This window comes from Amia ocellicauda, chromosome 17, assembly GCF_036373705.1.
Source record: "Amia ocellicauda isolate fAmiCal2 chromosome 17, fAmiCal2.hap1, whole genome shotgun sequence".
NCBI lineage: Eukaryota > Metazoa > Chordata > Actinopteri > Amiiformes > Amiidae > Amia > Amia ocellicauda.
In genome coordinates this window covers 11,403,673-11,458,780 of record NC_089866.1, presented here as the reverse complement: position 1 = coordinate 11,458,780, position 55,108 = coordinate 11,403,673, and the positions used below count along the sequence as shown (strand labels likewise).

At 42.4% G+C, this 55,108-nt stretch overlaps 1 protein-coding gene across 1 annotated transcript; it reads right to left on the bottom strand.

The window, feature by feature from the left end:
• Positions 1 to 12,150: 12,150 nt before the first annotated feature.
• LOC136712802 (heparan sulfate glucosamine 3-O-sulfotransferase 6) lies at positions 12,151 to 45,445 on the bottom strand. Its single transcript, XM_066689587.1, has 2 exons — positions 44,377 to 45,445; positions 12,151 to 15,071 (listed from the first exon to the last, which is right to left on the bottom strand). Exons 1-2 carry the CDS (start codon positions 44,946 to 44,948, stop codon positions 14,453 to 14,455), a joined length of 1,191 nt encoding a protein of 396 aa, XP_066545684.1. The 5' UTR covers positions 44,949 to 45,445; the 3' UTR covers positions 12,151 to 14,452.
• Positions 45,446 to 55,108: the final 9,663 nt, after the last annotated feature.

Sequence of the window (55,108 nt, the reverse complement as noted above, 5' to 3'; positions counted from 1 at the left end):
TGTCTCCAACACTTTACTCCTTGAAGCTCTGGGCTACACTCCCAGGCTTTTGACATGCCATACGTTGGTACACGTACCAGCCCTCGCCTTAAAATCCCATCAACTCCTGTAGCTCACAGCTGACCGCAATATTACTCTGCATACTATACAGCCATGGAACAATTGTGAAAACTCAGCCTCCACAGAACACATGACCTCTGATACAATCCACGACCAAGCAAGGGTTCTTATCCCAAGCCATTTGGCAACAAAGTGGAACACATTCCAGAGCATATGGGAAGTAGATAGTCTTTCCTGTTAATATGCTACTTGGAAAGGGACAGGAAGTTGTTCTCACAGTGTAATTCTTCTTTTATCTCTCTGGTACAAATCAACAGATTCTCTCAGACAAATCCCTGAAACTGTGTGTCATCTCATTTTGATTTAAAGGCGTGTTTTTGATTAGTGAGCCGTATGCCTGAGGGACAGGCAAAATCTGATCCCACTTTAAAAGCATATTTTCTCTCTCGTTGCTGGTAATCTTGAATCGTTGTAGCAGTGTAATTGAATACATCTTGGGCATGTTTTTTGTTTTTTTTGTTTCCACAAAAAGAAAAAGCCACGAGGGTAAGCATTTATGGAATGTATCTGCATTTGATAAATGGCGAAAAACAACCATGCTACGCAAATGTTGATCACGTTGGTTGCAATTCAAGCTTTAAAGACAAATAACGGGTTGTATTTTTCCTTTAGCCCATTACCATTCTATACAGGGCATCTCATGTTGGGGTGCATACATGTATTTAAATCTCATGTTTTTAAGATCTATGACATATTGCTTGACCCCATCCCTTGGATCTGACTGCTCTTTCTCCTTCCTTTAATATAGAATATTCATAGAAGTGTTGGGTACAGAGCACTTGAAAATGATTTAATCCAAACAGCAACCTGCTCCAACCCATCCTACCCAGCAAGGTAAATGGACTTTGAAGGCCAATGAGAGTCTTAGAGCTGACCTGAATAAATCCCGGCCTGTTAGTTAGTACCGGGCCTCTTCAGAGTCATGGAATTGGACACATGATGTCTCAGATTTGCAGTTCAAGGGCCAAGCAGGCAAGCAAGCCAACAGTGGGGCATATTCTTCCATACTGCCAACACACAAGAAAAAGCTTTGAATCAAGAGCGTCTTAACAGCTACGAGAAACAATCGAAGCTGACAATCCTGTAGACTGCCTCCTCCTTCTCCAAATACCAACACATTATGTTCTCCAGTCTCCTGTAGTGGTACAGTATTAAACTTTCATAATTTTTTGTTCTTTTCTTCCATCTTCCAGTAGATGAAAGGGTGGCAACTTGGGAAGGGGGGCTTTGGCACGGACCGTGTCATTGGAGGTGACAGAGTGTGGAGGCACAAGCTGAGAGCTGCCCAGTAAGGGCCGGGGGCCTGGCCGCCACACAGGGCCTCAGTCTGTCTGAGCCATCCGCCCCGCTCCCAGCCTGGCCCCCACAGCCCCCGCCACTTTGATCAGGGGACCGTTCAAGGAGAGCACAACGAATGGAGAAAGCTTTTTCTTTCAGGGCAGGAATTTAATATAGTGCACCACACGGCACACACTCACACTCACAAACACACCGATACGGAGACGCACCGAGACAAAAGATACAGTCTTTTTCTTTTTGTTCATTCTTTTATACTGTTCATTCTTTGTTCTTTTCTATTAATGTCTTTTATTTTATTTCCATCTTTCTATCGGGATCAAGATGTATAGCACCAATGTATTTTGTTCCTGTCGCTTTGGTTTACTTCCTTGCAGCACATAATTGTCCTGCAGCGGTGTACAAAGTCTGTCTACAGTAGTTTATTTTTTGCTTTTATCACCCTCCTTCTCCTGCATTTTAATTCTGTGTGTAGGAATCTGTCTGTCATATTGCATATTCTACATGTCTTAAAATAATGGCTGTCATTGTCACAACTGTCTGTGACAAAACACGGGATGTATCAACACTGAAATCGATCAGGACAATGGTTGACAAGAGAAGAGTATTTGATCAGTGCATATTACCAATGCTCACTCTGAAAAATATTACAGGACAACGCAAAAAAGCATGGAAATGTGTGCTTGGAATAAAAGGTAGAGACAGAAAAGATAATGAATGGATCTTAGAACAAACTAAAATATGATCGAAAGAGTGACCATGTTAAATGGCAATGGGCTGGACACATTGCAAGAAGAAGAGATCAAAAATGGACAACAGATGGTATCGAATAGATAACGAGATGAAAAATGAACTAGAAGATGACAACACAAAAGATGGGAAGATGAAATCATAAACTTTGCAGGCGTGACATGGAAAAGGCATGCAATAGATCAAAGTGGAAACATTTATGTATATTTGTTGGGTGATGGGTCTCCACCATTATTGGACAAAAAAAGGGAGAGAAAACACTGCAAAGAATCTAGTGTGGAGTTTCAGAAGGGGTGTCATGTGATGTTATGTCATGTTGCACAGTCCCAACTACACTGACAAAAAGAGAGTCACAAAGGATCCACACAAGCTCTTATGCAACGTGGCAAAGTGGGGGTTAAAACCTCGGCTGGTTCCTTAGAAAACATGGAATTTTAGTACAGGCAGACAAAAGGCCAAACTGATCAGTGGGAAAGGTTGCTGTAATGGAGGTTCCACTTTGAGAACAGACATCTTTAATCTCCCAATCCGAACTCAAAACCATGCAAATTGCCTTACATGTTCTTGATAGTTTTTTTTTATTGATCTGCTCCCCTTCCTCTCCCTCTTCTTCCTGATGTGCGGATGACAAACTATACTATTACCCACTCAGTGTCAGAGCGCCCAATGGAGGCGATGAATAAAATGAAAGGCGCATTAATCAAGCCCACTCCGGGAGAGGAGCCAGTAAAATTGAATAGCTTCAAAAATCCACTTACTGGTATAGCTGTTAGTGTAACCTGTCAGCACCTTTTGACTTTTGATTAGGCCTGAGGCCAGGGCTGGGATTGTTTTGGAAAAAGAGAACTTCGAACAATAGAACTATAACAAAAAGTTCATTAACCTCACCGCTACTGAAACTGCTTATTTGAATCCGACGATGCATTCAGGAAAACAGTTTATATAGTAGGTCTTGAACTGTTAGACCATTTTCTTTTTTCTTTTTCTTTTTTTATGAATATTTCAATGCTCAGTTGAAGCTGATAAGGAGTTTTAAACTGGATGGTGCCCTAGGTCTCATATGGCAGTAGGTACAGCCACTGAAACGTTGGGATTAAGGTAAAAAAAAAGTGAATTAAAAATGTTAAGCTGTGAAAACAAGAGGGAAAAGATAACAAATTAAAATAATAGGACCATTGCAGAATACAGGGCGGCGCCCCCGATTCTTATTCCTCTCACAGACACTGCCAAGAATAAAACAACTGAATGCTACTGACAATGGAGATGGAATAGTAGCCAGTGCCAATGGAGAAAACAATCTGCAGACTGGCATGACTCAGGGAGCTAGACTGAAGGATTACAAGCTGGTACAGAGCTGACGGCAGGATCATTAAATCATATTAAAGCCACAAATTGAGCCAGGGGTGGGCCAGACTAATAAAATTCTCTGAGACAGACTTGTGTTTCTGTAGGGAGGAATGTGTGCTGCCTTGGATGGAGAGGGAGGGCAGGGAGGGGCGGCACAGCTCAGCACAGGGGCATTAGCGTGGGGCTGGCACACTGCCTCACCTGTAGCAGACTCTTACACAGGGTATCCAACCCTCACACAGATAACCAACCTCGGGAAAAGAATAATTACAGTGTATATCCTGTAATTATTTTTGACATTTTATATATATACATTATATATCAAGTTATATATAATGCATATAAACATTAATTGGAGCACATTAATAGTGTGCATCTTATTTAAACTTTCTATCATTTTCTTGGTCTTGCTGTTGTCTCTCTCCTTTGCTCATGTTCTTTAACTTCTTTCTCGCTTTTACTTCTCTCTTGTTTTCATTTGTATACACATTTCTCTTTCTCTTCCTGAATTAGTGTGTATGTGTGTGTGTGTGTGCGTGTATGTGTGTGTGTGTGGGAATGTCTGTGTAAGTGCAGTGAGGGCAGCTCTGTGCCACAGCAATTTGGAGCAAGCTGTTTTCTCTGTACAGCAGCGCCAGGACACAGCCAGGGAGCGGAGTCTGAGCCAGGCTGCACTAGGGACTCTTTCTCCAGGGTTATTTAGAAACAGGTTTATTGGATATAACAATAAATCTCTGACCCTGTGACTGCTGCTCTGCGTTCTATAAAATGACCCAAGGTACTAAACGATGCATTGAGGGGAGTCGGGGTGGCTGGCTGGCCTGAGGGCCCTGCATCTCCTTGCATGTTTGACCCGCAACTGAGAGATCTGGGAAACAGCAGCGGCCCCCTCTCCCACTGACTCACAGGAAGTGGATAGAGTGCCTCACAGGCTATTCTAATCACTGGAAATAATTCTCTCCCACCCACAAACACACACCTCCCAGTGCTGTGTCTGTCCGGGTCATCCTTGCACACATTCTCAACATCAGGATTGTTCTCAGAATGCATTTTGAGAAACAGACTGGCTGAACTGAGGGTTTTCTAATGACTTTCTGACCTTTTTCAGTTCGTGGCATGTATAATCTAGTCCTTATAAATCAAACACACAGGGCCAAGATTATACTATTATTATATAAAGCTGTGTTATGTTATATATTTTGCAAAATTGTATTAAAAAGCAATGGTGGCCAACCAAGTTACTCGAGGTATCACACGCCTCTGAATCAATCACTGAAAATCTAGAACATAGGTCATTTAGACAAATTATGTCCAATAATCGAATCAATAAAGTAGGTAACAGTTTGGATAAAACAAACAAAAAATAAGTAAACACTGTGGCTGTTTCTTCTATGTGCAGCGCTCTGTGGCAACTTGTAACTGAATATAATTTAATGGTGGCTCCCAATGACCAGAATGTCCAGACCTGTTACACTGTATTATATTATATTCTTGCCAACAGCCCACCATTCTCATTCAATCACAAACTAATTTTCAAATCACACTGCTTGCATATTAACTTGCATATTAAACTTGCGCATGGTGCACTGGGGCTATAAAAGTGGTATGCAATGCAAAGCACCTGGAGATTTACAGGGTTCTGGATTAAGGAAAACGTCCTGAATTAGTTACAGGGCGGCCGTGCTGTCTCTCAGGGGGTCTCACTGGTAGGCTGACCAGCATTAAAATAGTGTTGCTTTTTGTGTGGCCTTTTATTGACTCTGTTTAGAAAGCATGTATGCCAGCCAGAAATAGCATTTCATAACAGTATGAACAAATACATGGTTTGTCATCAGATCTCAGTTTAACTGAGAAACAGACATGCTTTCAAGGCAGGTCAGGGTGGTTAAAATCAATGTGATATATATCTGAAGTAGGCAGCCAGTCCAATGAGGTTTTTCCCTTGTGCAGCACAACAGCACAACATATGCCTACATTATGTCACTGAGGATCACATACTGTATTTACCTTAAAATAGTTTCTCCTCTTAGCAGGAATGTGCCTTTCGACCCTCCCTGAGCACCAGGCCATTGAGCTCTCCACTGGGATTGACACCCAAGACGGTTCCTCTCTAATCTCGAAGCAACCTTTAAATGCTGAATTTTCACTGCAAACTGATGAAAACACTGATGAAACACTATCTCCTGTGGTGTTTACATGGAGGCGGCCCTGAACATATCAGCAGGTCTCTGCAGGCTCTGAGGTGAGTTGGTGTCTGGAAATGGTGTCTTTGCCCTCTGGTGGGGTGTTTTACTCCGGTCCCAGGCATCTAAAAAGCACCAGGCCCTTGGAAGCAGGAGCTGCTGGTTCCCTGTAGCTGGAGGTGGTTATTTATTTATTGACTTATTTATTTAACTATTTTATAATATTTGGGTTTATTTATGTGTTGAAAGCTCCTTTGCTTATTTTTGTATCTGTTGTCGTCACAGATTCACAGATTTCCTCCTGTCACTACTGCACGTCCCTGACCCTTCCCCACATGACTGAGCTGCGTTAAAGTTAAAGTTAAACTTACATTTGATCCAACTGCAATTGTATTTAAAATCTGTGCAAATCTGCTTCTAAAACTTTCACATCACACATTTCTTCTGTGTCCACAAGGGTGTTGAAGTTAATCCAAAGTAAAGTTCTTCATGATTTCAGCTGGGTGGAGATGGGGGGTGGGGGAGGGCTGCTGCATTTAATCCTATGCCATATATGCAAAAAAAGCTAAAAAGTGCTGATGGCCATCTGCTTTGAGAGGGTCCGGGGCTGTTATTTCCTGTGAGTGTGGGGGGGGCAGCAGTGGGCGCTGTACAGGTGGTGAGCGAGCGCCAGGCCGTGCCCCCACTGGAGGAGTGGTGGAGCATTCAAGCATGGAGTTCCAACCACAGGGGATTTGTCCTCCCTCTGTGCCTGTTCCTCTGCCAGAGTTTGAACGCTCCCCTCAGTCTACTGTCCAGCCACAGTCCTGCCTGAGTGAGTGAGTACTGAGAGGGGGAGAGGCTGTCAGTATTGATGGACAGGAGGGTCTGGGGTGGGGGTTAATGTTGGAGGGGTCCAGCGCTGTTCGGGCTCATCAGCCGCTAATGATTGGACGGCAGGAGTGCAGGTCAGAGTGAGCTGCTGCTGAGACGTTTCTCAGGCCATGGCCTTTATCAGTACCTCTGGAGTCATTAAAAGTCAATCTCTCATCTGCAGGCTTAGCCCTGCTCCACAAACACACACATACACACACACACACACGCACACACATATACATCAAGGCTCCTGTTCATGTTAAATCCTATAATCACAAGTGATCCTAGGGGTCAAACAGTACACTGTTACCCTGATGGCTCACTGGATTCCTGTGCAATTGACTTTGACTCCAGCAATGGTGACAGAGGTTTGTTGATGGAGGGGGGAGGCAAGAGGGGAAGGGAACAGAGTGGCCTTGACAAGTTTGCACACTTGTATGTTGTTCCCCATTGTAAATCCTGTTCCTAATAAAACATTCCCAGTTCAGTTTTACATCTCTTCAGACCTTAAATGATGAATCCCAGTTCAAGCAGAAAAGAGTGACTGGTAGTGCTGGGTTTCTCCAGAGTGGAGGATGTGTGGATTGTTTCATGTAAATTGCATGTGAATAATTGCTATTAGAATTTGCATCCCAGCAGAAGCAGTGTGTTCTTATTGACTCAGATACAGCTTCATTTATCTTTCCATGTCACCCATCTCAGCGCGGAAGAGTGCTATGAAAGTGACATTTTATTATCGTTGTGTCTCAGTCTACAACCGTTTTAGGCCTGCTATTGTTGGCTTTTTTATTGATCAAATGTTGGTTTCTTTTTTTTTAGCAATAACATGTTATTATTAAATATTTGTGTGTTCTACATTCATTTTAAAAGAATAAAAAGGGCGCGCACACTGCACTACGTTGAAGAAACACCCCAAGAAACAAACCTTGAAGTCAGCCCATGTACAGTATAATTAGAGACTGCTTCGTCTCTTGAAGGAAACCTCACACATGAAAAAAAAGGGACCACAATACAGTTCAACATCTGCCCCCATTGGTAACACATGGCGATCCACATCTGGTCTTACTTGCAGGGAGGAGAAAAGGAACCCGGAGCTTCCTCTCCAACAGCACATGTCCTGGCTGCCCTCGGCCCTGCTGTGGCCGTTCCCGTTGCAGGGCTGTGCCGCCAGCCAACGCCAGGCTGCTGTAACGGGGCAGAGGAAGAGGCCTGGGGCTGTGTGTCACGGGCATTAGTCTCCCATATGTCCCTGTGAACAACCGTACATTCCCCTGCAGTGCATCCTGAACGAATGTGTCAAATCTTGTGACGTTTTTGTGGTATGCTTAAATGCCATTAAGCTGGCACACACACACACTTACGTCTTTCTCTCTCCCCGCCCCCGCAGGTGTTACCAGGGTAATGAACCTCCATACTGCTTCTCTTCACATCATCTGATTCACAAAGTATTGAATGAAATCAAACACAATTGTTTGAGTAGCTAATGTACAAGCAAACCATGTGCCCCACATATGTGTGAACTGAACCGTGCCTGAGCACAGGATAGTGTATCTTTACTGCTAGAGTCAATGTGCATGATGCATTGAAAAAATGAAAGAGATAACATAATTTCTTCCCTGTTGCAATAAGGCCGTCACAGTCTATACCTTGGTGGCGTCCTTGCGGAGATGTCAAGGGCCAGGAGTCCACGGCTTTCCACGGTCATTAATCTCACTCTGCCGTGTCAGTAGGCGGCCAGGTCACCCCCGGAGGATGTCCAGCAGCCCCGTCCTGCCTGTGCTGAGTGGCAGGTCCAGATAGCTGACAGACTCACTCGCTCACACAAACACACACACATACATACACACACACACACACACACACACTGGAATATCTCCTCACACACACACGCTACACACACATATTTCAGTATAAATTACCTGTTTTCCCAGCCCATGGCCTCTCGTGGTGTTAGAATAGGTCACATTTTGCTTCCAGTTTCTCTTGCTGTATTCACTTCTGTTGAAATGATTTGGCTGACAACAAAAATGGTTACAGTGTCATAACAGAGGGGAAGAAAGATAAGGATACTTGCTGATGTTGAGACACTGGAGCAGAATTGGACAATGATTGTGTTCCAGTTCGGCGAGGAGAGTGACAGAAGATGGGATCAATCCTAAACAGATCAGCAGCTTTCATTTTATTCACTCATTTATTTATTTGTTCATTACTTCATCTCTAGGCTTGAAAGACACTCTTATTGGTATTTATTTCCATTTTCAGATAAATCCAGCTACACAGCAAAATCATCAGGGGTCAAAGAACATTGACAGGGTTAAATTGAACACAACATTTCTAACACTGTCAGGGTTCAGTGGGCACTGGCGATTTTTGCTGGGTGTTTTGTTGAGGATCTATAAAAGACAAGGAGGATCGGAAAACATGTAGGACTCCTCTTCCTCTGTCTAAAGATACCACAACCATGATCGGAAAGGTCAAATGTATATGTGCAGGGTAAGCAAGTGTGGGAATGCCCCTTCCGCTGCTTGACCCCAAGTGGTTTGCATTCCCAGATCAGGTCAAAAGTGAAAGGGGCTGTGAGATGAAGCCGACACTGACCCTGCTCTGCCCTACACGGCAGCGCACAGTTGTTCAAGTCAGCTCAGGTGTGCAGCAGAGTTCACAGCCACTCGAGAAGGTTGACACCAGAATCGATATTTATCCTTCTAGGCTGAACGTATGTTGATTGCATTTGGACTTCCCTTTCTACCCATACATGATCTTAAAATGAAAATATAATGGCATAACAATACAACTAATTCAATACAGCGGAGGAATCTGGCGCAGTATCTGGAGGAGCACATCCGGTGGGGCGTTTTGAATCCTAGGCACACTTCAGATGCTTTTGCAAACCTCGGGGGCATTCGCCCCCACACTCACAAAGGCGTCCTGAGGAAAGCAGTCAATAAATGTGATATAACAATTAGTAAATGGGCCACATCACGGCACGGTTTCCTTTCTCAATTCAATTTAATTTTTTTTTTTTTAACAGCTCCGCAACGCAAAAGAGCCAAACTCCCTCTCTCCTCTCTCCTCTCTTGATCCTTCTTTCAAGCCCCCGTGAACGAAACCCCCCTCCACTAGACTGATGAAGTGGAGACTGCAGTCGGACAATCAGTGAAGAGATCCTTACCCTACTGCCATGAATACAAATACTTGACCTGAACTGCGAGGGTCAACAATTAGTTTTAGCATAATAGAGGAGGGGGTTTGCCCAACCCCCATCCCCCCCCACAACAAACTAGCTATCAAACCTGCCAGGTCCTCTTTGACGACACATAATACAGCCGGCCTGCAAAAAGCTGCTTTTCAGGGCTGCTGGGTGCATTTCAGCTGATGTAAATGGGTGTAGTCTCTGGCATTGAGAGTGCCGTGGCCGTGTGGGGAGCAGGGCTTGGCTGACAAAGGGGCAGTCTGCAGACCCTGGGCATGCCTCTTTGCATATCAATATGGCCGGGCCTGAATGTAGCCACTCAACTGATAAATAGGATCACTATCTCAGCTTCCAGGCCTCTTGTCCTGCTCCACAAAAGGGCACTTCACTGGGAACCCTCCGAATATACCCCCCACCCCCGCCCAACACACCCCCTACTTCAGACCCACAAGCCTTCTTCTTCAGCTGAGAGGGATTTCACTAAATATTCCTCTTCTGTGGAACAACAACATGGAAGAAAAGGAAAAAGGAAAAGAAGCCCTACCCCCCCGCCTGTCCACACCATCCTCCCATACTTCTTCTAACCTCCTTCCCTGTAATAGCACCTCCTCCAGAGTCTACCACAAGGCTTTAAAATATATCTCTCCTTGCCCCACACCCAGCAGCACCCCAGTCCTCTCCTATCCCATCAGGGGGAGATTGTACAAAACCCAGTCCCATCACATACACCTGCAGCTGTGTCTTGTGATTATGATGCTTGGAAGGGCCTACTTGAATATAGACGAGTAAGTGTAGGCCGTATTAAATGTGTCTGCATGAGAGTGACAAAACTGATGCACTCCCGTCCACATAGACTTGAAGCAAATGCAGCACTGGTGCACCATTGTTGAGTAATAATACTTCAGGTTGAGTGGGGTGGCTTCTAGAAACACAGATTGTATCTATGAAAACAGAGTGGATACTATGGCTCACTTCAATCCGCTGTCCGCTGGGTACGCTGACAGGCAGAGTGGAGTGTCTTCTCCCCCTGTGAGTTTGCCGATGGGCTATTACAATCAGGCAAGGGGACGGCTCCCTGACCTAATCCACTCGTCCGTCTTCACTTAACAACTGTCTCCGATCTAATGAAAAGATTAAAACTGATGATCAGCAGGTCCTCTCTCTCTCTCTCCTGGAGAGATGGTACAATTTTTCATTATAAAGTGATCACAAGTCCCCTGCACACAAGAGCTGCACATCCAGAGATGGAGATGCACGGAGGTTGATTAATAAAAATGCTGCATCCCGTGGAAGTATTGGAATTGGAAATTCAAATCTATAGGGTGTGCGTACAATATAAGAGCTCACTGTGCATTTCTCAAACCGTACAATTTTATGTACTGCTCAGCCAGGCGTGAAGTGTTTTATGGAGCCCAGGACGTGATGCGGGGATGTTGTGTGCTTCATATGGATAGCCTGAGTCAGTGCTATGTGAGCCCCCATATTGATCTGCTAGTTATGATGCATAAATCATTCTTAAATAATATTTAAAAAATGTGTAATACCCCTGACCTGAACTAAATCAAATTGACAAAGGCGTGAAGTACATATCGCTGCACCTATAAACTAAGCAGGCAGCTATTGATCAAGCAATTTCCTTCCAGTCCGGGTCCCCGAGTTGAGTATTAATCGGTCCTGAAGTGGGGTTGGTCAGTCGTCTCATCTGGCCTGGGCTGTGGCCAGCAGCTTAATGCAACGCAGTGCAGGGGTCAGGGGAAGGCAGGGGTCAAAGGGCACGATCTCAAGGCTTCAAGTGATCCTCACAAATTGCCTGCTTACGCATCAGAAAGTCCAACTGCATTAATAACTTCAAATTTAGCCTTGGAATCCTGACACTTCACCCATACGCCCCCCACCATCCCCTCCCCCATCACCCCACAGCTGAAATATGTAAGTGACCACCTCTGTCTGTCTCTCCCACCTGGCATTCTCAGCCAACCAGTTCCTTACTATTGATTCTGAGGAAACGAGGAATAGATGCCCAGGCCTCCCATGATATATATCGATCTCTGGAATATGTACATTCGAAATATATAGATTTACATTTACAATTGTATTAATATATGTAAATATTAGAAAATACGGATTATCTAAATATATCTCTATGTATAATATGTAACTGTCTGCAAACTGTATATATATTTTAGAGAGATAGATAGACAGATACAGACAGATAGTTAAATGCATTGATGGGTTTACAGAGCCTGTTGACTGTGCTACACAATATGAGGTCTTGTGTCACTTCTGTACAACTCCTGCTCTCTAAATGGTTCACAGATCCCAGGAATTCTGGGTAATGTTTGACATAAAAATATCACAAACAAATAGTCCCCTGTCACCAATCACACAAATGAAAAATAATAACTTTACTAACATTTTCAATATATTCAAAATATATACAAAAGAGTTGCTTACTTGTCAATGCAGGAAACCATATTATTTTTTAATGTATATAAATTATCATTATTCTTTATTTGTACATAAAAGAACTGTATTAGTCTTGGGGGGAACAGACATCACAACACATAAAATTATATTCCAAACAGTTTCCTTGTTTCATCAGTTCACAGGCATTTCAATGGAAGAACCTTATTCCTCAGAAACATAAATGTACAGTATAAATAATAGCTCAGGCTTTACAGTACAATATATTCTTTCAGTTTCTCCATATTTTAAACAGTTTTCATTCTGATGTCGAAAAATAAAGGGCAGACAGTAGATCAAGTCCAACTCATAAACATCCCAAAGAACAGATTTTAATTGAACTGTAGAGAAACACGAGGAAACCCATAGAGCTGATATAGTGTCTATGCTGTAGGATTTATTTTACTTATATATTTTATATACTGTATGTGTGTATTCACATATACAGCTCTGAAAAAAAATTAAGAGACCACTTAACATTGATTTCTGAACTCAGAGTGGTCTCTTAATTTTTTCCAAAGTTGTACATTATATAAACTTGTTTGATAAAACCAGAAACTTGAGTTAATTTAGAATTGAATAAATACATTTTTTTATTACCTGATGAGACTCTTTTTTATGTCTCTTCCATTGAAAATTAAGACAATAAACAATTTGCATCACTGGTGAGAACAAAAATTGGTAATGGGTACTGGTTTATGTTTTCTCTGATAAAGTATGGAAAGTGGAAGGAATTTGAAGGACCTACTCTTTCCAATCTTGAGCTTTGTTATTTCCCTTCCCAACCCTCAAGATATCTGGGTGGGGAAACCCAGGGAGATTCACGATCTGGACTGAGTTTGGATGTCTAAGCCAGGGGCAGCCGAAGCACTGACTGATACCCGGGTCTCGCCACAGCCCAGTGACGCTGAACCAGCTAACCAACCACGCACGCCAAACACAGAACTAAAGAAAATAAATAAATACACACAACAGATCTTATTTTGATCACTGCCACGGCTGGGGGCTGGTTTGGAAATACAGCCACAATAAGACCCAGCGCTGTTTTCTATAACTGCTTCCTAAGCTTGTAATCCCTGGTGTTTCTGATGTCTCAGAGAGCTTTGTCCCATTTGAATCCTTCCAATGGCGGCATTTAATTGGTTAATTAACACTAGATCATGTGACCTGTAGTACAGTGTACCAGGAGAAGACAGGACTACAGTGATGCATTTCACCTCCCCCCCGGCTTTAAATTCCCATCCCTTTCTGTTTCTGTGTCAAAAAATAGGATCTTTCTGTATAACATTATTATATAAGTACACACACACATATATATATATATATATATATATATATATATATATATCTATATATAGATATGCTGTTAGATATATTTTTATAAAATAAACAAATGTGTTTAAAAAATAGCAAAGAACAGAAACCATTACTGATGGCTTATAGTTTGATTTGTTTTTTTCTTTTTCTTGATTTAGTAGAAAGTGCTCAAGTATCATAATTGTCCCTGGAACTTATTTTGTTTCTTAAGTCAGTGATTAAGACAAATGAGTTCTGGTGAAACCCTGATTTGACAACAGACACCTCACTGCTCATTGTGCTTCATACCCTCTTTAATAACCAGTCCCTTATTGGAATAATAATACAAAACCAAATTAAAAATGGAGATCTTCTATACCACCATTTCCAATAATTGTTTTTTTTTTTCAGATTTTTTTCCAAAGGTGCAAATCCCCCCAAAACATATCAGGAGGGTCAGTGAAGGAGACATTCAATAAATATTTTTCTTGCTTAAGCATGGTGCACTAGCTTATCAAGACTCGCCTGCTCTACGATTTCAGGATCATATAGTTCGTACACAGGCAGCTGCACTGGACTGCAGGGCTGTAGGAAATCAACAAAAACATCCAATAAGAGTTGAGCCCAAAGCGATCTGCATGACAAAACCAAATATGCAGGAAACATTTTTTTTTGCTACGTGTCCCCAAAACTGGGAGCCTGAAAGGTCAAAAAAATTTAAGAAATGAGGCAAAATAATAATAATAATATTCTCTTTAGTACCCCATAATTCTCAATTTATCTTGGCTGCTTGGTGTTCTGACTAGCATGACATAAAAGATGGAAAACCAAGAAGCGGATACAACAGAACAGAAGAGAACATAAAACAGAGGACATATGGATCAGTGGGGTGGTGCTCGGTGCTGTCATGAATTCACTGGAGGGACATGGAAGAAGATGTGGGACAAAGTCAGTCCCAGCCGAAGTCCTGACTGGTCATTTGGTAAAACTTGAGGTTGAAGGGCCGGTAGAAGTCCCGCAGGCGATGCAGCACCTCGGGGGGGATGTGGGGGTGCGGGCGGCCCTTGGACTTCCCCAGGCAGCGTGGGCGGCTGCTGCCCTCCGGCTTCTTGAGGCAGGGGAAGCCCTTGGTCTCATTGAAGTAAAAGTGTTTGTCTGTGATGACCCGCTTGAGCCCTAGGAAGTCCTGCACACGGCCCATCTCCCCCGCTGGGTCACTCACCAGTCGCTCGCCGCTGACGAACAAGAAGCGTGACAGGGGGAAGAACTGCAGCCAGTTCTCCAGGTGCTTGGCGTAGATGCCGATGCGTACGGCACTCCAGGCCGTGTCGATGAGCCCCGTGCTCGTGTTCTTGAAGGCCAGCTGCTGGAAAGCGGGCAGCCCTGGGTTCTTGGACAGGGTCTGCGTGTAGTCGGACACGGCCCGGGTCACGGGGTCACGCACCACCACGATCAGTTTGGTGTCACGGCTCATGGAGAAGACGCGGCGCGGTGCCTCCTTGGTCACGAAGTAGCTGGGTGTCTTCTCCATGGTGATCTGGCCATCCAGAGTGCGCGGCATCAGGTTCCTGAGGCAGAAAGAGAGGGTGTTTGGGGTTATTGAGTGGACCTTGAGAGGACAAGCCTCTTTCAGCCTGTATGCACTGTAGAAATACTTACATATTTTTTAAGGTTACCATAACTGCTAGTGCAGGGGTCTGTAGTTCTAGTCCTGGATCTGACTTACTTAGCTGGGGTTGCTTAATTAGGAGCTAAGAGCTGGAGGACTTTGGCTCTCCAAGACCAGGCTTGCAGACCTCTGTGCTACTGGGTATTGCGATAATCTGGGCAATATGGTGCTGCCAACACTGAGGGAGTTTTTAAGGTTAGGGCCAATACATGTACACCTACAGCTACACAGAGAGGTGAGACTAGCACCGGACTCAAATTACATTGAATGTCCTGATCTCATCAAGAACCTCTGGGATGATCCAAAATGGTAAACCAGAAAGAGATCTGAAAAACAACAGCTTCTCTCAAAGCAGTAGAAACCATTCAGCAGGCCGAGTGGTACAGGAATCTTCATCTATTAAAAAGAATGGTACAGGCTGGGGGTTGTATAATGTACAACCTAATAAATACACTATGAACATTGGTCTTGTAATTTGGCTGTTGTCCTCATACTTTTGTAAATACAGCATATTTATATTCAGGCAAGACTTCAGCCTTGGCTATGGCACTTCAACAGTTTCTAATGTTGCATGCATTTCTGTTAGTGCTAATCTGGGCTAGTGTAAACACACACGCTGTTTCTGTGTAACTCCTATAAACAGAACATGCTTGTACTCAAACTCGCACACAATATAAAGAAAACAAAAAAATCCCATAAAAATACAAGAGAACCCAAGGGGGAAAAAAATCGAACACATGCACATTTTGCTCAATTCAAATGCAATACCCTGCCAGCTTTCGTACATCATAGATGCTATAGGAGGCCAATCTTCGACAAAAAAGGATCCAGCGAGGTTACTCAAGCAGCACATCTTATCCTTTGCCATTAAGTTGCACGACTTCACATCACATAGTATTTTCCTAAATGTGAAAAGCAATTATGTTGAAGGACTATTGACGTGAAAGTGTTTTTTTTGGTCCCAAGTCAAGTAATGCAAGTTTCCCTTTTGGTGTAATTAAAACTTGAGACACTTTTCCATTTGACTTTTTAATTAAAGCTTGGCTTGGCAATCAAAAAAATGTCTTTTTTCCTTTTCTTTTCTTGTGAAATCCTTAAGAAAAGGAATGCCAGCATGTGAGGAGCTATTAAAAAGTGGACGTTTTTTTCTGCTCTCTATATATTTTTTTGGAAAGCCACTAAAACCCCAAGAGCCACTTAAGAGCTATTTCCTTAAGACTTCTTTACGTTCATGCTAGTCAGTGGAATGGCTTTTAGCCCAAGCCAGACAACACGAACATTCATGAATTGTTGGCTGATGAAGCTGGACTGGTTCTGTCAGTTTTCTGCCATGTTCTGGCTGCTGTCTTGTTTCTGACCTGGAAGATGTTCCAGTACTGGAGGAACGCATCCAGGACTTCCCCAGGCACACAGCCACACCCATCTACAGGGGCTTCAGAAATTACGTTGGAATAGCAGGTGTATAAACACCTGGAACAACAGGGACCACAATGTGCAGGGACTGTGAAGGCACTGCTGGGCACGTAAGAGTTCATCTCCAATCGGTTGAGACACCACCCCCCCCGCAAATAAAACACAAAGGAATGAAACAGAACACTGTGAGTGACGCTCAGCTTTCACAGCCTCCATTTGAAAGGAGCTGCAGCCTTGGTCCCCCAGCAGCTGAAGCTGTCAGCGAGACACACAGCGCCACTTGTACACACCGGCCCGGGGTTTTCAGAGGGGATTAGGTCCGGGTGACGGCTGGATTGAAAAGGCCAGCGTTTGGGGAAATGCGGGGTTTGGCACTCTGAGATAAACCCTTGGCTGTACAGCCTGGGAGAGGAGGAGGAGGAGGATGGGAGGGGGTCTGTATCCCTCGCTCAATTAAAGCAATCTGCAGATCTCCTGAGAGACATGTCGGCACAGTAACTGCAACTTCCTGCTAGGACCCTGTCCAAGAGAGACACAGTGTCCATTCTCCACTCCCTGTCGGGCATCCAGACCCACAGAGCTCTCTGCTGTTCAAGTCACTCTTTCAAAGGATCTAGAGTTCAAATGATACCCTGCAAATCATTTCCAGGCCTCATAGTTTCTTATAAGGAACCCAAAAAAATGTAATACAATATTGTATAATAGAATAAGTACTGTATGACTAAAGACTCTGTGGTTCATTTCATCACTTAGCTAAGCCATTTTCCTACCCTACGTCTTAATGGGCTTACCTCTACCAACACTTCAGGTAATTGGTTAATAAACACAAAATTGCATGAGGATGCTCCTCAATGTCCAGTATAAAATTCATTTTTCCACCTTTTCCCTTACTGTACATGTACATTTAATGTCACAGAAGCTACAATGAAAAGAGTAGTAAAAACTGTAAAGACTTTCCTAAACAACTAGTTTAAACTGAAGCTTCAGATGGCACTGTTTGCAGGCACATGGATATCTACCACGGCGTTACTTATGAAAAAGTTGGTTTTGGAGTTAATATCTCAATAGTAAAACAATATTCATGCAAAAACCTCAATGGAATGTTAATGCAGTATTTGTTTAATCTGGGGCTGGCAATCTTCCCCATTTTTTTCTCCATGCAACAGATCGATGCCTCTCTCCCATATTTTTCCATTTTGGGGCGACTATGATACCAAGGCAACTGCTAGACATTATCATCAGAGCGTTTAACATTTACACTAGGATCACCGCAGACTGGAAACTTCATCAGGGTTTTATGGAGCAACAAACTTCGAAATGCAGGTTTTCATTTCTGAAATTGATCCGTTTCTTATTTGATGAAATCCGTTATAAAAAGAGGCCAGTCTGGTATAGACCATGAGGTTCTCTGTTGATGAAGAAAAGGGAGAAACATTCCTGAGTCATTGCATAAGGTTACAGTTTCATGTGATTATGAATATGGACTTTAAATTAAGCTCAATACAGTGATGTCTTTCGGAAGTTGTATTGAAAAGGCCCTGCTCTTATGACTCAAGAATCAATGTGCTCCACCCATAGTTTTCTTCATCTACTTAACCCTGAAAGAGATGTCGAGTGCTTGCAGATTTTTATTAAGCCTTCTGACTAGAATGCCTGACCCCATATTGAAAAGGAACATCATTAAAAGTCTAACGAATTTACAAAGCTACAAACACTTACGTGCCCTCTGGGTTTAAAGAAAGCACAGAGCAATTAAAGCTTCCATAAAAAAGAAAAAAAAGTTAATTGAATAAAGAATAAAGATTGATCCAACTTCTCTGCACTAATTGCATAATCATACACTCTTCCCGAAGTGCTTCCCTGCAGCTTCACAGGTAATAGAATTCTGGCTGTTCAATTAATGGGAAGGAGAGAAAAATCACTTAAGATTGGATTCACCACAAGACACACCTAAAACTCCCACTGATTTCACAGATGCCCAAGACTCTCCTTTATCATCTTAAAGCACAGGAGAGTATTGGTTCATCCAGCATGGGCAGCACAGAGAGATCACATAACAACGTCTACAAAGATTCTGCTTCTTTGGAGACAAGAGACATTGTGTGAAATTGAGGACCTTCGCTGTAAGGATCTTCCGCTTTCTGCATATCTACACACGCACATGAAGCACCACATGTAAGGCTGCTTAAAGCAGGAAATAACCATGCCCAATCATATGTGATTAAAAAGGAAAAGTTCCAGTGTATTACTTAACAGTGTGAAAAAAGGGACATGCCAACTATTGAACAGATCCCACACATATTAAAAGGAGCAGAATTGTATCCCACAGCAATAGTGTTCTGCTCTACTGTATCAGTCTCTCAGCCTGAGGTCCGAGCTACCAGGTGCCACTGTGTTTGTTCCTGTTCCTTTTTGTGCCGGGTGTTGTGCTGGACCCCTGCTCTCTCGGAGTGTGGCGCAGGCTGTGATGTGGGGGGATAGTCAAGGCCGCCTGTGGTGAGTGGGCTGATTCTCCCAGAGGAGACTGTCATTACCGGACGGCTATGGCTCCCTCGGGCCTCGACCGAGGCTGCCGGGTGGCCAGGGGTGGAGGGGCGTGTGCTGGGGCTTGCTGACACATCAGCAGAATGCTGCCTGCAGCTCGTAACCCAGTGGGTGAGAGGAAAACATCCAGACGATTCCAGTGCCAGCGCTACAGTGAAACACTAGGGGAGTTACACACTACAGAATCAGAGTGTGTTAAATCAGCACAGAAGTACTTGTCTGTGTGGGAGACTATGTTGTAGGTACATGCAAGCTGCCTGACATCCAACGTTTTCCCTGGGTGTAGTTTTACATTTTTCTTATTTTATATCAAATTAATGTAGTACCTGCTTATCTCTGTTAATTAGTTACAATCCCGTTACACATGAAAGAATGCACCAAGAGTATGCTTAGTACTAACTAACTAACTAACTAATTAATAAATAAATAAACCCTGTTACAACAAGAACCTATGTACATGTGTTCTAAGCTGAAATTTTTACAGAGACAGGGGCCAGTACGTATGCCTCCTATTGGTCTGTGGTTGCTATGCAACACCGCAGAGCTCTCGTCCCAGTCAGAATCTTGTTGCTTTTAATTGCTGTTCCTCAGGGGAAAAAGGCCAGACAAAGACTGGTAGCCAAATGGGAATAATTGCCGCAGCCATTGTCTCAAACTGTATTAAACGCCCATGGTTCTGAAGAGCAGATGATGGCTGACTACACTGACCAGCTCCACAGGCATACATGCGCCAATGACACTCAACAGTATGCCGACTGGACACTTGTACCCAATTTAAATACAGATACAATCCCCATATACAAAGCTCCTACCCTCTCTAGCTCTTATATGTAGAAAAAGACTTATTTTTTTCTCTAAATCAATTTCGACTCATACTCTCTTCACACTGTCTCTCCATCTATTTTGTAAATTGGCAATGTTTTCTACTTGTATTTTTCCTTGAACGTTTTTCACTGACTTCAGCACATAGCAAGGTTCAGTTAAACTATTTCCTAGGTACATTTTAATTCCAGACACATTTTTTTTTCTTTGTTACTTTCTCACTTTCTTGCTTTAAATCAAGAGTCTCACTGCGGCACAGACGAGATCACCCAGCCGAGCGTGTCCCCCGAGCTAAGTGCACGTTTCAGTCAGAGTGACCGAGCTAATGGAAGCCATGCTGAGCCGTCCTGACTGCCTGTTGACACAATGTTTACACACGGAGCACTGGGCTGTAATCACAGGCGTGCAGAGCGTACACAAACAACCCCGGCAGCCCACACACCCACCTGGCATCGTCCCTCAGTTCAAGGTCAACAACGTAACCAGGTGAAGGAGAGTTCAACACAATAGCCGTCCGGACCCCCATCTCTACAATGCACTTTTATTCCTGTATCTCAACAGCAGCTGTGCCGACTGAGGAAATTCGTGATAAGGCGATGTCATCAATGTTATATTTTCATCTTGCACAGAACTATAACCATTTGCTCTAATCGCACCTTTTCCTCACACAGAGTAGGCCTCTGCAGCTGCTGTAGGAATGTCTGCATGTTTTTTTACAGTGTTTATCGCGACACAGACGGATATCAGGGCTTGCTTACAGCCGGGTAAGTGTGGGTGGCCTGTCTGTAATTAGCCTTTTAACAAAGTGCAGGTTTGCAAATACAGTCCAGCTCACCTCTCCTCTCTCACTGCTGTCTCAGATTCAAATTCACTGTAGTGGCATGACAGTTTCAGTATGGCTATTTTTTTTTTCATACAGTGTCAATATTACACAAATATTTGCAGAAAAAAATATGGCATTTTACATTTCTCTTACATTAACCCCTTCCCAAAAGTGCAGATCCTTTGCCTTCATTGGGGCAGGAAAAATGTCCAGGATGTTCAGTTGTGTCCTATTGCTTTTGGTGCACCACTGCAAAATGACAACAAAATGGGTTTGTTTTTTCATGCAAATAAAGTGATAAACTGGGCAGAAAATGGGTCATAAATGACTAGAAGTCACACATCGTAACTACTGTGCTGGTAAGCGAAACAGATTTTTATAACATGTTGCTCAGGAATGCAGACTATAAACTAAAGTTGAGACTTTAGGAAGACACCATGCAGTAATAGCGATCGATTGCAAAATGGGGTCAAAAGGTACACCCAATGGCCATAGCTCACACATTCAAATATGTTGATATCACTGTAGTGTATTGCAAAATAAATAATTCACTTAGAAGACGGACTTAAAATATTTACCTTCTCTCCCATGTCTAAGATACAGAAAACACATATTTAAGTTTCAAATGGATACCTCTGCTGGGATCCGCTGGAATGTCTGCAAACAGTCCAGACGTTTGACCCAGCTGGAACAAAATGATCCATTGGAAAGTTTCGCAAAGTTTCTGGGCCTTAAATCGACTGTGGGGAGTATTCATTCAGACTCCAAGGTATGAGACCTCAGAGCGCCCTCCCTGGCTACGAGGGGGTCCGCAGGCCTAGTATGGGATGGCTGCAGACTGGAGCCCTCTCGGGTGACACCCGCTCTTCCCCAGGCAGGTCAATGCATAACTGAAGTTTTCATTTTTTTCCATCTTTCTCTCAGCTCTTAAACTGCACTCTCTCCAGGCTTGTTTCCTGGGGGGCTGCTTTTGACATTTCTGTAATTGGGTTTAAGCAGCCCAGCATCGCTTATGAATAGTTAATTTTTGCGTGAGCGGCAACCTCTTCCCTCCTTTCCCAGCCATACATGCAGTTATTGTCTCCAACAGGCTGGCTCTCCGTAATTACACTCAGACCCAATTTCATTAACTCCAACCAACACCCCCTCCTGTGCAATTACTTCTGTTAATTATTGATAACCCTCTCATTTCCCTGAGAGTCTCGATTAAGAAGCCGGTGCTGTGCACGCTTTTATTAGGAGTCATTCTTTATTGAAATCTGAAATTGGCACGGCAAATTGAATTCCCGGCTAAATCTCACTGACGTGGAAAAAAAAAAAAGCTTGGGACTCAGTGCCCACAAACAACCGAGGTGCAAATGTGCTCCCTTTGTTGTCTAAGAGACTTTCTCTCTCTGGTTTCTCTTGTACACATTTTCCTGTTCGTTCTCTGAAAATTTGGGAACATTTAAAATCAGACTAGATAGGATCCTTGGATCACTTAGTTATTAATGGACACCAAATGAGCACGATGGGTCGAATGGCCTCCTTTCGTTTGTAAACTTTCTTATGTTCTTATGTTCTTATTCATGAAGCATCTGCAGCTCCATGGTTCATGAGTCCATTCCTTCACAGCTCAGACCAAGGACAATGGATACAGTGGGTTTACAATGCATGTACTTCTTGTGTTATGGTCCCTGTGTAGGAGTCATTGGGGTGTCAAGATTAACACAGTGTCTTGCCTCAGGGCCCAGCGATGGGCAGCTGGGACCGATTATTGGAGAGATCATAAAAGCAGACTCAGACCAGATCTCCAGTGGGAGAGAATGCTCACAGCGGCTCCCATCCCCTGAGAGATTTTTTTTACAATGGAGGTCAGGGGAGCAAACCTTGCAAGCACTTGGCAATGACAGTAGAGAGTGCCCTCGGACTGCCTGGGGTTTATAGGACACAAGCTCGAGCCCTTGTTGACAGCCAGAGTGCTGGAATCCACTCCTTTATGGGCCCAGCCCGTCAAACAATAACTCAAGTCTTTATGGAAAGTGTGTTTTAGGGGAAGGTTTTGTAGTAAAATTGATAGTTTTTTCTTTATTTTTTCCTCCCTTCTTTCCTCCCATTACATCCCACTCACTCTAAATCTTCTGCAGGAGAAACAAGATGCCAAAGGGTCTGATTTAGAGGGCGGCTTTCACCTCTTAATGAGAAAGTAGTGGTAGCACTCATTAAAGGTGAGGGATACGGTTACCGAGGAGAACATCCGGACGATGAGAGCTTCCCCCTCGCCCCTTGCCCGCATTCCAGAACTCGCCCTTCCAGACGCAATACATCCCGGCAAAGACTGTACTATCTTCCTTATTTGGACATCCTTAATAATGAAGGAGCCTCCTTACAGTAGAATACAAATTATCTATCAGTAAACAGATATGTAGTCGACAATTTATGGCAGAAACCAAAAAAGCAAGAGCAGGCCTGTCCAAACACAGAGAACAAGCGCTCGAGTGACAGGGGGGGTAGGATCAACACTTTGGAATAAGCACTTATTGATTTCTTAGTAAACACAAGTGCATGACTGTAACTCTCCTTCACAGCTGACACAATAACAACTAATAACTGCAAAGTATTTTCTTCAGCCTAGAGGCCTTCACGATATTACAGCAAAAGCATGTTTTTCTTGTCCTGCACTGGAGGTCTCAGCTTTTAGCAAATGGTTTGAAACATCTGCAAAGTACGCCCCTTGTTTTTTTTTGTTTTGTTTTTTTATTGTGGACCAACTGATATGTATTTGTGGAGCATTTTTACACAGCAACAAGTGCAAAGTCTGTCTCCATTAGGCAGAAGTGCTGTGCAAACACATTAGGGCCCATCGTGCCTGGAGCACTTGCAAGTACAGTAAACACAGAGGTCATTAAATCCAGTCCATTGGAGAGCTAATTGCTTCAGCAAAGAACCCCGACAGGCCTCCCCTGAGCTGTTAGCATGGTCTGTACTTCATTCACCTACAGCAGGAGCAGAGGACTGTAAATAATAATACAAAGAGGTCTGATTTACAGGAAGACAAGAAAACAAAAAGTGACCAAAAAAACACAAATACCCCAAGGAGGTAAGGTTATACTACCACGGTGTTATGAGGGGTGTAGGAAGCTCTGACAGCTGGGTGAAATAAAGGTGATGGTGGAAAAAATCTAAAAAGTAAGTGAAATGTAAAATTGAATCTCATAGACATTTCAGAGGGCAGAGTCTCTACATTTTGGGGTTTCTGTCTGCAGTATTGGTCTCAGATGCTGGCCTGCACCTGTGTTATGGGATTCAGGACCTGCTTCCCTGTCCACCAGAGAAACCTGCAAAGCCTCAAGCTGACTGAACCGACTTCAGAGGGGTGTACATTGTGGACTCCCACTCCACCGACAGGAACGCATCGCTGAATAATTTCACTTCAAATGAAGGGTGTCGATAATGACAAATAGAGCTGTATGGAAGGAGGGTTTAGGTCTCTGCTGAATCTTGAGTGACACGGACGGGGTGAGAAATGGGTTTGTGTCATTAATAACGGTCTGATTGCGCCCATCGTTCACTTCCTGAAGCAGAAACGAAAAAATGAAGAAAGAAGCTGGAATGTGCTGCAGTCTGAGTGACAGATAGTGCTCACAGACAGATGAGTAGTTATAGATAATACAGACTGTGTGCTGTTAAACCTGGGGAGTAATGACACTGTCTGAGCCTGTGTGCGTGAGAAAGGCCTGTTGAGAGAAGGAGAAAAAAAAAAGAAAAAAGGACACATTTTAAATGGTCTCTTGTAAGATAATACACAGCATTCCAGGACTGGCATTAAAAAGATCCCACAGAGCAACAGAGAGAGAAAGACAGAGGAAGGGGGAGAGGGGGAATACAGAGACACATACAGAGAAAAGTCCCTGTGTCTGTGCTCTGGCTCTCTAATTGCCTTCCTCCTTTATCAGATGGAAAAATCTGCCATGTCTCACAATCAAGGTCCCCTGCTAGTGCAGACCGGCGTGAAGACTGCTCCTTTATCTCCCTTCTTGTTGTACAAGCTAGAGCCCTTTCCAGGGGCTGTTAACTCCAGCTGATGCACACACCCACCGCTAAACCGAGAGGAAGTGGAAGTAGTTATACAGAATGATGAGGAGGGAGACCCTTCTCCGAGGGCAAACCCAGCACACAACATTGACACAACTTTTCAGAGCCTTGCTGTAAGGTTGTGGCTGGGCTGTGGTGGATATAAACTGTGTTGCAAACCTGTGCACCATGTTGGGGATTTGATTCTGTTAGACACAATGTTGGAGCAATGTAACCTGCAACGTAGGGAGCCAATAGCTGTACAGGTTACTAGTAGAGGACTTTTTAAACATGAAGTGTATAAGGCAAGCTGTTTTAACATTTATTTGTCAAATTAGTGACATAAACAAATACATTTTGGATATAAAAAATTAAACTGCTGATATCAACAATTCCATTTTTTATATAAAAATACAATTCTTGATATCAGCAATTGTGTCACATTTTTGATAACAGAAATAAAATTGCTGATATCAAAAACAGAATTATTGATATTAACAATTTAGTTAAATTGTTGATTTAAAAAAATGCATACCAATGTACTTCCAATAGGAATTATTGATATAAAAATAGATTTGCTGATATCAAAAACTGAATATCTGATATCACAAATTGAATTGTTGATAACACTTGCATTACTGATATCAAAATATGTGCAACACATTTTTTATATCATCAAGTGAATGTTATTATTTAATATAATTCTTCTTATTTTAAATGGAAATATATCAGTAATAAATATTTGTGATCATCATAAATTAAAATTAATAATAATAATTAAATATCAAAATATATAAAACAAAATAAATACATTAAATAAATCGATCAAGGCTGTGTTCCGCTTTACTTAACAACGATGGGGTGTTGTGGATTTACATTGTCCCAAAGTCATTTCACAACATTGTCGGAGCTCTACAGTAAAGTCAAAGATGCTGCAGGATCATTGTGGTTATATTGCAATTCTGACAGTGTTGAATAAAGTGTGACTAGGATGTATCTGGGAGTCTGCAAATGTACTTTCCCAGACACAATTTCACAGCGGCGGTATTTATAAGATTGTAAGCTGGGAAAAATGTCCTCCAGTTAATGGTAAAGTTTGAAATCTATCCTTTCCTCACTGGCTTCGTAAAGAGTAGTGATTTCCTAGCACCATAACCATCCTGGGCTCTGATCCTGCTTCAAAATGTCATTGAAGCAAGACACTTAACATAACCACAGCAGTAGTTAAAAAAGAAAATCCACAAGCTGGGACTCTGTGAGAAAACCTCCAATTCACAGCTAATCCCCCAAATGTGGGACAGGGGCTGGGATAAAAGGCGAACAGAGCATTCCAGGGAGGAAAAGGACTGATAAAAGAAGGGCTTAATTGAAGGTTAGGGAGCCTTAAGTGAAAGGCATAAGGTCAATGCGAGCAGCTCTGGGAGTATAACATGAAATGAAATGAAATGTGAGGATTGAATTTCAGAAAAAATCGTAAAACTGATCAAGTGTTTTCGCATTGGAAATTGAAGCGATAATAAACTATCAGTAAATGTGATTTGTTTTAAGGGGCCATTTCCTCACCAGAAAAAACCCAAATGTGTTCTTGTCCAAACAATGGTGGATGAGGGGGGGTTTGAGCGGTGACGGCACCGAATGACTGAACCCTGTGTATATGCTAAACAGCTGCAGTTATTTAAAATCTGGAGATCTGCTTAACAGAATTTGGTACACCATACTTCAGAACCCTTCAAAAGAATAGAAAAAAGGGATTTTTGTGTGTGCCAATATTTCCAGCCAGCCCTGGTGGAGTGAGTGTGTGTCTGTCTGAAGTATTTTTGTTTAGCTGGGAGCACTTAACAAACTGATTCCCCTCATCAAAAAGGCCACTAATGACCTCTGGAAGTCCAGTGGTTCAAAAGCACCTAATTTTATCACTGTGATAATTAAGCGTCTTCATGGGAACTGAAGTCAATTATCCTGGTACTGAAGGGTCCTCTCTGCACGACACACTGTGTGCAGTTGCTATTGCTTTCAAAAGCCAATTCTGCCATGGACATCACCCAGACAAACAACACCCAACAAAAAACTACAAACTAAATAGCAAAGACCTCAGAAAAGAGTTAACGGATTTTCCCAAAGGTAATTGTTTTTTCCTTTGGTGAGAGGAAATCCTTCATTTCTAATTGCTTTCATCTTTCCTGCCCCCCGGTCTCGATGTGGACCCGAAACATGAAACATCTAAATATGCAGAGTTGCTACAATTCTTTCAAGTAATTTTCTTTTTATTTGTTTCATTTGTTTGTTTGGTTGGCTGGTTAGTTGGTTGAGTACAGAAAAGCTATGAAATATATATATATATATATATATATATATATTGATTTTATTATCTGATAAAGTTATTTATTTAGCTCATCACTATTGGCCCCTAAGCCACCCCCGATGTTGAGTGACAACTGTTCAATTGGTGCCCTGCTCTGCTTTCTATGTTGGTTTCAGTTGCTAAAGAGGAGACACCAGGTCATGACGCGATAATGCATGAAAAACGTGCCCCCTTAGAGAACAATTACACAACCCGAAAACAGGCAAATCATAGCAGCTAAAAAAAAACTAAAAGCACCACTCAACCGGATGGATTGTTCTCCCCTTCCGTCTCTAGATCCTTCTCTCTTTGTTCAGAAACCTGACATTCTTCTCTCAGTTTGAGTCCGGAGAGACCAGTTCCACACCCCGAGCACACCTCAGAAAAACACTGTTTCTGTTTAAGTCATGTTCTTTTTTTCTATCTTCCAGACATTGTGATTTCGTTATCTTTTCGGCAAGTGAAAAGCTTTGAAGTGTCAGTCACCCTCTGTATAGGGGCTTCTTAATGTGGTGGGGGGGAGCGTGTCTAAGGGATTCCTTGCTTTTAGAAATCTTTTCATGTTAACCAGTGTGCACCACACAAAAAAAATGTAATCCACACCATATAGATGTATACTCCAGTCCCAGGCTTCTCCTCCCTACATCCCCATCACCTACCCCCCTTCAGCATCAGACGATATGATTGTAACTGGACTCCACTGCAAACCGCATCCATGGTCTGTAAACCCCTTACTGCTTGCGGTCTCCATTCATCCCCACGCTGCATGCATTTAACTAACATACAGGAAACATGTGGGGAATCTATTGGAAAAATAACCAGTTCCCCTTTTTTTTTCTTTTTCTATTCTCCACTCAAAAGAAGCCTCAGTACCAATGAGTACATCATTATCCACTCCTTTGATGTCCAGAGAGTCACCATATATATGGTATAATTTAACACTTGCTAGAGGAATACAGAGCAAACATCCAGCCTCCCCAGAAATAGCTTTTACAACTGCTGCTTGGCTTAAACAGCCCTATCTGACAGAGGCAAACTTCCCCATGGCTTCAGGGCTGCTTTTCTTGTGGCTGCAGAGGAAGCTGTGCCACAATGTAAAAAAGCTCCCTGGAGAAGGCAAGATTTCCTGGGAATCCAAATCTACCTTGGAATTGAACACTTGAAGAGGAAATTAAACAAATCGCTGGACTCCAATCTACAGTTCTGAACAACCTCAAAGGGCAGTCATTTAATCTCCTTGTTAAAGCAACAGATCTCTTTTTGGAGATGTTTTGGGCACATTTAGAAAGGGTGGTTATGTTGATAATACTATAAATAAGGGTACATATATAGTACATTCTTAATTACCCAAAATATATTAGTGGTAATACTGGAGGTATGGGCCATTAATGTTGTTTCCCTGCCTTCAAATTGCGAAGAATTGCTATTACTATATATTTTAGCGATAGGAAGTTGCTGAGTTTGCAGCCCCACTTTATTACAAGTCAAAATCCAACTTGACTTGCTTTGTCTGAGGCTGACACTGCACTGGAGGTATATGGAGTGGCAGCGAGAGGGCGGCTGGTCCCCGAGCAGGCGGTCCGTCTCGTCCACTTGGCATTGACGTTGCTCAGTTGCTGCTAATGGCCGTATACAACTCTACTAATCCATGTCCTCTGGAGAAGATTAGAGACTTAGCTCAATATACCACCAAACGCTTCTCTATCTGCAGAGTTCAAAACCATGCCTGCACACACGCACACACACATGCACACACCATGCCATGCCTTGGGGGATTTCCATGAGTTTACACCCACGTAAAACTCTTACAATCAAGCCCTTCTACTGTGCTTTGAGTTATGCTTTGTCTGGTGTGTGGTCAGGAAAGTACAATACAGTACTCTACCAGAGCGGTTAGATACACCAGTCATAATCTTCTCTGGCCTGTAGTTTAGTGTCCACCGCATTAGGCTGGGACTCTCTGGGGTGTGAGAGTAATTTTGTTACTCTACACCAGGGCTGGGCAACTACATCCCATGAAAACCACAGGGGGTTTCTGCTTTTCATTCCACCTCTGCTCTGAATGAAGTGATGTCATTATTTGGAGAAAATAACACATCTCCTGTGTATTTCCAGGTCTTAATAATTTGCTAATTTCTCAGGTAGCTCTTAAACCTGCAGTAGCCAGGGCCTGGAAATTGCAAAACTCAGCTCTAACCTTGCTTGTTCTCCATTAGCAAAGACATCCCAGAATCTCATAACCACTGCTTCTTAAAGTCAGCCAGAGAGTCAGCCAGGGAGCAGCACAAGTATTCTGGACTGTGTCTCAGTTGAAATCACAGAAACAAAGAACTCATGCCTGGGCAGTTGGAGAGGGGACCGGCCCGGGACCCCTGCTGCAATAACAGGCCTCCTGGCAGGAGCTGACAGGTGTCTGTTGGCGTGATTGACCCTGTCTGTCTGGCACACTGTCACTGCCAAGGGGCCGGGTTGACAGGTGTCAGGGATTGCCCAGCCCCGCAATCAATGCCCGACCCTTGCTGTCACTGATCCCCTATTGAACTTCTGCTTGGACAGCTCTGTCAGCTTAGCCAGCTTACACGTGGGGGGGATGGCCAGCAAAAACAATTACTCAGTTTCACCACTCTCACGGACACATTGATGCTACACTGCACTTTCACAGTGGAGACCTGTCAGGAAACCCACCACCGCATTACCTCACGGACACAACAGAATCCCATAAATAAACTGCTAACCACAGCATCACCGGCCTGATCGAAACAGAAGAAAGAACTTGTATCCAACACTGTAACAGAAGCCAGGCAGACAGGCAGCAGCATCAACAGTCAACCTCGGTCTTCCACCTCGCCAATTCAAGTGAGTTTGTTTGTACAGACAGGCGTTACACACAGTCATATAAAAGAGATCAGTTTCTCAGGGTGTCTCTCCTGCCGGGCCCTGTCATCTATATTAGAAATCAAACACCGACTGACGTTAAGGCACTGCAGGGACCTGACAAACCAAACCCTATCAATAACCATCAGGATCTGCCCTCGCTGGGCGGCACGCATCTCTCCCCTGACTGACAGCGAGAATCTCGGCAGCCAGTCCTAGGTGGGGTGCTTTACGGCAGAGGTTTTATTCCAACTGGAGCTCTCAATCACCTAATTATTCTGGTTCTTTGATCAATTAGACAACAGGAGCATTCATTAAGGGTGTCTGCTAATAAATAAATAATAATAATTAAGGCTCTTTTTACAGTTCACGGCTTAGAAGGTTCTTCCTGTACAATATGGTACTGGTCACCTCATTTGCCTCTTGTTGCTCCAGATCAGGTATTTGAAACACTGGCTCTCTATGAAGACACTCAGTCACACATTGTCCAGCACTGCAGCATGCAGAAACGTGGAGCCTCAAGCAGTTATAGGGGAATGGTCATCTATAGCATGTGTGTTCCTACCCAGTAGCTGTACACTGAGAGCTGACTGAGTAGCTGTGAATAGAGTAACAATAATAACAATAATAATAATAATAATAATAATAATAATAATAATAATAATAATAATAATAACAATAATAATAATAATAATAATAATAATAATAATAATAATAATAATAATAATAATAATAATACAGGCATTATAACATCCTGTTTGCGTTTTAAGATTAAAAACCAAACTAAATACTGCCTTGATCATAAAATCGGTGATGCCCCCTCCTCTCCATCACCACCAAGGCCAGCCAAGGAGGATGCTGGGATATTTCTGACATGGTACGTCAATCAATGGAGCAGTGTTAGGAACCCAGTGAAGGAACATTAATCCTGCCCGATCAATAGCTCTTTCACAGTGGGTCGATTTCTGTTCTCATTTTTTCTTTTCTTTTTTTTTTTCTTTTTAAGAAATTATTTATTTATTTATTTGAATACTTTCTTTTACAACCAAACATGTAACCCATGACAACCCCCATGTCAAGTTGTGTTCCTATTTACATATGTATACATTTATTTTTTCTAACGACAGACCTATTTTCCAATATCTATTTTTTTTTCTATCCATGCCTGATTTTCCAAGCACCCGCCTAGATGCCAGTCCAGTGAAATGACAGTAGCATGCCCATTTATCTGCCGGAGCCTTCTTATGCTGCCTGTCATACTTATTAAGTATCACACTTCAATAGTAAATTCTACCTTTGCTTGTTTTTGTAAGAATACAAACTGAGCCCCTGTTCCACAGCAGCAGGGATGCAGACAAGGTGTCCCAGAGCTCCCAGCACCCTGAGCCCTGCCTCACCTCTCTCTCACAGTCGGTGAGTCTCTCCAAGATTTATGATATTTTTTTAATTGCAATCTGATTACAGATGGCCTCTCATGTCAGGGGGTAAAGGTCAGCCGATTGATAAGTTGTCAAAATATCAATGACATGCAAAAGGCAGTGGCGAGAGGGGAGGGGAGGAGTGTCAATTACAATTTTTCTGCAGCTAGAATATACATTTCTGCTGATTTCAACAGAAAGTACCGCTAATCGACAGGCTGATTTTAACAGAAGGCTGAGGATTTAAAGAGCGTCATTTTAATTGAAAACAGTTATTAATAAATGCGTGATTACATAAACGAGAAACGGACATGAATTAACAACACTAATTGCAGCTTACTACGACTAAGATAAACATTGAACTGGTCCTTTGATGTTTGCATTGTCAAATGAAACTAGCACGACTTTGTGGTGAATGGTCCCATTTTCTTCTGCAAAACATGCACACACACCTACACACACTTGTGCAGGGCCCTGGGGTCATGAATTATTTTGCTTTCGGGCAGTCATTTGATCTTGAGTTGACACTGCTACAGTTTAAAAAATCTTTTGCCTAAGGACAGCTCACCTTTACCTAATAATGTCCATTAGCCGAGTAAATCTCACTCTGGCTGAGTTGGAGACAGAGAGAAACACGAGGAGGGTGTAGCCAAGCTCTACCTAAGGCCAATTGCTGGGTTCCACTCCGGCCAGCTTGGCAAAACATCTTTGTGCAAAGGAGGCATTAGAGTGAGTTGCAAATACAAAAATCACGATAATAACCAAGTCTGTGGGCTTTTGGAACGACAGCCCTCAAATTAAGTTGTGTCTCCATTCCACAATTACAGTACAGAGCCGCGAGGACTTATACTGCTTACCATAACAAGTTCCTCATGGTATTGGTAACCTGAATTAGTGCACGGTACTGCTTGGCTACCTCATCCAGTGTAAATGTGCTCTGTTAGTGCAAGCTTAACATCTTGCTTATATACTGTTGAGCTGCTGATTTGCCACATACTGCTTTCTCCCTGCTGATTTAATTGTAACACTCTCTCTCTCTCTCATTCTCTCTCTCTCTCTCTTTGCCCACATTTCTGAGGGTAGCCACCAGTGAAGGCAGATGCACGTTTCCATAACTTGTGATCCCGTGTCGTTAATTTGCCCTCAACCTCACTGATGCCAGGCCTTTCATGCCACGCAGTCAAGTGTACATGTGTAATTATTAACCGAGAAATCCAAGTATCAACTACCCTTTCTGGCTATTAGTGGGTTGGATCAAGTAAACCCATTAAATCCAGCAGGGCCCCAAGGCCAGTATTAATAATAATAATAATAATAATAATAATAATAATAATAATAATAATAATAATAATAATAATCTTGTATTACACAGAGAGCTTATCATTCCAAAGATAAATCAACTTGGGTCTTCATAAACAGGAAGTGACACTTTGAAACTGAACTATTGTTACTATTGCCAAGTAACTCCTATTTAATTATTTGGAAGTAATGTAGAAGATAAATGTTTATGTATAGGTTTTTAAGTGATGCTGTCAGACCCCAAATTTGTACCCCTATTGTACCTCCAGGCACTCGAGCCACAGAGCCCCAAAATGAGCTATGCCAGTGGTGTTCAACACTTGTTCCAGAGAGCCCTGATCTAGCAGCTTTTATCATGAAATCATCAAATATAAAACAACCACCTGAAATATCTTTCACTCAACTGACATGTTTAAATAAATCTATAGCTAAGATGTGTTAGACATTGTATAGGTAGGGTGACCTGTAAAACTCACTCTCCATGACCAGAGCAGTATGCCCCGGCACTATTTGAACAGACTGCTGTCCAGGCTTTGGTAATCCCTTGATCTTGTGGGGGAATTATGTCATGGTTGCAAGCTTTGTGACGGTCTGCTTCAGTTGGGAAGCCTGCAAATACTTCATCAACCACTTAAACGTTGCTTGTAGACCTGGTGGTACATTTTGGCTAAATTGAGAAATTCAAGAAACCAAACAAGACCAAAAGGCATAAAATAAATACTGTCAGTGATTAAATGACAGTTCTCTCACAGCTGCTCTGTGTCAGGGAGGAGAATCAGAAGAAGAAAGACACCATTGTTGCTTCTCAGAGAGATATGGATTTCATTAATGTTAAGAACAACGTTTTCCACGCTTCCGATCATGAAAGACTTTCCATATTCAATTATGCGTTTTTTTTGTTCATTTCATCTTTGTTTGGTTTTTGGGGTATTTGGTTCTGGTCCTTTAAAGTGGCTGATGTGTAACCACACACACACAGACACACTCTCAGACTCTCTCCAGACCCCAAATTTTCTTGTTTTTTGTTTTTGTGGATCGGTTTCCTCATTTCTTTTTTTACATGTTGGCATTCTTCTAGTAAACTCAGCTTAATTAATAAACAAACCAAACAAAACAACATAAAAACGAACCAATTATAAAGTCATCGACAGCTGCGGCCCAATCTAAAAGGCCAAACGAGTCATTTCCTCAAACAACCAAATGACATTAACAACCACCCCACTCAACTACTGTGCCATGAAAAATCTGAGGTTTTACTGTTACAAAGTCTGGAGATGACTTTCCTTCCCATAAAGAGGAAAATACTAACAAATCAAAACAGCAAGAAAAAAAACTTAAATTCCATCATTTGTGCGGGTCTGTTTTGTGGATTCGCCTTTAATTCTTTTTAACACACAAACCATCACACACACAGAGTCCCGAATATGGGGCTCAAAACTGAAATATACTCGATCTCAGCCAAATGCATAACACAACCAAAAGGCAAGGAATTTCACTTTAAAATGTCCAAATGGTTTTTGTCCATTTCTGTGTTAATCTTCTGCTTAGATTTTAATTTTAATACAATTTTTAATCCAACCATTTTTTTCAGAACTGTTGACAAAATGCATGTGTATAAAAACTCTGTAGGAATTCAGTCCCCAAAATCTCTGTCAGTCTCTTGCTGTACATAGGCCTATAGGTCAGAGAACATTCTCTATGTGTCTATAAAGCTGTCTGTCTTGGGATATTAGATGAAAAAAAAAAATGTCCGCCATTATTTTCAGCTTCTCAACTGCCTTCATTTGAAAGGAGAGCCCAGTGATTCTTCTGAGGGAAGCAGGTGGATGTGAGTGTCAGACAGCGGTGTGATCACAGAAAGCATGAAGGCTCATTGAAGGCTACACTCAACAGGTATAGTGTTTTCCATGACCTCTCTCCAGGGTCTGTCATCACACACACAGCGTATTCCCGAAAGTGTTGACAGGTGTTAAAGCATGAGCACGTCCGCCGCTTGGCCACATTAAGTACTAACAGTAAACAGCGCGGACAACTGCTGTCAGGATCATGACCATAAGTGCGGACATTCTGCCTTTGCCCATTTAAGATGGTCACCTCAAGCGTGAGAGGTGGCACTAGGGAAACTCGCATGCGAACGCAGCCCAAAGACAGACCGTGGAGACAGGACTGATCAGGTTCTTTTCAGTTTGCTTCTATAATGATTTGCCACTGGCCCTGTAATCCCACTGTACCATCAGGCGAGATCATATTTTACGGTCCGTTACTTCAGCCCATGGATGATGAATTTCTGCCCTGACCCAGCAGCATAAACCGGCTTTTCTGCCCGCTGCAGCTGCTTCAAACACCAGCTCCCTGTGCCTCCAGGGAAAAAAGCAGTAGCAGTAAGTACACTGCACACTTTTCGTAATCCTAGTCAGGTGTGGCACAGGAGGGTAGTGCACCCCCTGGAAACTCCAATCGTCATTCTGGGAGGTTCTGGCTAAGGGAACCTCAGTAGCAATCCTTATCCTAATCCATCTATCTAGGATCCCTTTATATTAGCTGGGAGAAAATGTTAACTTGCCCACCCTGTTCAAGCATTTATTAACGTGGAGTTGTTAACCACTCTGTTGGTTGCTTAATGATGCCCAAAATAAGATGCTATGGCTAAGATTTCAAGCTGCACTTTCCAGAGGCTACGCTGTGCAGCTGGAAGTGCCAGCCCCAGGGCACAGGATAGACTTTTGGGTTTGGTTTACAATTTGACAGCATTTATCACTCTGTATCTCCCTCTGGCACACAAAGGAACACCAGGACACAGAGTATAAATGTGTACAGCAAACATGAGCTCTTTGATTCATATTTTTTGTGACAGAGAGGGAAAGAGCGAGAGGGTCTGGCACTGGGAGGTGGGGCAGTACAGGTTAATGCCGCAGGGTTTCCCTTAATCTTTCTTATTCTTTTTTAAGGAGTACCAGCAGGGAACAAGGCAATATGGACACCTTGTGACCTATGACCTCTTGCAGCCAGAGGCACCGAGGCGAACACAAGAACAAGTGCGTTGACCTTCGACCCTGGACACAGGCACTGACCGCAAAGCCACCCTGACCCCGCTCTGCTCCCCAAGCTGTAACTCGCAGCTCATTGTAAAACAAACGTGATTGTGGGAATCTGCGTCCCAAATCCATTTTTTATTACATTAAAATACTGTGCAAGATTAGCTCAGCTGCTCAAGCCCCCTTGTTGGCGTCTGCCTATGATGTTCAGCCACAATTTCAAAGGAAATGGCAGATGAAGTTTGATTAATATAGACAGAGGCTGGTAAAACACAGCCAGGAGAGATAAACAGCAATCCCAAGTGCTCTTCAACTGCTCAAACAGCCCAGAACATGGCAAAGTCAGAGAAAAAGGCCAGACGTGATTGAAGAGAGCGAGGGTGCAGTTCCTGCTCCCTGTGTCAGCGCCAGACTTTAATTCCAGGCGATAATTTATAGCATCATGAAAGCGTGCACCAGTCCTGCTGAACTTGAGCAGTTTAACTGCTGTGTGCCACCAAGGACACAGTGACACTGAGAGTGCAGGGAGACCGGGCAGTCTGAAAGTAATCAGCACAGTAATGGTTTGTATTTTGCAAATTACACGCATATGAAATATACTACTGATTTGGTCAGATGCATTAGATATGAATAGTACATATTCCCTACATTAACTGTCCTCCTAAAATAGCCCCCCACTGCCCCCCCACCACACACACACACACACCACCTTGGGATCAAAACGCAATTAACACGGGCCACAGCATCCGCCTTGGGCACAGCCACATCTGTCTCCGGTTACATAACTCTGAGGTAGGCTGGGCATCCCGGGTCTCTCCGACGGGCCTGTGATACTGTTCAGACAATTTTCAAATTTGTAGCGAGCATTGCCGGCTGGAACCCAGATCTGCCACAGGCATTTCCAGAAACACACCAGGCCTCCTCATCCCCGAGACGCTGAACAAAAGGCCGCAGGAGGGAGAGCAAAAGCGAGAAAGAGAGCGAGGGAAGGAGAAAGAGCCGGTAGTTGTCTTGACTGCAGTGATCAGGGCTAAAGCGGTTCCATGTGTTCCCCCTGTTTATAGTTGGGCTGGTATAAAGAAAATAAGGACAAAAATTTGAAAAAGGCAGGCAGATGAAATTACAGCAGGGAATTCTGATGATGTTTGTGGTTTTCTTGCTTTGCTCGCAGTTACATGTCAGCGATAGGCGCTCTCTCTAAAATTAAAAGGCTCCCATGCTGAATTATTCCTTCTCTCTCTCTTTCTCTCTGTAGCTCAGGCACAGCTGCACACAATCAAGAGTGCACTGCTTTCAATCATTGCAGAGCAGAAGAAGAAAAAGATGACATTGGACAACCTTGCTGTCCACATGTTCCTGCTGCTTTTCCTTCAGACAATGGCATTCCCCTTTTGTGAGAAGACATTCTTTTTATAAGTTCTAAGACTTTTTCAGTCTGTGTTATTCCTTGCTAATGTTGAATTCCCCCAGAATCACTATACAGGTGCGTCCGGGTTGAGACAGTCAGGACTGATGATGTGTCTGTTTTCTACCTACTGTTGCTAAGCCTAAATAGTCAATCCTGCTCCTGGAAAGCCACACAGTCTTTTGGTTTTTTATTGCTGAGCTGAGCGCTGAATTATATCTTCGTACCAATAATTTGCAAGTACAAGTTACTCATTGACCACTTGAAAACCTGCAGGATTGTGCCTCTCCAATACTAGGGCATTTTCAATTCGGTTCCACTTCAGTTCTGGATTTGGAATTGGAACTGGAATGGAAAAATAAAAAGAGCTACAGGACATTAATTTTACCATTTCAAGCGGAATTGGAATTTAACCAAAAATATTGACCCCAACTCTGCTTAAGGACCTCTGCCCTAACCCATAGCCAGCTCCTAAACTGAAAATACAGTTAGTGGTTTGAGTATTGAGGGAAAGAGTATTTTTAGTGGACAATGTGTTTCATTTTATTTTGGTGTAACCTGTCAATGTGGCCCATATTCCTTTAATAAACTTGAATGTCATATTCAAGTCAGCATTTTTAATAGATGAAAAAAAACATCACCCAATAGAACAAAATAAAAAAGGAATTAAGCATTTAATTCACTTCAGCTATCACCCACATCTCTCATTGGGGTGCTAACTACAATGTGAAGGTGTTAGTAAATGTTTAATGAATTTGGCCCTGTGTGTTTGTTGATACCTGCTTATGATACGGCCGCCAGGATTATTATCATTATTATTTTACTACTGTTATCAGACACCTTTACCCAGGGGAAGAGATCATAAACGAACACTCTCTCCCACAGTTCCCACAGCTCCTGAAACTGAGGGCTCCTGTCTCACCCAAACAGCTCATTAACTTTTACACACCACCCCATTTTCATATGCAGGGGGTTGGAGGATTTCATGAGCTCACACAAGGACATCTACATATCTGAGGATGTGCCGTGTAAAATACAACATAAAATATATAACAACAACAAATGGGAGTCAATTTGCCCCAAAATGAGCTTTGAGTCAAGAAACAGAGACAAGGAAGTGCAAATACGGCACCCTCGACTCGCAGAGCATCAGGGCTGTGTTTCGGTACTGGAATGTTTTAAGAAAATGAAAAATAAAAAAAAATAAACAGAACAGTAGCAGCACACACCTGAGATTAGCCATGGAGGAGATTGGCGACGTGATTAATGACAGTGTTTATAGAGGCGCAGAAATGCCGGTGATTAGAAACACCGAAAGCATGCAGCCAGTACTGCAGAAATTAACCGCACAGTGCAGATCTCTATCAAGGCTCACTGTATTTCAGGTAAATCTGGATTGTGAAGGGGACTTTGGGCCAATGCAAATAACAATCATCGCTTAATGTTTTTTAAGATCGTTCTTTTGCCTGGAGGTCAGAATTGTTTTGCTTTGATTTTCTGAGGAAGTTTGTTCTGGCCTTTGCTTCCTGGAGTCGCCTGCAGGTCCTCAAAGCGGTGAAAGATATGGGGAAAGCAGTGAAATAAAAGTATAGATGATGTAAATGTTCCACAATGATAGACAGACTTGCAATATGAACACAACACTTTTTTGGTAAACCAGCATTTGTAGCAGTGATGGGATATCACAATCCATAATACACATTTATCTATTTTCTGGGATGTTGTTTACTGGTTCCTGAATGCATTTTGTGTGGAGGTTATAGACTTCTACTTAATTGCTTTTATTTTAGCAAGTTTATCGAGCCTTAATTGGAGATTAGCTGGATTGAGCTGCATCATAGACTTCTAGTTATACTGGGTTATTCCGGCCTTTCTCTTCAGGGCATAGCAAGGCACTTGGTCAGCGTGGCCTTCTTAAAGACCTCAGGACATAAAGCTCCGACTCCCTCCGCAAACAGGAACAATCGACTCAACAAAAATAACCATTACCTCAGGTTCGCTAATGCAAGTCAGCATAGCTCGGCAAATTCAGCAGCTCTTGTGGCTCATTAATGAGAGGCCACAGCTCAGTAAAGAGGGCCTGCAGATGGACCCCTGTCATCTCTTCAGAGCAGACTGTTCTTATCCTTCCTACAGGAGGCAATCGCTCCGTTCTATGGCCCCCATTAATTACCAACCGCAGCCGAATTCCCCATGCTGTAATTAAAGATATCACAGAGCTGGGCCCTTTGTAGCGGCTGCCCTCTTGGCCTCTGATCTTAAAAAAAAAATGGAAATGGAAGGAAGGTCTGCCCGGCTTCCACATGCCTGAGATCCAATCACACCTGGGATTTAGCCGGAGTGCTCCATGGCTCTCGATCAAAGCCCAACTGCTGTACTGGCACCGGCACAGCAACAGAAAAGACCCTTTCACGCTAGCATCCTCTCCCCGGATGGACCCGACCCAGGTGACATCAGGGCATCAGGTACACGCTTCACCCTGCACTTCAGGAAGCGCAGTAGAGCTCTGCTCCCTGAAGGAAGGGCACAGGGCACAGTCTTTCGACTCACTCCACCTGGGGTTAGTGCTGGCCAACCAAACTCCTGAGGCAGGTTTGCTCTTGACTGGGGCCGACTCATGTACTACCCGCATGCTTGCTCATGGGTTTGTTAAAAAGGGGGTCATAACCCGGGTTGGTGTGCTAGTGTGTGAGGGGCTTAGGTCACACCTCTGCCTTCTCCATGACACCTGTGTCTCTCACAACCTGTGTCTCTTAGCCACCCACATTCTCTATCTCTCTCTCTCTTCCAGTATAGCTACTTGGAGCAAGATTCCTATTTAACTTCCAATCAACCGTGAAAGTATTACGCCTTTGCATTGCCAGGACTGTTAAAACATAATTGTCAACGGACTAGAGACTATGAAAACAGTTTACTCTGCTACCAAAGAAAGCAATAAAAAGTGCAAAATGCCTGCTGATAAAGGCCCTGAGGCTTTCACACTGTTCTTCAGTAAACTGCTACTCTTAATACCACTTCCCACACAAGCTTATGCCAATAGAAACACTTTGCTGGTAAGGTGCTGGCAGCCTGACTAGCTCCTGCCCAAAAAACGAGGTGTATCTGCACAGCCATCCTGCCCAGCCTTTTCCAGTTTCATTCTACTGACGTGGAATGGACGCTAAATTTGAAAGTGATGGGCCCACACCAATTGTGAGCCAGCAGTACAGAGAGAACATCTCAGAGACTATACCAAGGCCTCACAGCCAATCTGCTTCCCTCCGCGTTCCTGCCACTGTGGCTAGACAATACGTTTCCCCCACTACAGGCGGTAATTACTTTTGCTAATTACTGAGAGATTAACATATTATGTGATCACTGTCTGTGATGGACTCAGAGCCAAAAAAGGACAACGCTTTCATATGAGATGTATTTTGTCTTTTTTCCCAGAGCCACATTATACCCAAGAATTAAATCCATCATACAGCTGTGGTAAGAAAAAGCTTCTTATTTTTTTGTTGTTGTTGTGGTTTTTTTTGCATAATCTGCAAAAATGTTAAATATCCACATTCTATGTAAAGCATTTAAAGGAGCTAATTGCTCTGAAAACACACCCTCGCGGATCTCAGAGATGCTGTGCTCATCACATACCAGTGCTTCCTGGTAATTAGCTGCTATACCCAACTTCACTGTCATCTCACATGCAGCCTGGTGTGCTAAATGGGCTGCACAGTGTGAGACAGAAAACACCCCCAATTTGTCAACATACTCCATGCTAAGCGATGAAAAAATTACAATAATTAAAAAAAAAAAAAAAATCAACGAAATAAATGGCTTGACGTGGGATTTGCATTCGCTTTGCTTCTGACGAGGGGGATTGGAAACCTTGGCACTGGCAGCCACATACTAATGACCAGCCCAGCCTTTTGTCTTTCTTCCTCGGCTGGGACACCGTACTTCAGATTCCTCAAAGATCCTCCAAAGCCCAGACCTGCGTGTAGATTTTTTCCTTCGCAGCCTTCCTAGGCTAATTCCAACATTACATCAATGAAACGCCATCTGGTTTTGCAAGACATTACAACATGTAAAACACATTGCTGGAGCTTCAATATCTTAACTGAGAAGCACAATCAAATCCCTGTCTTATGCTTCTGGCGCAGCATGTCTGAGATCCAGGATTAGCCCGGCATCAGCTACACCTTACCACATTGCAGAGTGGAAAAGCTGATGAAAAACTGCACGGTGCTTACAAAGTGAACGTCCCAGCCCCCTCTGGTGCTTATCACTGTTTAAACACTATGTTGCCCGTTAATAGCTGCCTCTTGCACAATATCACACCTGGTTAAGGAGGTGAGAATGAGACAAATCCCTGGGAAAAGAGACTGTACCACCCAAGCAGAGTACAAACAGAAAACCTATGATATATGGAACTCAGAAGCGCCAACGCAGGGCAATCCAGGACATCAGTTCACCAGTTCATGCGTGTAATCTGATCATAAAATGCAACAATTAAAAAGAAAAAGGAATTTCAGATCACCCCCAAACCCTGTACACACTGACCACACCTAATATCCAGGGGGAATACTGTAGGAATTCAGTGTTATTGCAGTTGAATGCATAGGACACTAATGCTGGAATACAGCTGCACTGAATAAGTACGGGTGGATATGCATGCGATTGAAATTCTGGCCTGTTGCTCCAGTCCTGCACTAGAGTGTCCACTGGGGATCGTTCACAGATGATACTGTGGCTCAGAGCTGGCTGATGTCAGTCACACAGTGAGCCCCAGGGAATCCCAGCTCCACTTCTCCTAGGTGAGCACCGGGTCAATAAACAGCACTTCATTGACATGGGACTGAATACCCTGCCGATGTCCAGGGCTCTGACTCCCGGTGTTTATTGACAAGTGTTAGTAATGAGCCGAGCACTGACAAGGTTGAGAGAGAGAACTGATCAATTAAGTCCCCTCTCTCCCTCCATCTCTTGGCTTTCTCTCTCTCTCTCTCTCTCTCTCTCTCTCTCTCTCTCTCTCTCTCTCTCTCTCTCTCTCTATCAACTTGACAGTGTGCCGGCATGGTTGCTTTTCCTGGGTAGAGGCCACTCCGAGCTTTCACTTATGCACTGAAGAGTTATTGACAAGTATTCAATAATGGTGTTAATAAACCCATTTGGCTATAGGACTAATTGGAATACAAATAAATAAATAAACAAACAAACATACAAATAAAATAATAGAAATGTATAGGTCATCAGCAGAAATGATCATAAATATGAATATAATATAAACACCCTATATATAGATATAAATAGGTAGAGTACTGCCACTTAAAACTATTACTATTACTATTATTATAATTATTGTTAATAATGATATGATTAATACAATTAATAACGTGACTAGTATATGATTCATAATCATCATTGTCATCATCATCATAGTGTGTGATTTGTATGTTGTGGCTAGCATATTTACAATTAGTTTGGATCTTAGACCAAAAGAGTTCAAACCACACACAGCTCAGCAGTTGATTTGTTGCGTTTTAAATTAATTTTACATGAATCTATATATATATATACTGAAGAGAAACCCTGGAGGTACTAAAGTGACAGCAGGATCGGGAGATTTTTCCTGTTAATGGTCTAATTACAGACCGAAGTCTTCAAAAGACCTCAACATCTGCAACAGATAGAAGCTGTATGGAAGCAACTAAAAGCACATTTCTAATTTATTTTGCAATCAGGGTATTTGGTTTTCCTTTGATTTAGCCTGTTCTTGGTATTTTTTTTTAATTTAGATTTTCTTACTTTACCTTCGGGGGGATTTTTTAAAATAAATATAAATCTTGCTTTGTAAACTGATCACTAAATGCAAGTTCAACACTTTACCTTAATACATAAAAAAAAACAGTAATTAATTCACGGTCCAAAAAACATTTAAAGGGACTCTGTCTGCAGTGCAGGTCACAACAGTTTAATTAAATATGGATATTGCATATAAGTTAATCATGTATTGACAAGACTGAAGAAGCAAATATATTTATACTGTAGCCTACATGCGACCTTCAATATCTCAGCAGACGGCCGGTGTAAAATTGAAACCGGGCTGTTATTAATCATTATAATGAATAAGAATTATAGTAGTTATTAATATTTTGTCCTCATCTTTTGCTCTATCATTGTCAACCTGTGTTTGTACTGAAGCTGCTTCTGTCCATAACTCCTAGACCCATTTACCTCCCCAAGGCAACACCGGGACATTAAGTTTTATCTATATTGTATGATGACTTTACAGACCGAAGAACACTATGTCCGTTTAAGCTGATGGCTGAAATGATTATGACAGTGCTGTAGCTTCTGCTTTTTAATATCGAAGACAGAAGCTCCTCTGTAGATTAATTAATTAATTAATTAATTAATTAATTAATTAAGCGGTGCGACAGCGGACAGCAAGAGCAAAGCTTAAACTAAAGAAACTGAAACTGAGCAGGGAAAATAAATTACACCTTTTATCCAGATTAATGTATTATTATTATTATTATTATTATTATTATTATTATTATTATTATTATTATTACATATTAGTAAGTGGAACTGGGCTGCCTTATGCCCTTCAAATGTCTTATAGATATAATGCGGATAAATAAATGCAATGTAATTACACATATCCCATATTGTAATCAGTGACTGATTAAAACGAAAATATGTAAAATGAAAAAATATTTTTTTATTTTGAAATGTAAAAATAGTGACTGAATAAACGTTTAGGCTTCATATAATAATTATTGTTTTACTTGATTTTTTAATAATGGTATATACATAAGACTTGCAAAATTCCAGAAGCTGAGACTTAGGTACTAAACTAAACTTTTAACTTTTCAAGGTGTTAATGGACATTTGAAGCAGCTTCTGGCGCATTTTCAAATTACAAGAGACTCTCAGAAACAAAACCACAACTGGGCGTAAAAAGGAATGGCTGGTACAACGTCTTTCGTAAAACCTGGAGCATCTATTATTCGTTTTACACTTTTATGCAATACCCGAGTATGTTAACTTAAAATCCACTTTATTAACACAAAACTGTGTGTGCTTAAACCACAATCAGGTGCCACAGTATCAGGTGCAATGAGTCCCGTACTATCAGCCTTCTTTTGGTGTGGAAAAATAAGCAACGTTTTATAAGGGTAATGAATTATCTTACCTGTACCAATCCAATCCTTTATCATAAAACCTGTCGAAGAAATGGGGTTCGGCCCCCACGGCCCTGACATCGGGGTGAATGCGCAGGAACTCCAGGAGAGCTCGGGTGCCCCCCTTCTTCACGCCGATGATGATCGCCTGCGGGAACTTTTTACTCCCAAAACTATTGAACACAGAAATGCCGCTGTCGGGCTCTTCCCTCTGCTGTCCCCTGTCCCCGTCTGCTATCTGTCTCTGCACATGTCCAATCTGCTGCAGCAGTGAGTGCAGCTCTGCAGCGGCCGGCAGCTCTCGCAGCCCGGAGCCCGGCGCAGTCCTGTTGCACGCCGGTGCGCTCGGAGTGGAGCCCCCGCCGGCGCTGCGCACTGGAAAGGTGTCGCGGTCATGGTGCTTGAGGCTGGGGCTTGGAAAAGTTTGCTGGTCGTACAGGGGCCTCGGCAGGGAGTCGCAGTAGCCGGTCAGACAGTAAAATAAGTAGGTAAAGATAACGATCATGGTAAAAAAGACGGAGACTTTCGACTGCGCCTTCAGCAGTCCAAGGGTGAGCCTAGTCCTCCAAATGCTACATCCCATGAGTCGCTATCCTGATCAGAAAGCAAGAGGGAAAACGTAGGACACATGCCTTTGAACCCTACTGTGCAGAACTAGACAACTTTAAAAAAAGAAGAAGAACAAAGTTGAAAGAAAAATAAGTTCAAGAAGAGACCCGTTCTGCAGACATCTGGGAGTCAGTTGGAGCTGCAAACCCTGAGAAGCGTGTCCTACTGTTACCAGGACAATCTTCCAAAATATGTCACGCATGTTACGCGTTTATTCAGCATACAGAAAAGCTCAACCGTCTCTTCTTGCAGACTTTGTTTTCTGTATTTTCCTCTAAAGGATTGTTTCTGAAATGATCTGGTCACTGATGCCAAAACAGGAGCTGTTGTTCAATGTAGTTAGAGTTCTTATGTCCACTATCAGCCTCCCTTTCTCATCAGCAGCCGTGCGATTACGCACTCAGTTACTCAGCCTCTCTCTCTCTCTCTCTCTCTCTCGGATGTCCATTCTCACACTTCTCTCCTTCTGTAATTGCAATCCACGCCCCGTTTTAAAAAAGAAGTGAGAGAAGAAACAAACTCCCCACCCCTTTCGGTTTCTTGTGGGTTATTCTCAGACTGCGCCGTGACGTTCGCTCCCCGAGCGGGACCTTTGATCCTGTGGTTTGAAGGATCTGTGTCAAGTGATCTAGGTCACCAAAATGAAGTGACTATAGCGGCCAGCACCAACATGCATGCGGTGAAGGAGGTACACTGGGTCATTTGCGGGTGCGCAGTCATTGCATAGCAGGGAGGATGTACTGCGATGTAAAGTCAGATGCGTGTTTCGGTTCCAGTGCACATTTTTATAGGGGAGCTTGTGGGTCGCCAGCACTGTTTTTCTTTCGCAGTTTCTGACTGTATCTGCTCGCAACACGACTGTTCATCTTGGAGTTTCTACAGCACATGGTTTACTATTATCCGTTTGATACGTTTATGCAATAGCAGAGTTGGCTGATTTAATATCCACTCAATTAAAGCAATCGTCTTTCTGTGTGTCTAAAGTGCCGCACATCAGGTGCAATTTGTCCCAGTTAATTGTACATTTAACGTAATCCATGAGAGATCTGATATCAAAAGTAATTCGTGCTGTTTTGCGGTGCTGAAATGCATCCCCGTCCGACAAAACACAAAAGCGCGCAAAACACTGGCGTGGTTCTGCACAGTGGTGTTATATTTCAGTTGATTCAGATATACATGTATGTATATGTATTTAAAATTAAACTGCACCCCGCCGGCTAACGGGACCGGATAGATCTGATGATCACAGATCAACTGTTATCTGCGGCACCCTGGAGAGTCGGCACTCGCAACATTTGAATCAAACTCAACCCTCATGGTAATAGCAGACTAATCGCTGAGATTGCCTACAGTACACTCATTTGGTGCTGAAATATATAAACCATTTGCCAATCTGAATTGACCGCTGTATACTACAAATAACAATACAATTTTGAGCATGCAAAATAGGTGAATGTGTTAATTACATACTCTGCCACCATAGTTTAAAGAGAAGAGAATTTGGAGAATACGATAGAAAAAATGTGAATTCCAGCAGATTCATTCGTGGGTGTAAATGCGTAAAAACAAACCAATGTTATATATAAAAAATACGGATACAAAAGGTTGACTTTCTGTTTCATCTTATATCAGAAATGTGTGATTGATTAAAGTGTGTGTGCGTGTGTGTGTATATATATATATATATACACACACACACACACACACACACACAGACATAGCCTATACACACATTGTTACATTGTTATTAGCAGTTTCGGTTTGTATGGTGCATCTCCCTTTGGACGCAAGATGCATCTTCACGCATAGATGAAAGGGGCTCCGCTGCTGTGGGGTCCCGTCTCCGCCACCTGTCTGTCAGGGAGCTGTGGCCCACCTGCTCTGTCACTGCACACAGAAAATAGCGTGACCAGCCACTGTACAGGTCCTTAACTCGCGGTCTAATGGGGCCAGACAGGGGCCATCTGTCGGAAACACAGCGGCACACCAAGTGAACCTGCCCTACCCCCCCTCCTCAAAGACAGAGGACTGAGGTGAAACTGTAGGCTGCTGTATCATGGCCAGATTTATTTAGCGCTATGCACAACAAGACAGGTTAATATGTTGACAGTGGACATTTGTCATTAAACCACCAGACAAACGAACAAACAAACAAACAAACAAACAAACAAATAAATAAATAAATAAATACATAAATAAATAAATAGCCCCAACTGTGTGGGATAGCATTGCTCAATAGTAGTCTACTCTTGCCAAGTCTGAAGAAGGGCTTAAATCCATTGCAGCTTGACTTCATTTCATTCTCATTAATGTAATTGTTACTAGATCACAATATTGTCTGGAGAATGATATGTGCTTCTACAGCTTCATAAGTAAAAACATTACTTTTCCAGCGGCAGTCTATGCATTAGAACACAATCTCTCTGTGCTGTGTCTAGGGTGTCTAGGGTGCCCGCTCAGCATTTCAAACCCACGCGGTTGTGTCGCTGTGGGCACGCCTGAAGCGCCCGAGTTTGCAGCTGAACAATTTAAATCCCTTTTCATCTGTAAAGGATAGGCAGAGTGAGATGCATGTACAACCTGCCCCGCCCCTCCTCTTCCCATTCAGCCCGCTTTCTTCTCCAAAGAGGGCTTGGCTCTGGTTTGCGGATGTTACCTGAACAGGGTGTGTGGATGGTGTTTCAAAGTGCCCACCTCAAAGACAGCACTGTCAGTCTGGGTTTAAAATGCATTAGGTTACAGCTGGATCGGGTACAGAGTCTTTTGAACTCTGACTAAAGCCACCCCTTTCTGTGTGCTTTAGGAACAATAGAGCAGATCATCTATCTGGGATCAAATACTGGCAGTTACTGTAAGCGGGGGACCTGTCATGCATGCACTAGAACAAGGCAAGGCAGGGGAAACAGGGCCAGAAAAACACAAAAATAAAAGAAGGAGAAAAAAGTGTCAGCTTATGATTATTACAGTAATTGCAATTGCAGTTGGTATCCCGATTATCCTTATTTCTGGATAATTCATAATATTATCAAGCTGGGGAATTATACTGCACTTTTAATGGATTAAACACAACATGATGTTGTTTTGATTGTTGTGGCATGTATTGTGCAAATGCTGGTGTTAATTCCCTTCCTCCTACTATATGCATACCAAATATATGTGTACAATATTGTATATAATTATGTACAAGTCTTGTATATAGATAGATTAGATCGATGCATTGGATAAATATATTCGATAGATGATGAATTGAGGCTTAAATGTATTTTGCTGACTTTATGGGAACGCCCTGCACTGAGCTCACAGAGTAACAGAGCGAGCTCTTCATATAACTATTAAATGCATAGCTATAGTTTCCCTTTCAGCACTGGAACATTGTGAGGCACGCTGGAATTATACACTGCTTGCTAGTTAATTGAACTCATGTGGAAGCCTATTAAAGCAATTGGAAAAGGGGGCTGCTGTGTGAATCTCTTCAGAAATCTACCCCTCTGTGCCTAAGTGGTGAGAATGACGTGGGCCTGTTTTTTCTTACAAGATGTCAATGATACAATGATATCATCTTTTTTTATATATATATTTATTTCCAAGATAAATGTAATATTTCTACAGAGCAACAGGAGGCCACATGAAGACCACATGGCCAGAGGGTGAACAGGACAAGAAGGCCAAAATGTAAAGTGAACTAGTGAACCAAATCAATATTATTTTAACAGTTGTCATCAAAACAATTCACAACTATATATTTTTTTAACACTGATCCGGTCAATTGTCATCAGAATCACAGAGGACACACCCTCTGTCTGAACTCAGTTTGGTCAACTGGAATTGTGAGTTTTCTCTAAGCAAAACCAGTCTAAAAAATATACATTTTTCTACATTCAAGAAAAGATAGCCCTGATACTGAAATGTAGTTTAACCAACACTATTCATTCTGGTAAACACATCACATTGTTTAAAATGAGGGATCTGAATACTTTTGACTACAGCTGTATATCATTTTACCATAATAATAAATGAGTTTGTGTGGCACAGAATTCCCCTACAGAAGAAAGCAGATTGGGGGAAAATTAAGCTCTGTGACAGCTGGGAGTTGATTTTATCGCAGTTCTGATCTTTCAGGTAGAACCACTGGATACCCAGTAAGATGCATTAAAGCTAATAAGTGCATAATAGCCTGATTTGCATGGGGGAGTGAAATTAATTGCATCAAATTAACATATATACATATATGCAAAATCAGAATTCAATTTGTTGTGAAAGGCAAAAACTTGAATGTTAAGCTCCTTATGCTATTAGGGAAAACACGTTAATTGAGGTAATTAGCTTTAATTACCATATACAAATGAGGTTAATACGGGGAACTGTCTTCCCCCCTTGTTCCTTTAAAGTGGAAAGGGAGGGGAAAACAATGACACTGCAGGGAAACATTTGCCGTTTGCAACCCGAAGCCAGGTAACTTAATGTTCGGTGAAGGTAGTGCACAGTCAGACTGAACTAAAGTGATGCGATGAGGGGTACAGTACAGGTCACCGCCGAATTCAATGTATGAATCCTCTGTTGTGACAACCATTTTATTTCAAAAAAGGACAGTACAGCTTTAGAGAGCGTGGCCTGTTTTAAATGAAATAGATATTCAATTTTTTACCAATTCAACTGCAACTGCTCGAGAGCTCCAAGGAATCTGAAGGTATAGCTATGCCATCAATTGAAAATGGGCTATTGCAAAAGGAACCGATTTTAAGTTCAATATCACTTTTGACTTAAATGTCAACATATATGGAGTATGTACACTCCACTAATATGCCATTTACGAAAGCAAATTACTTTCAACTAAAAGTCTACCACCTGTATTCTTCAACATCTAATTACACAGAGGAATGCAGAGGATTTTCACAATGGATTATTCTCAAAGATTACTGAAGGCAATCAGAGTCCTTTGTGTAGCATTAACCCTGCTGACATTTAATTAAAATAAAATTAACTTAAATAACTTAACAATATCAATTGCGTTTGCAATTCTTTTCAATTCATCAACTTATGGCATTCCTATGGATATTACATTAGTATTCGATTGGACATTAACTACCAAGCAGTTGGAAGGTAACTGATTAGCAACTGAACATCGATTTAATTTTAAACAGTCCATGCAATGTAAAGCTTCGCCAAAAGGGCGCCTGCTTATTGATGTGAACATAAGTGTGTGCTTATTGATATTGTTAAGAATGCATAGAGAAAGGCTAAAGTATCTAAGAAAAGTGCGCATTCATAAACCGACTGCATTCTACAGAGCCTGTCGGAAGCACAGCATACATCCAGCCATTTCAAACATCCACAATGCAAAGAAATGAGACATCACTCCCATTTTAATCATACACTCAATATTAATTTAAACTGGTTTATCTGCCTGAATTACTTGTATAATAAGTATTTATTGTGATAATTTATTTCTCAGACGCCCATACCCAGGGGGGACTTATAGTTGATTAACAGTACCGGGTGATAGTAAAAAAAAAAAAACAGGCAAAGCCAATATATGGTAATTAGCAATGAAGGCTTATTTCCAGGCCCTCCTCTCTGCCACAGGACTGCTTTTTCTCCCTCTGAAAGACTGTACAGGCACAAAACATCTTTGTTATGAGTGAGCAGGTGTTCTGCTGAACCCAGTGCCTGCTATTGAACTCATTGTCCCGTGGAATTTGAATGCACGCACACTGATCCTAAAAAAACAACAATGTTTGGTTTCCCATAAACAGGGCTCATTTATTCTACTGACAACACATTCAGTTCTGCAACATGGACAATGCTGCCAATTACTCCAATTACTATTGTCTGTATTATTATTATTATTGTTGTTGTTTTTGTTGCTATCGCTGTTGAATTTGGGTGAGGTCTGACTCATTCCACCAGGAATTGTTAAAAAGTTGTATAGTGCTCCGATTACACAGTATGGAGTGCTGCAACAAAACAAAATGGTAACAGAACATTCAAAGAGATATGCAGGGAAATGTGGTGGAGTATGGAGCCCAGCAAATAAGCTCATGGATATGGGTTTCCACCAATAAATAAATAATAATAATAAATATAGGGAATTAAGTGCTGGACTACACTTTATAAGACTGATTAAACATACCCACGGAATGCATAAATCAAACAGTTTCAGAGAGAAATTCATCAGGAAAGGAGAGAGGAGACCTGAAATCCGAGGGGTCTAATCAGAAGACCACCGTCACTCCTGTGGCTGTGGTGTGACAACAGTGCTGAGCGTGCAGTAAGATAAAGGGCTGAGCCATACAAGACTGCAGCTATCATATCTCATTTCATTGTCAATAAGGGAATGGATCATTTCTCCATGTGGGGATGCCCTGGAGAACAAGGGAGGGTTGTTGCTTTTTTGTGGGTTCTTCTTTTGCATCCAGGCCACAAGACAATTCGCATTGATCCCCACCTGCCCCAACCTTGGCAGCACATCAATGCGCTGTGGTCTGAAACGGCGAGAATCTATCGCGTTTCCAAGTTTGATCACAGTTCGCATGCTATCGACCTGCTCGGACAGGCAAGGAGGGGTAGAGAGTTTCGACCATCAGAACCAATTGTCACACGGAGGCAGACAATGTGTAATTGATGAGCGATCCCGTGTGCCCCATTAAAACCATTCCTGAAAATACTCGCCAACAGATACACACACACGTAGCACTTAACTAAAGATAGCGTACAATGACACCCAAGTGACTGCACTCTTCCTGTAGTAGTAAAAAAAATGAATCAATGTTCAGTATAATAGTCTCATTTATTAAAGGCGTTTTTGTCCCATTCCAATTAGTTTTTTGTGTGTGTTTGTTTTGTAGTCAGCATATTATATTCCTTACTACAATAAGACCCTGGCATTTTTATGTGTATGATTTATAAACAGTGTGTGTATTCTTTTTCCCTGCTATGAGGTAGAAAGCATAAAAAGCATCAAAATAAAAAAATAACATCTAACAAACTGGTTACCCATTTTTTCTTTGCTCTGAAGTTTCGATTTTAGGAACTGTGGCTACAATCACCTGGATAGTATGGTCTCATACCCATATAATGAACACATCTGGGATGAACTGGAACAGTGCAAGTGAAGACTGAAGGGACTCTCAATGCATTAGAAAGTGCTCTGATGCAGGAATAGCCCAGTAGACCAATCACTAGGAAAGCAGCAGTCTGCACCCTCTAAAAAGATTGTAAATGTCTGTCTTTTGTGTTTGGTCTATTGTCCTAACACTTTAGGTTATGCAGTGTATACAAATGTTAAAGAGCAGTTATGCAATATTAATCTACAACCGGTCTCAATATAGACCAAATTCTCTGTAGATGCTTGGTGGGGAGGTTATTAATCATTTATAATTTAAAGGAAAATCTGCCACAAGGGAGTGACTCCCTCCTGCCCAAGACTAACCACTTTGCAACATGGCTCGTACTATTGCAACAGAAAGGTCTTTGAGCAGAGTAGAGAGTAGGCTGTGTCTTCATCACAGGTGTGCTTAACCTGTCTGCAAGGCTGTGCAATTCAAAGCAGATTAAAAAGAAAGAATGTCCGATCTATTGTGAACACTAAAGGAGCACACTGGTCTGTCCAGCCTGAGCAATTTCTCATTCACAGCATACAACACATGCTCTGTATTCATTCCGGTGTTTGATTCTTCTCTACTTACTGGAGGGATTGTTTAGGCTGGTGGCAGCATATCCGAAGTGGCATCAGGTCATAATCTGAAAGGGTAAAACTGAAAGAGTACTGAAGACAGTAGGTAAGGCATTTCCTACCCGGGTGTGCTCAGTCTTCATTCCAAACTCACGTCACCAGTCTGCAGAAATTGGGGTCACAAAGCAAGTCTGACAAGAGGCGCATATGGAGGGCTTCAACACGTTTTTTGGGGTCATATTAAGTCCATAGCCTAAAAGAATGTAAAGTCAAAAGAGGTAATAACCACACGCTAAAAAAGGAAAGAAAGAAAGAAAAGAGCCAAATACTAAAAGCACTCAGAACAAAGGATTTGGAAGAATACAGTCATGCAAAACAGGCTCAGCTAAACAAAGGTAAGGTCTGTTTCCACTTCCTTTCCAGGGACATTGTATGCCCTCAATAGGTTGGGCATCCCCATGCTGTTCTACAGGGCTACTGAAGCAGCTATTGTTTGTTGCACCAATCCAACATTCAGTCCCTACGTACCCATGTCATGAAATGCCCAGTAAACCACAATAGCACTCTGTTGCCTGTTTGAGAGAACCTGGCTGCCTCTTCACCAGGTGCCAAAACGTGATCCTTTTCTGTTTGTTTGTTCTTGATTCAAAACTTCCAGCAGTTAAGTTGCAAGTCAAAACAGATTGTTCCTGATGACTGACTGGCCTGTGACACAGTAGGCTTTGACACTGTGTTTACAGAAATGAAAATTATTGGTTTTGTTTCCAATTGGTGTGGCTGCAAGACTATAATTAGCCTCTTTTTTTCTGCAGCTGCTTTTAACAGCGGCACACAGAGAACAGACCTTGAGAAATGCAGCACACACTATGGGAGAGATTATGCAGTTCCTCATATTTGGGATATTTAAACTTTGTAACCAAAATATTGTACCAGAGCTGTTATGCTGCGTCGAAGTTGGGTTTTGCAAATACGCACCACGATCGCCAGTGCCTCGTGATATTTTGGGCATGAATGTTGGTGGGGTAATACATTTCAGCCAGCACTGAAAAGCTCCCAAGCTGCCAAGCTGTACAACACGCAGATGTTCAAAAGAGAATGAGTGTTGAGAGTTTTGTTCAGACTGAGAAGGCAGAGCCACAGAACAGCCCAGGGACAGATTGGAAACTGTAAAATCGTCTAGAGACCACAAAGACCAACTTCTCTCCCTGCATTAGAAACTGTTTTGTGAGGGGAGGAGTGACACCGTATTCCTCTGACTGTCTATCAAAGGGATTGAAGCCGATATTGAGGCCAATGGTGGGCCCACGCAGACCTACTGCGGCAAAAGGAGGAATTCCAAAACACATGATATGCAGTTAGTTAAAAAGCTATGAATGTCATATGTAAGGCAGAAATCACTTTAGCTTTAGCCTCCACAATGTGCCCAGGCATATCTATTCCAGGTATTCCTTGCTTATGCTATCTTTATTTGCACAGATGGGATTGTTTGTACCAAATCTGATTCCCATCTCAATGCATGAACGGACCATATTGTTTTTTTTTGTTTTTTCCACTGCTGTTTTTTAATCAAAGAAAATCATTCACCGTCTCTCCTGACACACCTGCTTGTGCCACTGTGGGGCGGGTGCAGACCAGGGATTCAGACCAGTGAGAGAATACTGTTTTAACAACAAGAATCCGCCTTTGTCAGCACCCTCTAAATGACGCACGGACTGAAAGTACACCTGGTCTTGTGAATACCTTGTATGTCTGTTTTGGCTTTTAGCTTGGTCTCCAGGGAGGGGCCAGAAATAAAAATGCACCCCCCCTGATTGGGAACAGAAAGCGGGCAATGGCTTAGTGCACAGTCATATTTGCGTAAAGATGAAAATCTGCTTGTTGTAGTTTCTTAGGAAAACATATCCTGTTCTGCCAACTGAGAATGTTATCAACTCACAACTAGATTCAAGGGACTATTGTAACAAATGCAATGAACCGCAGTGATGTGTTATTTTCACTGTTTCAGCCCTCTTGAGTTGCTTATGCCTTTTAAAATATCTCTTCTTGTTCAGTACTTATTCCTCTGGATGTTTGATACTCATGCCAAGACCGATGTCAAGTTGACACAATTAACTTGCTTACACTTGGGTTTCGTTCTCGTGTGTACAAACAACACAAACAAACCTCTGTTAAAGTCAGTGAGGCTAAAATTTGAAAATATGTGTAACAAGTGTGCCCTTTGATATGTGTGGCACTATGATGGACTAATTGTGGAAAGGGTTCTAAGTGTTTAAGCTCTCTGTGGGTTTGTAGCACAAGAGTCTTTTCTCACACTGAATAGATTAGTTGACTTAAGCAATCCAACATGCTGATGTCAAGGAAAGTGAGTTGTTGTTTTTACATGGGAATAAGGGAAACAACCCAGATAGTGTAATTGTAATGAAGGTATACCCCACCATACATGTTTGTCTCTACTGTTATAC

Excerpts from the sequence above, each read along its gene's own strand:
- LOC136712802 (XM_066689587.1), bottom strand. The coding sequence starts at position 44,948 with ATGGGATGTAGCATTTGGAGGACTAGGCTCACCCTTGGACTGCTGAAG. Across the intron at positions 15,072-44,376 it reads AAAGGATTGGATTGGTACAG|GAACCTGATGCCGCGCACTC; the intron begins GTAAGATAATTC and ends TTTCTGCCTCAG.